Raw genomic sequence first — 72,089 nt, forward strand, 5'->3', positions numbered from 1 at the left:
AAGTTGAGTGTGAACTGTATGGAGGGGTGCGAGTACACTGAGGCCGGCCTCTAGGGAGCCAGGGGAGCGAATTCAGATTGTGATCTGGTGTATGTACGTTCTCTAGGTCAACCCATCTCTTGATCCCCGGAGCAGACTGCCAGGAAATGATATAAATAAGGTTAACTGCATGATAGTAGCGCTCAAAGAGCGGAAGTCCATATCCCCCTGACTGGGTGGGTTTAGCTAGGCAGGACCTTTTGAGTCTTGATTTTTTCCCTTGCCAGATAAATGTACCGCATGAAGATTGCAGATTCGTTAGAAAAGTACCTGGGATTGGGATTGGTAAGGTCTGGAAAAGGTATAAGACTCTAGGCAGAACGTTCATTTTTATCACACTAATCCTACCAAACCAGGAGACAAAAAGCGAGTCCCATCTGGCCAGGTCTCTTTTTATTGAATCAAATAAGGGGGTGTAGTTGGCGTAGAATAGCTGTTTGTATTCTTTCGTGATCTGAACCCCTAAATATCGTAGCGCCTTTGGGCGCCATTGAAAATCGAACGAAGATTCGAGAATATTTTTGGTGACGATGGGGACTTGGAGTGAAAGGGCTTCCGATTTAGAATATTTTTTTTTTATAGTTTGATAAGGATCCATATTCTTTAAGTTCTTTAAGAAGATTTGGGAGTGAAATAAGGGGGTTTGCGAGTGTTAGTAGTACGTCATCAGCGAATAAGGAGATTTTGAAATGACGAGGACCAATTTGAATCCCTGATATGTCCGGGTTTCTTCTAATGGCGGCAGCTAAAGGTTCTATGCATAAAGCGTACAAGAGGGGGGACAAGGGACACCCCTGTCTAGTGCCATTACCTAGTGAAAAAGCCTGGGACAGGAGCCCATTGGTCGATACCGATGAGGTGGGGCGGTGATATAGGGCCTGGATGGCCGAAAGAAAGGCCCCGTTTAAACCGAAATGACTTAACGTGCTGAACATGAAAGGCCACGAGAGTCTGTCAAAGGCCTTTTCGGCGTCTAATGCCAAAACCACTGACGGGGTCTTATTCTGGTTAATATGGGCGATGATGTCTATAGTACGTCTAGTGTTGTCTAAAGCCTGCCTGGTGGGGACAAAACCTACTTGGTCTGGGAAGACCAGTGTTAGTAAATAGGCATTTAAACGATTTGCCAGAATTTTGGCAAAAAGTTTAACGTCAGTGTTGATTAGTGAAATAGGACGGTAGCTGGGGCAACAGGTCGGGTCCTTGTTAGGTTTAGGAATTACCACTATAGTGGAGCGCATGGATTTACCCCCCATCATAATGGAATTAAACAGATGCGTCAAATGAGGGACTAGTTCTTTGGAGAATGTTTTATACTAAAGCATCATAAAGCCATCAGGGCCGGGGGCTTTGGAGTTCTTCTGTGACTTCAGTGCCAGGATTACTTCTTCGTTACAGATAGCCTCGTTTAGAGTAGAAGCCTGGTGGGAGGATAGGGAAGGAAGAGAACAATTATCTAGGTAGGTATTGATGGCTTGAGGGGAGGCTTTAAGTGAAGTTTGGTCCTTATGAAGTTTATACAGATTTTCATAATATTTGTGGAATGTTTCATTTTTATTGTCCTAGTGTCGTAAGATAAGTCCCCTTTTTTGTTTCTAATTGAATTGATTATTTGGGAGATCCATTTGGCTCTCAGTCTCCTGGCCAAAAGAGAATCGGCCTTGTTGCCTTTTTCAAAAAATGTTTGATTAAGCCATCTAAGCTGGCGTTCTGTTTTCTCTGCGAGAATTGACTGAATTTCGCCCCTAGTCTTTTGGATTTCCTTCAAAACTGAATGGGAGTTAGACTCCTTATGTGTTGTTTCTAAATTTTTAAGTTGAAGAGTAAGTTTATCAAGCGTTTCGTTACGTTCTTTTTTCCTGCGGGAGGCAAACTGAATGATATCCCCCGTATGACTGCCTTGTGGGCTTCCCATATAGTGGAGACCTGAATCTCTGGGTCTGAATTGATTTCAAAGTATTTCGTGATAGAATCAGATATGAGATCTTTGAACCCAGGGAGTTTAAGAAGAGTCTCATTCAATTTCCAGGAGGTTCTACCCCGAGGGTTCTGAAAAAGGTCAACCGTTAACGATAATATAGAGTGGTCTGACCACGTGTTGGAAACTATATCAGCCCTAGTTATATGTTGGAAGATGTTTGAGCAGCCCATAAACATATCAATCCGGGAGTAGGTTTGGTGGGGACAAGAGTAAAATGTGTAATCCCTCGATGATGGATATAACGCTCGCCAGATATCAAATAGGCCGGCCTCAGTCACTTGTTTTTGCAGATGTTTTGTATGTGAAGATGGGGGGAGGTGTGCCTAGAAGCGGATCTGTCTAAGAGGGGGGACATAACAGTGTTAAAGTCACCCCCGAGTAAAAGCAAACCCTTACGGAAATGATGTAGTTCCGAGAAAAAGTGTGTGAAAAAAGCTGTCTGACCTGTATTTGGCGCATAAACGTTGGCAAAGGTTATATCTAGATGACCAATCTTTCCCGTCAGGAAGAGAAACCGGCCCTCAGGGTCGCCCTTAACTGCTGACACGACAAACGGAACTGAACTGCGGAGAAGAATGGCAACACCATTCCTCTTTGTAGAATGAGAGGAATAGTAGGCATCAGGGTATCCTCTTGAGGACAGGGAAGGATGGCCACCCGCCTTGAAATGAGTCTCCTGTAAAAAAATTATATCACCATTAAGTTTTCGTAATGTATGGAATAACATAGAGCGCTTTTGAGGTGTGTTTAACCCTTTAATATTAAGGGAGAGTGTTGTAAGGGTCATGATCGATATTTTTAGGAGAAACACAAAGAATAAAGATGTTATCCCTCAAACTGGAGTACCAGGGGGGAGGGGTTGGGGGGTGAGGAACAGGGAGTGGAAAGGGAAGGGAAAGAAGAGTAAAGGAAAGAGGAGTTTTGAAAGAAGAAAGGCAAGGGTGTAGGTTCAGGCCTCAATAGCAGAGGAGAGACCTACTAGGACAGTGCCTAAAAAGCTATATTAACTTAAAAAACAAGGCAAAGTTTGCCTATTCAATTATCAGAACCAAGGCACAGAGTTCGGGAGTGCGTGTAAAATATAGACTACCAGATAAACTGCTATGAAAATCCCAAGGTACACGGGTGCGTGGCTAGGAGAAGAGGATATGTCCCCCGCCCGTACATAAATAACATAATAAGGTTAAACCGAAGCTAAACTTGTAACCAGAAACAACAATATCTATGGTAATTATGAGAGCAACATGAAAATATTGACATTTGTTAGAAGAACAAAAGAAAATACAAACAGGGCAAGTAAAGGCACAATATTACTTCACGTCTCCTCTAACAGAGACATAGATTTACAAATCAAGGAGGTTGTTGCGAGGAGCTCTGGGCATCGCTACCCACGATCCTGTCAAGACGTGAGAGATGGAGCCTGCGGAGTAAGTCTTTTCCTTCGTTCAGTGTTCGGATCGACTTTTGACGGCCCTCAACTTCAATTATCAAATGAAAAGGGAAACTCCAGCGGTATTTGTATCCGTTTTCTCTAAGAATGCTGGTAACCTCCCTGAGGTCGCGTCTCTTGGTTATCGTTGAAGGGGCAAGATCTTGAAAAACTTGAATACGGGACCCTTCGTAAAGAGTATAAGAAGAATTCCGAACCGCTTTGGTAATAAGTTCCTTGGTCTTAAAGGATAGTAGTCTTAATTTCACATCACGAGGGGGTTCGGAATCTTTCGGGCGTGGTCTCAAGGCCCTGTGAACCCATTAGATCTGCATTGGGTGATTGGATAAGGCAGGGTCCAGAGAAGAGAAGAACCTACTCACATAGTCCTCCAGATCCGTAGGTTCCACTGATTCAGGGATGTTGCGTAATCTGAGGTTATTGCGACGTTCCCTGTTCTCCACATCCTCCAGCTTGTCCCTCATGAAATCGTTGTCCTTTAGCAGAAAATCTATATCTTTTGAGGCTTCATTTTGGAATGTAAGTGACGACTCCATCTTGTTTTCCAGAACCAAGGTACTTTTGGAGATTGCAACCATTTTTGCTTTGAGATCGCCTATAGCCTTCTGAAGATCAACGGAAAAGGCGTTAGTGCGCTCCACGATTAAATTTCGCAATTCAGCAAAGTCCGGCTTGGTTGAGGGAGAAGCAGTGGTAGGAGGGTCTTGGTCGCTCTGGGACTCCGAGGGTGAGTTAGGAGAAGATGAAGTATGTGCTTTGTCCTGACGAGAGAAGTGCTGAAGTTATCTCTCCTGGTGCGCCTCTGCGGCCTCTACCCACAGATTTATTCATGTTGAGTGCAGAATCTCTGTCCCGCTGTTAGTTTTCTCTCTGGATGGTCTGGTGACTCTAATATGACTCCAGGAGAGCCTACCGACAAATCTTACTGTGAGGCTGGGGTGCGATGGTCTTCTATGGGGTGACTTGCGGTATACAGCGGTTGAGAGGGATCAAAGACTCCCTTATAGTGTTCCACACCTGACTTATAAACCCAACAAGAGGTGGGTACGTCTGAGACCACCAGTGTTTGGGGGACTCCTACTACAGCAGTTCGGAAAGCTTGTAGGAAGACTAAACAGCGGGGGGGCAGAAACGCCAGGCACTCACCCGGATACAGCATAGGGAAAGCGGGCCCCTAGGACAGAGGAGGTCAGTGGTCTTGTAGCACAAAAAACAGCAGGCTGTTGAAGCAGGCAAGCGAGTCACCACAAGGGGGAGTATGTCCGTCGCTTCTCACTCCTCTCTGAGTTCCCCCTCCTTCCCAGCAGGCACCCCTTCCTGTTGAAATCCGGAAGTGAAGGGGGTGATGGCGGCCGCGACTTCCGGATTAGCGTGGCGGGGACCTTGTGTGGGGATTCGTCGCCAGGCGACTCTCAGGATGCGGGCCGGAAAGCTTTCAGGAGCAGCACTCCAGACCAACAGTGTCGCCGGAGCCGGGCTGAAGTCGCGGGGTGGTCGGGGACAGCGCTGGACAGGCGGGAATTCTCTGGGCTAGTTGGGTGTCGCGCCGGCAGAGTGGCGAAGCAGGCGTTGAGCGGGGGGGACAGCACCCCTTGGGCTGCAGGGGAGAGCCTCCGGAGCGGGAGTCCGCCTGGACAACAGGGCCCAATGAAGGCAGCGGGGATCGCTACGCGGCAGCTGATAAGGCTGGAGCAGGTAAGAGTATTACTTCCGGTCGGGGAGGGCTTTCTGATACCTCTCCAGGGAGACAAAAACGGGCCTTGAAAGGTATATTTAAACAGTTGTTGGGGTATGTCTCAGGAGCTCCACAAGAACGTGTCCTCTCACTTTGGCGTCCAAGCCATGGCCCCCCTGCTTATGATTTTTAATGATGTACATTGGTTAGTTGTCCTGGTAGCACCTCTCCACATCTAGATTCTAAAATAAATCTAAGATAAGCTGAATAAAGGGGACTTAAGATGTTTTGAATTATACAATGCGATTGACTAACTTTAGTGCAATGATAACTAACAAAAGAGGCTCTGTGTCACAATTTGATAAAGATGATGTTAGAGATACACAAGTTTCATTATTACCTGAACTGTCAACACAGGATAGCTAGTCCATAATTTCATGTGTTTGACATATTTGTCCAAAACCCAAAACTCAACGTTTTTTTTTTTTTAAGGATAGGTATTTTCTTACTTTTATGCAGGCGCGGACTGGCAAATTTTAGCCTGGGGGGCAGCACAGGCGACCGCATCACATGACACTCGATCGCGTGTCATGTGATGCGGCCGCCTGTGCGCTGACGCGGCCACATCGCGTGTCATGTGATGCGGCCGCCTGCAATCAGGTAAAATTGCATCCACGTAAACCAATGTCCATCATGTGATTTATAATATAATGTTATGTGTAAAGGAGAACTGTGATTTTCACTTAGGAACTCAGGAAAGTGAGTGGGTGTACAACAGAAAACAGAAAGAATGGCCAGAAATAAAGGGAGATGCCTGGGGAATCCCCATTTAAGCTGTGGTGAATTAGTAATATGATAATAACTGCTCTGTTTGAGTTCATGAAGAGCAAAGGCCAATCTGGTGCCCTATGGATCGGGGGCTGGCTGGCAACTTTTTAGCACAAGATGGGGGGGTCCTTCTCAGTGGCACAAATTCTCCACTAGAGGCAGAGGATGAATGACAAAGCTATGGAGGGGGCATGTTTAGCACTGGATCCCCCGCCAACCCTTCCCTTCTTCTTTTACGCATCAGAAAAAATGCTCGGTGACAACTCAAAAATCAGACAAACCTCCTTTGCCTGCTAAATATAATTTTAATTTTGCCCACAAAAGAAAATTAATTTTTTGCATGTCGAGTGTGCCCATCCACATTTGCTTCTCAACTGCCCAATCCGCTCAACATCTCTCATCAGAACTTGCTAAAGGCTGCAGCCCTATAGATGCTGTAATTTTCATATGCAAACGTAATGCATGCAATGCAAAATCGAGCAAATTCACTTAAAAGGTGCACATGACAACAAAATAACATCATGTGCGCTGCAGGCTCACAATTTTGTGCTTTCAGAAATGATCGTTACTACTCTTGCTAGTAACAACTGTCAATGGCTGATGATATGTGGGTGTGTTCTTTCCTTGACACATCTGGGCCCACGTTTGTGAAACTAATTGTGTGAAGAGTGGGAGGAATTCACTATTCAAGCTGAACAGTCAGCTTTCTTTGTTGAATAACTGCTATTAGGTGCCTGCGGCACTCCTTTAACGTGTAGAAAATTGTTAATCAGGACATACCCCCTGATTCTTGAGTGCTTGGGACAGTCCCCAAAATCATAACTGTCCCAGCAACATCTGGAAAATGTTCAGACAGTTCTGCGCTCTCCTATCTCTTCATGCAGCTTTGACTACCTGATGCTATTGGTGTGTAAAACTAATTGTCTGGATCCTAGAATGCTAGTGGCCCACTCAGGGCCGGATTAAGGGAATGGAGGCCCCTGGGCTAAGGCGGCCTCCATTCTCCCGTGAGGGCCCCCCGGCCCCCGTGATCCGAGCTGCCCGCGCCTCCCCCCCATGATCCGATCTGCCAGCGCCTCCCCCCCGGCACTTACCTCCTTCTCCGGCGCGCTGTACGCTCTTTACTGAGGAGATCTCGTGAGAGTGAGACTCACGAGATCTCCTCAGTAAGGAGACTACAGCGCGCCGGAGAAGGACCGCAGTGAATGTGCTCAGCAGCACTGATCGCGCCGGGGGTGCCCCCGACTGATCTATACTGCTGCTGAGCACTTTTAAGGGCCCCCTGGATGCCATAGGCCCCTGGGCTGTAGCCCAGTTAGCCCTATGGTTAATCTGGCCCTGGGCCTACTTGGAAAAAAGATACATGCTATTCTCCTCCTGGAAATCCAAGCAACAACTGAACAGTTTAGGGGTAAAATTAGCAAGCTGCTAGTTTGAAAAAGTGGAGATGTTGCATTATGCAACCAATCAGATTCCTAGTTATCATTTATTTAGTATATTCTACAAAATGACATCTAGAACCTATTTGGCTGTTAGAGGCAACATCTCCACATTTTCAATAAGAGGCACTACATTCAGTAAAGAACTCACTGATCTGGCCAGCTTCTCCTATCAGAAGACTCAACATTTTTGCATTTGAGACCATCTTGGCCAGCTAAGCGATGGTAATGTTCATGCCCATGTGAACACATATGAAATTGGGGCATGATGTTGCACTGTTCATAAATGGCACATACAATTGAATTACCTCTGTCTGATATCTTAGTCAGTTAAGTTTGGCAAGCACTTTCTGCTCATGTCCTTGTTTTACTTTCTGGTCTCCAGTCCATGTAAATGTATATGATAGTACATTAAAGCTCAGGGAACTGGCAAAGCAAGACCAAACATTCCAGAACTGCATCCAAGACTCAAGTCCTTTTAGGCTTGACGTACTAGATTAGAATGAGGGATACATAAGGTGCAGAAAACCCAGTATCCATTTCACTTTTGTGTGACAACTATCTTCAGTTTATAAAGTGTTTATTAAAGCCTTCCAATATAGAAATATCTCTAGTTTCCATAGAGTAGCAGAAACTGGAGATTTTTCTCAAGGTAGAAAGTTCTCCACTTGTTGAATCCACCCATAACATCTTTTTTGCCTCAAATACAATGATAATATATTTTATACATTTTAATTTATTATATTTGAGGTGTGTCAGTAGTGAATAATAAAAATAAATGTTGCACTATCTACACAAGACAAGGGGCCTGATTCATTAAGGATCTTAACTTGAGAAACTTCTTATTTCAGTCTCCTGGACAAAATCATGTTACAATGCAAGGGGTGCAAATTAGGATTTTGTTTTGCACATAAGTTAAATACTGACTGTTTTTTCATGTAGCTCACAAATATCAACTTTAAATTTCAGTGTACAAATAAGCTATCAAGTATTTGTGTGCTACAATGAAAAACAGTCAATATTTAACTTATGTGCAAAACAAAATCCTAATTTGCACCCCTTGTATTGTAACACGGTTTTGTCCAGGAGACTGAAATAAGAAGTTTCTCAAGTTAAGATCCTTAATGAATCAGGCCCAAGGTGATTGTAAAAAGGACTCCAATAGCTTTACCAGCAGAATGGTAACAAGAATGTAGCAATATTCAGTTAACCTGTAACAAAACATTTTACTTAGCACTTTTGTATTCTAAACATCTGAGACAAATGTCAACTTCTGCTTTTTTCCAATAAAGCTAAAAACCACTTTAACCACTATCGATACAAATACGTATTTCTTGTTGGTTTTGTAACAAAAACACCACAAACATGAACGTCAGAAGGCTTTAGTGTTACAAGGGAACAGTTGCCCTGGACACTTCATTGTACAAAAAGATAAATTTAGAAAGCAAGTGTTTTCTCTCAGATTGGGTGTTCACAAAGAGCATTCTAGTGATCTCTATAAAATGCATGGAATTTCTAATGACCTGTATAAAATATAGAGAGCATTCTACTGCTCTCTATGTAATGCATGAAGTTTCTAATGATCTGTATACAATATAGAGAACATTCTTTTGATCTCTTTACAATACAGAGAGCATTCTAATGATCTTTATATAATGCATGGGATTTCTAATGATCTGTATACACTATAGAGAACATTCAAGTGATCTCTATACAACACAGAGAGCATTCTAGCATTTCAGGACAGTCCAGTTTTTTTGTCACCTAATATAACTCTGATCTCTAGAATTGTTTCTAAAGATCAGAATAGAAATATATTTAAGTCCTCAGAATTAATAACAATAGACATTTACAGCAAGCTGGCAACTTTGATTTTGGAGGTCAAACACAAGCAAATGGCCCAGCCTCTTTTACCAGCTCTCTGCCAATGAAAAATGAGCTTGACAAAAACCATGCAGGGATGGTTTTTCTTATGTGTATTCTAGTCACCTCTATATAATCCAGATGACTTTTTGGTGGGCTTTATACAATGTTCTGTACAATAATGTGAGCAATTTAGTGATATCTATATATAATAGAGTTAATTCTAGTTAATTCTGGACAATACAGAACATATTAGTGTAGCCACTTCAAAAAACACATTGCATACTTGTAGCTACTACTCAACGCCATCCCTATTCTGAAGGCAAGGGAGGGCTGGCAAATTTTAGCCTGGGGGGCAAGACTCGACTCAGCAACCTATTTTAAAGGGAAAAAAATGCAGGTGGCCCAGTGACCCAGCCCAAGTTAGCCCAATATGGGACCAGGTGCCCCCCTGCCCCTGTCTGGAGGCCACTATAAGATGCAGCTCCCTCAAATCTCAGGTGGCTTTACAATTGGTTACTATATAATGCAGACCTCCTATACATACCTCTGGTGGTATTGCATCTCTGAATTGTATGGTTGCTTTATAACACAGACCACCCCAAATTTCTGGTGGTCTCATTACACAAACCTCAAATGTCTGTTGGCTTCACTATACAGACCTCAAAACTCTAGTGGCTTTATAATTTATGGTACTCTTAATCCCTGATTTGGACACAATAAAATACCCTTATGAACAGCTCCATATTATGAGCCACATGGGCTTGGAGCTGAAAATTATCAAGGGTCTATTGTTAGCAGTGCTGTCCCAGCAGAGGAGGTGTGGCCATGGTGTGCACCATGGAGGAAAGTCATAGCTAGCTTCTCCCTCCAACCACCTACATTTCCCTCCCATCTTCCCTTACATGAAAAGTGCAGCACAAACCAGTTCACACAGCTTGTATGTAAAGTGAAGACTGGGAAATATGCCCAAACTCTCCCTCTCATTGGGACAAGCTCCTGAAAGATTAGGATCGTCCTCTAAAATATGTTATTTTATTGACTATTGAAGCCAAGATTACAAACTATGGTTAATTATAACAATACCTTTATTTTTATTTATAAAGTGCTTTAACAAAAACATACATGAAAAATGAGTTTTTAACATTGAATAATGTACAGAGAGCATAACATGAGAACATTAGATAAATCTCTGACCTGTTCTTGTAGCTTTGACTACCTAGTGCCGCTGTCAGTGTCTTAAGCTCAGTTGCTGCTTGGCATGTCTAACAGTTAGACATCCTTCCCCCTAACCAGACCCACATTAAATTAATAGTTTGCTTTTTATAAATAAGCTTCCTTCTTCCCAACAAGCGCTGACATTAAACTAATAGAATTCTCATTTAATAGACTAAATAATCCCTCACTGCCAGCAGCCCTATCAGTAAATGAATAACACTCCCATTTAATAAAAAGACCTATTTCTCCCCCCATCAGCCCTAACATTTAATGTAAAATAAAACTTTCTCTACGAGCTCCAAAATCAAATAAATAGTTTACACATTTCCCCCACATTTAATAGAGACTATTATTGCTAGTGAAGACATAAATGCCTTTTGAATATAATACCACTTTTATTTTTATATTTATATTTAATTACTTATCTTTTACAGTATTTATGTACCATATGTTTATATGTCATAAAGAAAATCCCCCCTCCCTAATCCCAACCCAATGAATCCCTCCTGTTGTACCACTCCCTCCATCTAATCCAGACCCCTCTTCACCCTGTTTTCTCCAGCCCCCTCTCCCTCACTGTTTTCTCCAGCCCCCTCTCCCCCCACTTCTCCAGTTCTCTCGCGCCCCATTTTCTCCAGTCACCTATCTCCCATTTTTTCCAGCCACCTCTTTGCCCATTCTCTCTGATGTAATTAATTCATTAGTAATTATAAATTATTTTCTCTTCTTCCTTTCTCTTCTTCCATGCTTCTTCTTTCTTCTTTGCCTTCTTTCTGGCTTTCGGGCTTCTCTCGGCTCCTATATACTAACAGCGTTGTGATGTCACTATGCTGCAGAGAGCTGGGAGCCAGGCATCATTTCATCTACTGCCAGGCAGGTAGGTGCACGGCCCTGCTTTATGTCAGCCAATCAGCATGTAAGTTATCAGTCACAATAATGACTCATGACTATTGTGCCTGCCACAGAGTGTCCATTCCAGGCCAGTATGATTTCATTGTGATTGAGAAGCAGTTATACAGTGGCTAAGATAAAACATATTAACCATTGATATTCATGTGCCTATTTCAGTGGGGAGGCCTGAGGTTGCAGTCCAATCAGGACCATTTTTAATAGGCCCTGCTTATGAATTAATTACCCCTTCTGCTGTCCAACATGTTTCTCAGCATGCTGGAGTTAAAGTTTGGTAGTGCTGGGTTGCCATCATACCTAGTAGAGAGATTATTACAATATACTTAATATATGTAATATTATTTTCGTATTATTTATTTATACTATTTAATATTATTACAATCATTAACTGACAACTTAGAGTTTGCATATCAGAATTGTCATCAGATGTCATCAATATCAGTTTCATAATGATTAACAAATACAAACTTTTATTATTTGACCTTCCATCTGTATTGTATGAGTTGCATCTTCATCCAAAAGAGGCTATGTAGCCTTTCCATATATATGGAATATATTACAATCTTTGTCCTTTGATGACCCTTTTTTGAGATTTACATGCTATTTAAACATGCTATTTACATGTTATGTATATAAAAAAAATTCCAGATGATGTAGGGCTTGCATGTCATTGGTTGGACTCCTTATTTGTGCTTCTTTAAAAGGTTGCAGGCAATTGAAAATTAGCAGTCATGGTACTTTCTGATATTGTATTATCAGTTTTACTTACTGTATAATAACAAACACCTATGCTAGCAGTATAATCATTTTTGAAGTATACGGAGTTGTATGTTTCTCATACGTGGTTGGTAGTAGAGAGAATTTTTTACCTTGCTTATGTGTTTGATGAATGGAAGCTACTTACAAGACTGTATCCTATTAATCATTGCTGTTTGACACAGCTTTGCAAGCACTTTTTGAAAATTGGTTGCTTAATGTATTTTCATTTTGTGAGTATAGACAACACAGATTTGTCTGCGTTGTGTACAACTGACAAATATTTGCCACCCTTTCCATTTTTGGGGGATGGTATATAAACTGGATGAGGATGCACTAGAGTCACTTTTCTTTGTTTTATCACATATGCTAACATTACTCTTTTATTCTGTCTTGTTCTTCATGATGTGGAGTTGTCTGACATATTATGTAGATGTGCCATATTTTGGTTAATAGCTTGGTGGTAAATTTTCATCCTCATCTTCCCAACTTCGATCAAGGGACAACAGTAAATGATTATCCTTTTTATCTCTCTGAAGATAACCATGACATTGCAGTACTACAATTTTATGATACTCATCCACCAACAAATAGACACTGGCATGTAATTGTCATTTCAGATTTACTTTGTTTTTACCATTGCTAACATATTTTTCTCAAAGTCTGCAAATGTGTGATTAAATAAAGACATTTTTGTGTTACCATTTTAAATATTGGATGATAACGTTTCAGAAGTAAATAGTATGTCAATATAGGCTAACCATTCTATATTTCAATATGTTTGGCTACTTGCCTTTCCTTTTTGCAAGTTGTGATTTTATATCCTGTACGAGAAAATCAATCTACGTAAACTAGATCTTGTGGCTTCAGAATAAAAAGAGGAAATGGACAAACTGATGTGGATTAGTCAAGCAAAATCATGTTTTACAATAGTCAGGATGTTGTAAAATATAAACTAGTTGACAGCACATTATATATTTCTATTTGTATAAATAAAGAGGTAATATCACTAATGATAAATACTTAATACTTTTTGTTTTGTATTACTCATTGGGGCATATTCAATTAAGACAGCAGATCGCGGTTACGTGTGGCTGCACACTTCCCGCTACTGCAACATCGTGGATTTCCAATTTGCACCCCATAGGGTTGCAAAGGGAAATCCTCAATGTTATGGTACCATATTGGCACTCTATGTGCACAGCCGCAATCTGCTGTTTTAACTGAATATGCCATATTGTGTTTAAACAATCATACATTGAGATCACAATGAATTGCCTGTGGTAATAGCACTGATGAAAAAACAGTTTTGCTTGCAATGAGCTGTATGTGTATTTCAACACCTACATAGGTAATGGGACTAATGAAAAGTGCAAAAAATAATTGTGTTTTGCACCTCACATTAGTGCATTTAACAAATAAGCTGGTTAATAGCACAATGCATATTTAGATGTATACACACCTATATAGCTAATCTTTATAATGATCAGCATCAATATAAATTGTCTTTTCTGTCAGTGTGTTTGAAATAAATGCACAGGTTTAAATCACAGCGAATTGCTTGTGTATTTCTACAACTAGAGAGCTAATGGCGCTAATGACAAGTACAGGAAACAATTGTGTTTTGTGGAGGTTAGCGTAGTATAGTGATGGGAAGCACAGTGGCTTAGTGGTTAGCACTTCTGCCTCTCAGCATTGAGGTCATGAATTCAATTCCCGACCATGGCATTATTTGTGTGAAGTTTGTATGTTCTCCCTGTGTTTGCGTGGGTTCACTCCGGGTGCTCCGGTTAAATATTGGAAAAGATAAATGAAGCAGGCAATGTATAATACTACAGTAGTATATACACAGATATGCAGCAAGTCAAGTGTACATACAATTGTACAGTAGCCTGGGCTACTAACAGTCACAGACAGCATCTACAGACATTTCCCTACAATAATCCAGGAAACATCAGTGTTCAAGGGCCTTTTTAATGCTATATGACATTTCTTATGCTTCCTGATTTCCTTCCTTATGTTCGATGCACTGTGATTGGTCTGATTCTGTAGTAGACATTAATTAGTTGCTGGTGAATGTGGACTTGTTTGTGAATTAATTGTGCCCCAGCAAATCTGCCCACCTGCTATCCTCACTATGACAATCACACAAGTGTACAGGTGACTATATCACTCCCACACAATCAGCATGCTCATCTCCTGCTGCTCTTGTTGATTGGATTGGGTACAGGCTGTTTAATCAGGAATGCTCTTAAATAAGTCCAATACTGTATAAAACCTTAAAATGAAGCACAAAATATTAGAGACATGTTTGGATGTGGTTTTGGCTCTAAAATTCTTCGTTTTTTTGGTTTTGTTACTGGTTTTGCCAAGAAATTCTGAAAGGTTTTAGTTTTGGATCTGGATTTAATTAAACATTGTGACAAATAGGTAAAATAATGTGATTTTGAGATGTTTTTGCTCACATATTACTATTTATAGCATTAACATTCATTTACAGTCCATTTTCTGGTGATCTCTACACAACTGTTCAAATTTTTCACCAAATTTGACCAAAGTCTGCGGTGAACTTTTTGGTTAAAATTAGTGACAGAGTAGCGACAAAAATATATGGGTGTTTAATAATTATTTCTTAAACAAATTTTATATTTTTTGTGGGGGGTTGTGCTGCTCAGAGTCAAACTAAATAACACCCTCCTCACATCCAGCACAGCACCCTGTTTTTTGCCCACTCAATAATGTTGCCACTACCTGGCCATGCCAAAATTTGCCTCGACTACAACAGTGAAAATTTGTTAGATTTCGAGAAGAAAGAAGTACATAGTTTTTTGGGGGGAGTCCTGCTACAGTGCTGCTCACACTCAAACACAACACACGTTTTTTTGACTGCTCAATAAAGAGATCACTGAGGCTGCCCCTAACCAAATTTAAAATCACTTTGACTAGAAAAGAGAAAAGATTAAAAAAAAAAAAAATAGTTTTTGGTGGATGCTGCTCACAGCTAACCCTGTTTTTTGCCGGTTCATAAAGATGTCACTAAAACTGACCCTCATAAGATTGCTTCTTTCACTAGAGAAACTTTGGACTTTAAATTAAATAAATGTAATTTTTGGGGGGAATGTGCTGCCCAGAGTCATACAGCAACAGCACCTTGTTTTTCTCAACTAAATAGGATTAACTAGAAATACTAGTTCAGAATGATGTCACTATATAGTAATATATAAAAATACTATACTATATATATACACAGTACAGTAGCCAGTACTCTGTCTAAACGCTCTGACAGACTGACACCCAATCGATCAACAAACTATTCTGACTGATTGATCGCTACAGAAATAAAATGCATTAAAACTAATCACAGCTGTTGCTTTCTATGTAAAATTCCCTATTCCACCCTGTCTAACATGTTCGTCACTCTCTACACGCTATTTTAGGAGTACAGCCTGCAAGCCACCTTCCTCCCTACATGCTGTCTGTTATAAATTGACATATGAGAACAGGGGGAGGGAGGTCTATATATATATATATATATATATATATAAGATAACTCTTGTTCGTTTTGCATCATTAATTTCCCAGAAATTACGCTTTTCCTCATTTTCAGAGACCCGATTTTGGTGCAAAGAATCGAGACGTGTTTCACTTCGACTTGGAACCCCAAATCTCGGACCTTTCGGTTTTCTCTGAATCCAAACTGCTCATCTCTCCAAAATATACATATAGACATAGGAACTAGTGCAGAGCTGGCAAAATAGGAGTAAATTATTTTTGAAAAAATTAGCGAATTTCAGCCCTAATACGGAGCTGTACACATCTGCATCTTCCGCTACATCAGCAGCATACGCACATGGTTTATTATAAGTTATAATCAGCAACACATTTTTGCACCTGACCTATAGCAGGTACAGAATATTCACCTTTTAATAGACTTGTATGTTTGGGCAGTACTGCATGAGTCACATTTGCGTAAACACACTTTTACTGTACTCGGACGGGGTTAGAACGCCCCTTCCCCCTGTCCCACATCTCCAGGTGCAGGCAGACGTAAGTGGCAGAATTGCGCAAATCCGCATTGGTGCATATGTGTGCACCCACTATATAGGCATACACAGAGTAATTTCACAAAGCTATGCTTCGCACTTTGCATCAGCACCATAATTGTTAGTTGATCTCTTAAAAAACACTATTCGTCTTTTTCAGTATGTCTTCTTGAAAATTTGAAGGTCAAATACTCTGAAGCAAAAAGCCTGTCATTTATTTTGAAAGCAGCAGAAAAATGCATTTGGGAGTTTGTTCTCTTGCATTGAAAAAAATGAAAAGGAGTCTATTAAAGATGTGAGGCAATGGATTAGGAATGTGTAAACTAGAGATGGCTCTGCAGGAACAACTGGCGGTCTCTTTATCTTCCTGATCATCAGTGTCACAATCCGTCTCCAGAAGCATACACATATATCCCTCTTTAAATAGTCATCTGAGTGTTAATATCAGACCGCTCGCTGTTATCACTGGTATCAGCCTGCACACATTCTCCACCAACAGATTTATCACCTCCTCTGCAAATGTGTGAGACTGCGGAGGTCCTTTTTAATATTTGAAATTGTAAGCTTCAGAATAAATAATTGGCTTTTTTGCACTGAAAGTATCCTCCGGGAGGGTAGACGACATATCTGTTCCTGTGTATTTCATATTCCAGACATGGCTTAATCCAGTGTAATGCATATAGGGAGTGATGTCAAACAATGTTTTATGTCATTAGCCAAAGGCAAGAAACATTGACTTGGTCACTCTGTCTGTCTTCCTTTATCAGCATACAAAACAGACCATATTTTTGTGCAAAACTCTAGTTTAAAGATAAATAACCTATCAATAATTACTTCCAGTGTGCTACAGTCATTTGTTATTCTGCTAACGTAACCAGCACAGTAATGATCTAGAAAGGTGGACTTAATTTAAAAAGCAGCATATTTGCATTACAGATAAATAAAATGTTCCACAACATACAGTAGAAGGCTATGCAGGATAGAGGAAATACTCATTCATGACAATTTAGATGCAAAGCACAAGATGATGTGTTCATAAAAATGCATACAGACAACTAACTGTAGTCATTGTTTTCCAGAACAGACATAGAATAACAATTGATGCAGCTGAAGTGGAGTGAGTTACCAAGGATAAGGACTTGGTTAGATTAAAGAACAAGGATTTAAATGAAGGAAGCTACAGAGTCAAGGTGAAATGGGCAATTCAGCAAAACATGCTTCTATTGGAGGGATGCTCTGTGTTTGCTAGCTGATTACCATTCAATGTATTTATTTCACACAATTTCAAAGGTCACTGTATGTACAGTTGGATGTATTGATGAATTAGGTGAAAAAGGGATGACCAGTAAAGCAACAGCAATATTATGGCAGAAAATAAAGCAAAAGACAGAAAGAAAAACATAATATGGAATTACTTCATAGATACCTGTATTGTTGTCATGGAAACATTGACAGTAATGAAAAGCTATATAACTACACGTGACTTCATATCATAATCTTCTTATGTCCTGTAAATAAAAAATTAAAGTAGACGCATCCTAGATGAATAGTAAAAGTTCCTCCAACTACACCTATTTGCTCAGGATAGATAATATTGTGTAGGTTCCCCTTTTGCCACCAAAACAACTCTGACTCGTTGAGGCATGGACTCTACAAGACCGTTGAAATTGCCCTGTAATATCTGGCACCAAGACATTAGCAGCAGATCCTTTAAGTCCTTGAAGATGCGAGGTGGGGGAATCCATGTCTGACATGTTTTTCCAGCCCATTGATCGTATTTAAACCTGAGGAATTTAGAGGCCAAGTCAATGCCTTGCACTCTTAGTCATGTTCCTCAAACCATTCATGAACAACTTTTGCAGTGTGGCAGGGTGCATTATCCTGCTGTAAGAGACCACTGCCATCAGGGAATACCATTGCCATGAAAGGGTGTACTGGTATCAGTAGCTGATGGGGAGTGCTGGTCCTCTATTGCCATTTGGAGTTTCTTGGGATTCCTCTTGGTCAGTTAGCTCTCAATTTAAACACACATGAATCTATGACCCAGTATACAAGGACGAAGTGAAGTGGCAGGTGGCTTACCATGCATTTGCAAATGTGTTTTTATCCTAGCCAGCATTAACTTTTTCAGCATTGTTTTTACTACAGTAGCTCTTCTGTAGTATAGAACTAGATGGGCTAGCTTTTGCTTCCCACATGCATCAATAAGTCTTGGGCACCCATGACCCCTTTCCGTGGAACACTTTTTGGTAGATACTAACCATTGCATACCCGGAACACTCCACAAGACCTGCCATTTTGGAGATGCTCTAACCCAGTGATCTAGGCACCACAATGTGGCAATTGTCAAAGTCGCTCAGATCCTTACGCTTGCCCATTTTTCCTGTTTCCAACACATCAACTTCAAGAACTGACTGGTTGCTTGCTCCCATTAACAGGTGCCATTATAGTGAGCTATTCAATGATATTCACTTTGCTTGTCAGTGGTTTTAATGTTGTGGCTGATCGGTATATATGCATGTCAGACCCATATGTAAACAGCCTGTACAGAATACACCAGACTTAGATCATCCTAGTAATGTCTTCATTCCAAATTAATGTCTACCTCTTTATCTCAGCAGTCCCAGTAAACATTACCGATTGTATTCCTCAGTATATGTTTGCATCCTGACATGTACCCAATGTTCCTTTTAAATCTTTGTTTTTAAAGCAATTTAGCTATTTAGCTGTATTTTGTAGTTATAGCACCAATGCTGTTTATGAAGTGTTGAACAACAGTGACATCTAGTGGTTTTTTTTTTATTTGATGCAATCAAAATTGTGGCTTTCTCTATAACATTTACTTTGATAGAATACCATTTTTCTTGTACTAACCTAGTGAAGGTCAAGTGAAGGGTATTTTCAAAATGAATTCAAAGTAAATTCCATTTATTGGCATGGAATAAAAACAAGATTGAAGTATCATGTATTTTCACTATATTTTAACAAGCCATATTCTCAATCCTGATTCTTTAGCTTGCCTTTGTAAGTGCAGGAACAAACACAGAGAGATCCCCCAGCAATCAACAATTATCATCATCATCAATTATTTATATAGCGCCAGCAAATTCTGTAGCTCTTTACAATTGGGAACAAACATTAATAAAACACTACTGGGTAATACATACAGACAGAGAGGTAAGAAAATCCTGCTCGCAAGCTTACAATCTATGGGACAATGGGAGTTTGAAACACAAGGGCATGTGCTACATCATATTGCACATTGGACTAGCTAGACTGCAAAGGTAAAAAGTAGTATACAAGCTTTATTCATGCTAATAAAAGAACATGTATGTGTCATTGCTACTTTTAATTCTATTATTTGGTTCTATTTTACTGTATTGTACTATGTTTGTAAGTGAAATAGGGACTTCATTTCATTCTATTCATACCAATTTATTTCATAGTACTATAAAAGAATACAGGCGTTGTCATTTTTTTATAGAGCAACAGTGCCATCTAGTGGTTATTTTTCTCATTTGGGTTTTGTCTGATGTAATTGCTAATTCTGGTGGTACAATAAATTCTGTTCTTTGCTTCACCTACCCTGTGACAATTTTAATGGTCAAGATGATTTTATATATAACCAAAAACTACTGGTGTGTTTTAGTATAATTAATTTTGCAAGTTTCACAGTACAGTAACCATAAGGCACATTAACCCATCATACTGCCACATGTTATAATTTAAGTTGGAATCAGAGGCTGCTCAAAGGTGGTGTTAAGCCAGAGTAGTCTTAGAATGCTCTGGTCATAATGCAGATGTGCTGGCTACAAGGTGGTTAGTTCCACCACTCTTGTAATATGGTGGGCATTCATATCTACCACCTAAAAAAATGAACAAAGAGTTAACACTGCAAACTTAGAGACATTGCCATCATTGCCTAGCCTGGCAGTAAGATTTTAAATGGTAACAACGTGCAAAACAACACTCTCACAGATGTGCACACAGGATAATCTTTAATATATATATATATATATATATATATATATATATATATATATATATATATATATATATATATATATTTAGCACTTGAATTAAAGAATTTACCTTAGTCTCCTCAGTTTTTTGAGTTGCTTAATTGTAACACTATTGTCAAATGTTCAGTTAATCCATAACTCCCAATAGTCCACGTCTCCCAGATTCAATTCGGGAATGTCCAACCCTCTCACAGTTGGGTGAAGTACCCTGCTGACGGATGCTGCATACCAGCTACAGGTGTGCGCAGTATTGATGGAATGATTTTAGAGGAAGGTAAGGGGGCTGGAGGCACCAAGGGCTGAGTGGGTGACCCCATCTAACATAACACCCTTCATGGGACAGCCTATATTGGTATATGTGGATATAAGTCCACTGATTCCATGGTTATTAAGTAAAATTGGCGGGCCAAATGGATGGAGTTAGGCAGAGATGAAAAAAATTTCATCAGGTGAATTTCATAGCGATTAACATGGACATGCTGAAGTTGCATAGATAATTCTGACACCCAATTGAGGGCGGAGTTTGTTCCAACATAATCAATACCAGCTGAGGGCTGGCAAATTTTAGCCTGGGGGACAAGACTCGACTCACGGCCTATTAGGAACATTTTAAAGGACAAACATGCAGGTGGCATAGTGACGCAGTGCAAAGTAGCCCACTATGGGACCGGCCTGGGAGGCAGATGACCGTTTGCCCCGGAGCCCAGTCTGCCCCTGATCTATACTTTTCACGATAGCTGTGCCATAAGACTCGGGTTGCTGTAATTTCATATGATGTTAATTTCTGCCTCTGAACAGCAAATGCAATTCACCAAAGATAACGATATGCAAGTTTCTTGGTATTATTGAAATCATATTCCTGCAATCTAGACTTTTTTATGACGTGGTCTAAGCATGCGCTTTACACTTACCAAATGCAAGAACTTGAGCTGAATTAATTAATTAATTGACAAAAAAATCCTTTATTTTAGAAATGCTGAAGCTCGGTTTTCCAAAAACCGAATCCCCCTGAACACCACCAATCCGAGTACCGAGCCAAACCGGCCCGGTACTTTCCCGTTTCCTCGGATCTGAATTGAGGCAAAACATCGTTGTTGCATCATCGGATATTGCTAGTTTTGGAATCCATAAGTACCTCCCTCCCTCCCCAGGAGATCCAGGACCATTGCTCACACTGAAACATGGGGTAGCAGTGTGCTTGTCACTCTCCAGTTGTCAGTGCCATTGCTCAGTGCCAATGCTCTTACAGAAATAGGAGTGGTAGCAATGTTCTGGTCACTTGATGTGCTATGAACTGCCGTGTGTTTGTGTCGTTGCTCTGTCGCTTAGCATCCAGCCAAGTCGCTGCAGTTTTTGTTCGAAAGTAGATGAAAACAATATTGTGACCTGTGAGGTGGTCAAAAATGACTGGAAATTAATGCTATTGAGGTTAATAATAATGTAGGGGGAAAAAAAGAGCCAAATTATACAGATCCAAAACCAAAACACGTGATGGCGGTTTTGCCAAAAACAAAACCAAAGCACAAAGTTAATACAGATCCAAAACCAAAACAAAATACAGGGGTCAGTGAGCATCCCTACTTTATTTTCAGTTTATCAACTCAGCCCTAATTTCAGAAGGAACATGAGTGTCAAAAACTGCAGCAGACAAATATCATATTGTGACGATGAGTAAGGTTGATAGGTATGCAACTATAAAAGATATACTGTCCATGCTGTATAGTAACAAAGCTGCAGGTAAGCAGCATGCATTTGAAGTAAGAGCAGAGTATCCCGGAAAACGGTGGCGTAACCTTTACCAGCCAATTAAATGCTACCCATGTTGAAAAACAAATAAAGGGAGGGTGGAAGGGGGCAAACACCACCACACCCCCTCCCTAAGATCTCCCAGATGCCAACATCATAAACTTGGCAAGTATGGTTTACATTATATTTTAGACTCTCAGCATCAAAGCGAAGCATGTTTAACAGGCTTTACGGACAAATGATAAACACTTGGGGGCATATTCAATTAGGTGCGGGCATCACGGCTACGCGCCGGATTGGCCTGCAAAGGTAATCCATGGTATCGCAACACCGCAGATTTCTGTTCACACCCCATAGGGCTGCGAAGAGAAACCTGCGTTATTGTGGTACCATATTACCTTCTGGAATGTGCAATCTGGCACCTAATTGAATATGCCCTTTAAAATTAATACCATGTATAAAGTCTAACTGACATTTTTTTCGTAGTGTTTAGGTAATTAAAGCACCTGTTTGGTGCCATAGGTTATAAGATATTTTCCCTGTACACCAGCTTTTGTACATGTCCATAAATATGAGTCCAAATTTACAATGCTAGATTAGACATGCTCTTGCACCCAGTGCATGAAAGCTGCATAAATTCAACTCACTAAGGTACATGTAATCAGGGGAGGGCTGGCAAATTTTAGCCTGGGGGTAGCCCAGTGACCCAGGCCAAGGTAGCCTGCTATGGGACTAGCCTGGGAGGTATATGTCCCCCAGCCCAGCCTGCCCCTGCATACAATACCAGCGCAGACAGTATTTCCTACACCTTTGTTAAAGAAAATAGGGAACACTTATTAAAACTGGTGTATAGGACAAACATCCTGCAATTTATAGTAGTCATTTAGGTTCTGCCATTTTCCTAGTGCTGTTTATAAATCTGGTTGCTATAAGTTACAGCATCTTTTCCCTGTGCTAGAGCTTTTGTAAATCCCTCATAGTGTTTCACGGTCAGTGCCTCATACATAAATCCTGACCCCTCAGGTGACAATTTTGAAAGCACTCACATTTGAAGGGCTTTTTTTTTTTTCTAAAGAAAATGTGCAGTTAATTTCACCACTTCTACCATACATCTCCCAGACTGACAGATCGGCCACATAATTACCTGAACAATTATTCATACAGTGCTATATATACATCTTATTGCAGGCCTCCTCAGCTGTTAACCTTGTGTAACAATTATCATCTCTCTCTTTCTCACTTTCTCCTTTCTCTGTAATTAATTATTCACTGTACCTGGTTCACTGCACTAAATTATTACAGCATGCTTATTAGAAATGAAAGGTCGCATTCTATATAAACCACCAGCTGTTAACAGTTAGTTTGTCGCATCAAAATTAAGTGATGCTTGATAGTAGCTATTATGCACGAGTAAAGGTTAAAATAATGGCAACAGAACTGTTTGTTGAAAGGTGTTTTGTTGTTAAGCTTTCAGTTGTTTCCAAACAGTTTTAAACAATCAACTAGTACTTAATTTATTCAAGGAATAGAAATATGTTTGTATTTTTAACCAAACCTGTTAAATAATAGCCGTAGCTTCTACATAGAAATATAGGCTACTTGCTATGATCATTACTTATACTTATTGATTTTATCAAAAAAATATGGTGATCTGAGGTGCTGTCATTTAAAGGGACCCAGTCTTCAGTTATCTGTACTGTGCCCAGACCTTTAACTTATAAGCATAAACACAGTAACTGGTAGCATTTTCTTTAAGATGTATGCTTTGGAAAGAAAAAAGAGTTAAAAAAAACACACTCATTAAACATCCACACTGCAGTGCTGCATTTGGAAAGGCACAGATCAATACACTCTGCAGAATTCATTGTTCGCAAGAGCTCTTGTTTTTAACTGTTTGATTCCCAGAGTGGACGCTTACATAAAACAAAAGTATTATTTTGAACGCTGTCTCACGAATAACATTAGTATTTATCTTTGTAGTAGGAGAAAGGAAATAGCATATCACTTTGTGTCAATCAATTTGAAATCAGACTGAAAGGGAGACTGGAAGAAAGGGATCAGCAATATTTGTCTCAAGACATATAGGCTGGCAGCTCATAAATGATGCAATTTCCAGAGAAGCAAGCTGCAGCAGCTTGCTAATCAAGGTAAAGTGCTTAGCCATTTTTTGTTAGTTTCCCCGTAAGTTGCTTACAAAATGTGTTTAATTGCATAAAAATTAAAATTAATGATTTATGTCTTGATGTTGCTATTACAGCTAGCATCGGTAAAGTACAGTGTATAATTCTGTGAAAATCTGAATGAGCCATTGCAGTAGCAGTGTTAGTTATAGCCTGCTTTTACGTTGACTTTTAATAGGCATTCCGGTTACGTTAAAGTGTAAGGAAGTAAAAAAAAAAAGTGCTAACATCATTTTCACACCTCAACTATTATATTGCTTTCTACATATAGCCAGTACACCTAGAAAATACTCATGTGGACCTAGACCTACATATTCGATACTGCTGTGACTGTACAGGAATATATGTGGGTGTAAGCTGCAATTGCTACTATGCAATTGGCAACATTTATCTACTGTAACTCAGCCCTCCAGCATGTATGTGGTTTTAAATAGCTGACCTTGTATCCCAAAATACAGTCCATTATCTTTATCAGTATTATTACATTACAGTTCAAATTTAAGAACAAAATGCACTATATTAAATTGCTTATAAAAAAAATAGGTTACACTGAAATGGAAAAAAAATGTACCACTCTTGTACTCTATGGACCCCATGCTGAATTGGGAGCAAAGCAAAAAAAACAAGAGTAAATTTGCTCCTGGACAAACCATGTTAAGATACAAAGGGTGAAAATTAATTATTATTTTTTTTGCATGCATGGAAAATACTGGCTTCTTTTTCATGCAGCACACAAATAATTGATATTTTCATTTTTACACTGAAACTTAAATTGACCTAGAACATGCCCTGTAATATGTAAATCTGTCCCCACATTTTAAATCCCCCCTCCCTGCGATGCAATATGGTTTTGCCAAGGTGCAAATTTGCTCCTTTTTTTGCTTTGCTCCTAACTTAGCATCAGATACTTTTTACTCAGAAAGGACTGGCCTCAAGTCTAGATGTATCCTATGTGAGACTATTTGGTGTACCTCCCCCCATTAAGTTTACATATTATTCTTTTATTATTAACTGGGGGGGGGATTAACAATAAAAATATTTTACAAAAGGTAAACAGAGAAACACCAGGGCCTCTCAAGGAAGTGATAGAAATAATACAATGTAATTATAATATTTGTATATGGATATATAACACTGTTCCCCTCCTTCATCACACTGTTCCCCTCCTTCATCACTTTGCTCCCCTTCTTCAACACACAGCCCCACCCCCTTTATCCCGCTGCTGCACCCCTTAATCACACTGTTCCCCCATCATCACACTTTTTTTCTTCTATCTTCTCTTCTGACAGCAGCTCCTCTCTGCGCGACTCCTGACTGATGGCGCCTGGACATGATGGTGACATCATGCCCAACAGTCAGAGAGAAGAAGGGAGCAGGGCATCGGAGTGCACAGCACCTTCAGATGCAGGATTCTATACTAAGCTGTCCCTGTGTGCCGAACCCTGCCCTAGGCGCTGGATATTTGTACATCGCGCAGGGCACCACCCTAGATCTTGGCGCCCTTCGCCACTGCTCTTGTCTGTACAATGCCGGCTCAAAGCACAATTGACATCAAAGATTCTTCACAATAGTGAATTATTTTGTGCACAGTACTAACGTTTTCTTTCACATTGCTAAATTGCACCACAGAGTAGGGGCCATTTATGGAAACAGGTGCAAAGGGAAATTGTGGTGTTACCCATAGCAACCAACCAGATGATTGATTTCATTTTGTAAGTTCCACTATAATAGTGATCAGTATCAAATTCTACTGACACTACTAACTATATGTAGCATCTGCTCATCATTTTTTGTTACACATGTTCATGTTATATTATATGTCAGTAAAAATGCTTTGGTCATCAGTATATATTTATTGAATTGTCAATTAAAATGTTTTCAAGGGTCGGTAATCTTGGTGTGTATGTTGCACTTTTGTAGTGGGTTTTGGACTTGTGCGGCTCCAAAACTGTCTCCAAGACAAACTCCTCTGATTTGCTTTCCCTAATGTCTTCCCCTGTGGCTGCTGTTTTTTTGATTAACCAGTCTGAACGTACACATCCCTATACATCTATCTGTATGCTCGCTTGTCATCTAGAGAGTCTGTTTTGCAGCAATGAAAGTAGCTTCTTTGTTCCTAACCCTGACTCCTGGGCTAGGTCATCCTTTTGCAACTGCACATTCCTACTGTGGAATACTTTATTTGCTTTACTCCAATGAAATCGTACTTTTTAAAATAGCCCACTTTTCTGCACACCGCTACAGAGGTAGGAGATCTAAATACAAATGGGTCTACCTTACTCTTGATCAATACAGAGGAGATTTAACAAAGGTTAAACTTGATGGATTTGTGTCCTTTTCCAAGCTGCGGCTTCACTTCACAGACTCAACAGCCGCAGACAAGCTTCAATAGATATGACAAAATAAATGTAAGGAAAACAGTGGAGCCTGCAAGCACCGTACATTAATTATGTTTTAGACTGTATATCTTTGACTAATATAATCTGACACCTTCTTTTTCATGCATTCACGCTCGCTAAAACCTGTTGTTTCATCAAGTGTATTATCACAAAAAATACTTTCCTTTGACAAGTCACAGTAAGAACATTATTTCATGCCCTCATGCGGATTACTGCAATATTTTGCCATCTGGCGTTTTACGCCTCCCATCTCTCACTCCTACAATCTGTTTTGAAATCTCTGCTCTCCCTGGGAACACGTACTATAAACTCTGTTTCAGTATTCCAATGCTTGCTTTGCATTATTGGAGAACTACAGTAAGCACTGGGGTTAATAAGCCAGCCATGCTATTGTGTTCACAGCTGATATTTGCTACCAGGGGTGATTTTGAGCATCTGCTACTGAACCCCGAAGACATCACATGCTCTCCATTTCATATTTCTATTACAATGGCAATTTCACTCTGCCTGTTACCCTTTGCTGACCAGATTTCTTCTTTAAACATGCAGTCGCTTAAAAGCCTTTATATTTCTGGCAAAGTCGACATGCCATCTACACATAGCTAGACAAGATATAAACATATGTTACATTTACTCTGTGTGCTATATAATGTTCTTATAAATTCACAATTTAACGGCTGCATTAATTAATCCATCTTTTGGGCAGCAATTCTTGCATATTAATCAAAGTGTGAACATTCAATTTAATAGCAAGAGCATGTGTAACGGCATCAAAGGTACAACGATTACCCCATTGTTCTGTGGGCTCAAAAGGGACACCTCTGCAGTCAAGCCAAGCTTGACTTGTAAAGTCATAAGAAACAGGAATTATTTCTAACTAATGCCAAGGAAGAGGACTGCCAGAGGCACCAGGCTATAGCGAGGGAATTGCGGCCTCAATTGGGTTTCCACAGAGTGTTCTAATTGGCCTGCCACAGAGGATCCTGATTGGTTCATTCAGCTTCGCCTTGCCCATCCCTAGAAAGCACCTCTGGTGTGCCGTCCCATGATGCCTAACCACCTCAGCTCATTGCCCGACACTGACCGAGTAAGTACTAACCTTCCTTTTTCCCTGGGCAGCCTTCCACGCATACTCACTGTATTCTTGACAAACTTTCTTTGACATCATCAAACTGTAACAATATAAGACCAGACCCTAATTGGGTCTGAGTAAGATTCATGTCAGAGGATCTTCAGCCAAGACCAACAGATGAAATAATGTATTATCATCATCACCATTTATTTATATAGTGCCACCAGTTCCGCAACGCTGTACAGAGAATATTTGTCATACACATCAGTCCCTGCTCCACTGGAGCTTACAGTCTAAATTACCTAACACACACACACACACACACACACACACACACACACACACACGTTTGGAGCGTGGGATGAAACCAGAGCACCCAGAAGAAACCCTTGCAAACACGTGGAGAACATACAAGCTCCACACAGATAAGGTCATGGTCAGGAATCAAACTCATGATCCCAGTGCTGTAAGGCAGAAGTGCTAATCACTAAGCCACAGAATACAGAAAGGTAAGGGTATAGATTTATTGCTCATTTTATCAAGAAAAAGTATGTGTATGAATAACTCTACAATGCAATTAGGGTTTTTAGCAGATAGTATTGATGTTTGATATTTCTATACTGCTGGACAGGTCTAGTTTTAGACCAGCCAGTGCTTTTCTCCTAGAATATTACTGCACAATGTTGAAAATGTGAAACTTGCAATTTCTGAATCAACGGGATTCTAAATAATTAGGAGCACTTACAGCTGACAGATATGAATTAAAGAATATGTGTTCACTCTTGCAGGGCAGACAGTCATAATTGGTGCTTTTATCATGATTCTTTTTTTAAATGTGTCCCTGCATGGGGCCAGTATTTCTAATACTAGTAAATAATGACCTAGTAAGTGTCAATCTGATGTATTAAAAACAAACAGATAAAAATCATGTATGCAGTTTTCAACATTTAACTTTTACAAATATTGGAAATGTATATAGTTAAATGAGGCTCAGCGAAAGGACATTCATTTTTAGAAGAAATGGGCATCTAGCCTTCCTCAGAGATAAGCTAACCACAGACCCTATGAAAAAACAGCTCCATGGAGTAACCCTTGGGGCGCCAAGGGAAAGAAGGTATTTAATAAGCAAAATAGTATAGGACTCATCTGAAATATGTAACGGCACTATATATCATACTTGCCGACTGTTAAAACCTACCATGCGGGAGACATGATGACAACTGCAAGAGGGGGCAAAGTGACATCATCACGTTACCGTGGTCTCGTCCCCTATGAAATGCTCTTAAAGTAAATTTTCAAACTCATAATTCATTATTTGTCTGTATATAGTTTTAAAAAATAAAAAATAAAAAATGATGCCTCCATAAGTATTTAACCTCTGCAGACTAACACTCGGTAGAACACCTGTTGCTGCAATAACAGCGTTAGATCTGTTGGGGTAAGTTTATACCAGGTGTGCACACTGTTTGTGATTAGGGATTTTTGCCCATTCTTCCTTGCAGATTTGCTGCAGGTTATTCAGGTTAGTAGGCTGACGCTTGTGGACTGCAATTTTCCAATAGTGCCACAGACTCTCAATTGGATTGAGATCTGAGGGTAAATGTATCAAGCTGTAATTCCTCGCCTCTTTTTAGCGATTTTCTCGGGGGAGTTTAAGCTCGCTGATGTACGAAAGTGCGAGTTGTGTGATAAAGGACGGCATTCACTGGAGTCTCACACAGCTTGGCTGAACCTTTTCACAGTATATTGGCAGTTATCAGGATGCCTTAAACAGTTTCAGCCATGGTTACAGCACACATTTCCAGTAAAAACATCACAATTCTACAGCAACCCTACATCTGGCTAAACAGTAGATCCCTCACCACTAGCCGGCCACTAACTGGCATTGGTGGCCCCGCCCACAAATACACAAAAGTGTTTTCATCCTTCACCCAAGCAATACAAACCAACAACAGCAAACAACAAATTAATTACACCCTGTGGAACACCTGCCTGTGTATGTGCTGAAAGAGCAGCCCAGGGAAAATTGAAAACTGTCTGAAGGCTGCACCTGCAGACTGCCTGGGTTTTAACTTCTTTCCCTATAGGAGAGGTGTGACAAATAAGCCTCTTTGCCACAGTTGATAGAAAATCGCAAGTAAAGTGAGTTTTTCAAAACCTCCATTTTCCAAATTGCTGCAAATCACAGTTCCGACATTTTCCCACTCTAGTAATATAAGTCGTCATATGTGTGAAGTTGCAATTTGTAAAATCATCATAATTTCAGCCTAAAAATCGCCAGAATCAACACACTGCTTTGGATAGGCGAGATTAGCAAACACATTAGCTTTCCAATACTGCCCATTGTTAACCTAACATAAATTTTAAAAATGAATGACCTAAGTTTTAAAATTTAAAAGATAGAGGTAGAAATCTGTTCTTGGTTGTCTTGCTTTTTGCACAGACATCTGAAGCCTTTGGATAGCTGATACTGAATTCCTCTCAGGGAGCCTGGTGAAATGCCACCAAATTCTTTTGTACCTGCTAAACTGCTGAATCGATGCAGCAAAATTCAGTACTGCTGCAGGTTGAGGTTGGCTGGGTGTGGATGTTGGTGGGCTTATTGGTGCAGCCGCACAAGCTCCTCAACTTCAGAGAATGTAGACACGGGTTCTAAGGTAATGTACTCCTCAGATTCCACATCTGGTGCCTCTCTTTGTGGTGTGTCCGCATTGGCCTCCCTTGCACCTTGTGATGTTCCACTGTCCCTAGACTCCTCACCACTCCTGCCTCTCACCATCCTGACAAGCACAGAACACACAGGGGAAAGACAAACCAAAAAACAAATACACTCACAAAGAAAACACAGAGTAAATACAGAAAACACCAAAAAACAACAATCACCAAAAATAATAATAATAATAATAATAATAATAATAATAATAATAATAATAAACTAAAACAATGAGACAAACAAGGGCAGCTAAAGCAAATAAGACATAAAAAACCCACAAAGCTCACTTTCAACAATCCTTTACACAAAATCACTTCTCTTCTATGCTGTCACCTGCTCTCTATATGCTCCCTATCAACTGAAATAAGGAAGTAGTCTGCTTTTTATAATGTTAGTGAGGTTAAAATTGTGCGAGTTTCGCCTGTAAAACTTGCAACCAATCAGAAATGAGTTTTGGTGTGAAAAAGTGGAGATTTTAAAAACTACAACTAAACACAAGCGATTTGAGAGTCTCTAATCTCTAATCTCTCAAGATTGACAGCAATTTGTTATTTGTGATTTAAATTGTTAGTTAATACATATGGCGACTTGGTGGCTCAAATCGCTGGTGATTTTAAATCGCAGGAAGCTCGCAACTTGATACATTTAACCCCTGGACTTTGACATGGTCATTGTAGAGCATTCACCTTTTTGTTGTTCAACCACACCACTGTTGCTTTGGCCTTGTGCTTGGGATCATTGATCTGCTGAAAGGTGAATTTTCTCCCAAGCTTTAGTATTCTAGTAGACTGAAGCAGGTTGTCTTGCAGTATGTCCCTGTATTTTGCACCAACCATCCATCATTTTAACAAGAGGCCCAGTCCCCCTGAGGAAAAGCATTGCTCAACATGATGCTGCCACCCCCATACTTTATTATTAGGATGGGGTTTTGAATTTCAAATTAGAGCCAGAAAGCTCAATTTTGACCACAAAACATTATCGCACATTTTAGCTGGGTCACTCTAATATTTTCTGATAAACTCCAGAGGTTATTTAATGTGTTTTTGTTTCAATAATGATTATTTCTAGCTAACCTCTGATACAGTCCAGTTGAATGCAGCGCTCTCCTTATGGTTGACTGGTGAACCTACACTCCAGTGTTAGCCACTGGACTCTGGAGCTCCTTCAAATTTCTAGTTGGCCTCTATGTGGCTTCCCTTACTAGTCTCCTTTTTTGCTCCGATGCATAGTTTTGAGGGACGACCTTGCCTAGGCAGTGCCTGGATAATATAATGCAGCTTCCATTTCCCCACAAATGATCTAACAGTCCTCACTGGAATATCCAAGCACCAGGATAATATTTTGAAGCAATTTCTTATCTGGTGCATGTCTATAATTTTGTCTTTAATTTTCTAAGAATGCTCTTTTGCAAGCTACTGTATATAATAGCACCGCTAAAATAAGAGGAGGTAGGGTGACGCAGAGTGGAGATTGAAACAGTTGTGAGGGTGAGGTACATTAGTGTAGGTAGTATAGATGGGAGTAGCATAAGCTCTAATAAAGAGGTGGGTTTTCAGAGATCGCTTAAATATTTTAAGGCTGTGGGAAAGTCTGATTGGGAGTGGTAGGAAATTCCATAAGTGGGTGGCGGCATTGGCAATGTCTAGTAGATGGGAGTGAGAGGTGGTAATCCGATGTGAGGTGAGGCAAAGGTCAGAGGTAGATCTAAGAGGGCAAGAGAGAGAATACTTTGAGTTGAGATTTGAGATGTATGAAGAGGTGGTGTTTGTTGAGGGATTTGTAAGTGACGGTGAATAATTTGAAGTGGATTCAGGAGGCCAGTTTAGGGATTTGCCAGTGTAGGGATTTGTAGAGTGGTGCGGTAGATGTTGAGTAGCCAGTCTTGCTGCGGCATATAAGGTGGATTGAACCAGAGATAGATAGGTGAGGAATATGCCATAAAGGAAGAGGTTGCTGTAGTCAAAGCTGGAGATGATAAGAGAACTTAATTAGATTTTGGGTAGCATCTTGGATAATAAAAGGGCATATTCTGGCAATATTTTGAAGTTGGAGGTAACAAGACTAGAGGAGTCAAGTTTGACACCAAGGCTTAGACTGATGAAATGGTGGTGATATTGACAATAAGAGATTTCAGGGGAGGTGGTAGCTCTGGGAAGAGGGAAGATGGTTAGTTCTGTTTTGGACATGTAGATCTTTAGGTAGCCTTGGTACATCCTTGTGGAGACTGCAGAAAAGCAATTGGTCACCCAAGATAGTACAGAAGGGGAGAAGTCAGGGCAGGTGAAGTAGATTTGTCATCAGCGTAGAGGTGGTACTGGAGACCAAATTAGCGAATTAGTTCCCCAAGAGAAGAGGTACGCAGTGAGAAAAGTAGAGGGCAAGAACAGTGCCTTGTGGAACCTTTTAAGATAGTGGGAGGAAGCGATGATTTGCTAGTGATAGAGACACTAAAGGGACAATTTATTAGGAATGAAGTGAACCAGTAGTAAACTGTGTCACATAGACATGGACAATGAAGTGGAGGGATGTATACATATATTTGCAAACATTCATTCACACATATGTATGAATCTATACATATATGCACACATATCAAAAATCCATCAAAAATGCATATATATATATATATATATATATATATATATATATATATATATATGTATATTTACACTAAAGTCATATTGCTTAAGTTATGTTTAGTTTGGGGGGCACATGTTCAGAGAAAAGGGGCAAAAATACAAGATGAGGAAGTGGGAAAAGTGCAATGCAATGCAAATACTGTCACAGCAGAGATGTTAGTGGTGCCATTTAAATCAATAAAGATAATTTACAAAGGTGAAAACACATTTCTATTTGCACAAATTTGGGAGAAATCTTGTAGGCGGGAGTGAAAGGTGGTTACCAAAAAAGAGACAAAGCGCAGGTCAGAGGTAGATCTAAGAGAGCAGGAGGGAGATAATTTTGATATGAGATTTGAGATGTATACAGGAGTAGTGTTGTTGAGGGTAAGGGTGAGTAATTTGAATTTGATTCTGGAGGACACAGGGAGACAGTGTAGGGATTTTCAAAGTGGTCCAGCAGATGTGGAGTGGTGTGAGAGAAAGATCATTGTAAATAGCATTGTAAAAGTAGAATGTAATATGTTGCACACTTGTTACTTGCAAATAGGTTTTTTAAGAGAATATTGATTCTTGCACGCAGCTGTACCTATTTAACATTTTCACTGATGCAGTCCCATATAGTGCTGTCTGCACTGATGCAGTCACATTTAGTGCTTTCTGCACTGATGCAGTCACATTTAGTGCTTTCTGCACTGATGCAGTCACATTTAGTGCTGTCTACACTTATGCAGTCACATATAGGGCTGTCTAGGTTTATGCAGTCACATATAGGGCTGTCTACACTGATGCAGTCACATATAGTGCTGTCTACACTGATGCAGTCACATTTAGTGCTGTCTACACTGATGCAGTCACATTTAGTGCTGTCTACACTGACACAGTCACATTTAGTGCTGTCTACACTGATGCAGTCACATTTAGTGCTGTCTACACTGATGCAGTCACATTTAGTGCTGCCTACACTGATGCAGTCACATTTAGTGCTGCCTACACTGATCCATTCACTTATAGTGCATTTAGTGCTGTCTACACTGATGCAGTCACATATAGTGCTGTCTACACTGATACAGTCACATTTAGTGCTGTCTGCACTAATGCAGTCACATTTAGTGCTGTCTGCACTGATGCAGTCACATTTAGTGCTGCCTACACTGATGCAGTCACATTTAGTGCTACCTACACTGATGCAGTCACATTTAGTGCTGTCTGCACTAGAGATGAGCGCACTCGGATTTCCTGAATCCGAGCCCATCCGAACGTTGCCGATCCGAGTCGGATCCGAGACAGATCCGGGTATTGGCGCCAAATGAAAAATTGAAACCGAGGCTCTGACTCATAATCCCGCTGTCGGATCTTGCGATACTCGGAACCTATAAATTCCCCGCTAGTCGCAGCCATCTTCACTCGGGCATTGATCAGGGTAGAGGGAGGGTGTGTTAGATGGTCCTCTGTTCTGGTAGATCTCGTGCTGTGCTGTTTAGTTCTGTGCTGTGCTGTGCTGTGTTCTGCAGTATCAGTCCAGTGGTGCTGTGTGCTGTGCTCTGTCAATTTTGAGTTCAATGGTGCTGCTGGGTCCTGTGTGCTGTGTCCTGTTCAGTCCAGGGGTCCTGTGTCCCGTGCTCTGTGCTTCTAAGGGCATAGCTATTTCCCCAATATTCCCAAGTGTTTAAAAAATTAAAAAAAAGTTAATAAAAAAAAAATACAAAAAACAAATTAAATTTTTTTTTAATTACAACAAAATTTGCCAAACCAATCCTGCAGTATAAGCCCATTGGTACTGCAATATTACCAAGTTCACACATTCAGCAATAAAAGTCCAGTGGTACTGCTGCAATATTACAAAGTTCACACATTCTGCAGTATCATCCCAGTGGTGCTGTGTGCTGTGCTATGTCAATTTTGAGTTCAGTGGTGCTGCTGGGTCCTGTGTGCTGTGTCCTGTTCAGTCCAGTGGTCCTGTGTCCCGTGCTCTGTGCTTCTAAGGGCATAGTTATTTCCCCAATATTCCCAAGTGTTTAAAAAATGTAAAAAAAGTTATAAAAAAAAAAAATACAAAAAAAAATTAAATTACAACAAAATTTGCAAAACCAATCCTGCAGTATAAGCCCATTGGTACTGCAATATTACCAAGTTCACACATTCTGCAGTATCTTGTGCTACATATAATGGAGACCAAAAATTTGGAGGATAAAGTAGGGAAAGATCAAGACCCACTTCCTCCTAATGCTGAAGCTGCTGCCACTAGTCATGACATAGACGATGAAATGCCATCAACGTCGTCTTCCAAGCCCGATGCCCAATCTCCTAGTACAGGGCATGTAAAATCCAAAAAGCCCAAGTTCTCAAAAAAAAGCAAAAAGAGAAACTTAAAATCATCTGAGGAGAAACGTAAAGTTGGCAATATGCCATTTACGACACGTAGTGGCAAGGAACGGCTTAGGCCCTGGCCCGTGTCCATGACTAGTGGTCCATCTTCACCCAAGGATCTTAGCCCTCCTCCTCCTCTTCCCCCTACAAAAAATTGAAGAGAGTTATGCTGTCAGCAACAAAACAGCAAACAACTATGCCTTCTAAAAAGAAATTATCACAAATCCCCAAGGCGAGTCCAAGGGTGTTGGTGGTTGTCAAGCCTGACCTTCCCATCACTGTACGGGAAGAGGTGGCTCGGGAGAAGGCTATTGATGATGTAGCTGGCGCTTTGGAGGAACTTGATGATGAGGATGGTGATGTGGTTATTCTAAATGAGGCACCAGGGGGGGAAACAGCTGATGTCCATGGGATAAAAAAGCCCATCGTCATGCCTGGTCAGAAGACCAAAAAATGCACCTCTTCGGTCTGGAGTTATTTTTACCCAAATCCAGACAACCAATGTATGGCCATATGTAGCTTATGTAAAGCTCAAATAAGCAGGGGTAAAGATCTTGCCCACCTAGGGACATCCTCCCTTATACGTCACCTGAATAGCCTTCATAGTTCAGTGGTTAGTTCAGGAACTGGGGCTAGGACCGTCATCGGTACAGGGACACCTAAATCCCGTGGTCCAGTTGGATACACACCAGCAACACCCTCCTCATCAACTTCCTCCACGATCTCCATCAGATTGAGTCCTGCAGCCCAAGTCAGCAGCCAGACTGAGTCCTCTCCAATACGGGATCATCTGAGGAATCCTGCAGCGTTACGCCTACTACTGCCACTGCTGCTGTTGCTGCTGTTAGTCGGTCATCTTCCCAGAGGGGAAGTCGTAAGACCGCTAAGTCTTTCACAAAACAATTGACCGTCCAACAGTCGTTTGCCATGACCACAAAATACGATAGTAGTCACCCTATTGCAAAGCGTATAACTGTGGCTGTAACTGCAATGTTTTTGTTAGACATGCGCCCGGTGTCCGCCATCAGTGGAGTGGGATTTAGAGGGTTGATGGAGGTATTGTGTCCCCGGTACCAAATCCCGTCGAGATTCCACTTCACTAGGCAGGCGATACCAAAGATGTACAGAGAAGTACGATCAAGTGTCCTCAGTGCTCTGAAAAATGCGGTTGTACCCACTGTCCACTTAACCACAGACATGTGGACAAGTGGTTCTGGGCAAACGAAAGACTATATGACTGTGACAGCCCACTGGGTAAATGCATCGCCTTCCGCAGCAACAGCAACAGCTGCATCAGTAGCAGCATCTACAAAATGGCTGCTCGTGCAAAGGCAGGCAACATTGTGTATTACAGGCTTTAATAAGAGGCACAACGCTGACAACATATTAGAGAAACTGAGGGAAATTATCTCCCAGTGGCTTACCCCACTTAGACTCTCATGGGGATTTGTGGTGTCAGACAATGCCAGTAACATTGTGCGGGCATTAAATATGGGCAATTTCCAGCACGTCCCATGTTTTGCACACACCATTAATTTAGTGGTGCAGCATTACCTCAAGAGTGACAGGGGTGTGCAGGACATGCTTGCGGTGGCGCGCAAAATTGCTGGACACTTTCGGCATTCAGCCAGTGCCTACCGCAGACTAGAGGCACATCAAAAAAGCATGAACCTGCCCTGCCATCACCTCAAACAAGAGGTTGTGATGCGCTGGAACTCCACCCTCTATATGCTGCAGAGGATGGAGGAGCAGCAAAAGGCCATTCAGGCCTACACAGCCACCTACGTAATAGGCAAAGGAGTGGTGATGCGCCTGAGTCAAGCTCAGTGGAGACTGATTTCCGTGTTGTGCAAGGTTCTCCAGCCGTTTGAACTTGCCACACGACAAGTCAGTTCCGACACTGCCAGCTTGAGTCAGGTCATTCCCCTGATCAGGCTGTTGCAGAAGCAGCTGGAGAAAGTGAGGGAGGAGCTGGTAAAGCATTGCGATCCAACAAAGCATGTAGCTCTTGTGGATGAAGCCCTTCGTACGCTTTGCCAGGATCTGAGGGTGGTCACTCTTTTAAAGTCAGAGCAATACATTCTGGCCACCGCGCTCGATCCTCGATTTAAAGCGTATGTTGTGTCTCTGTTTCCGGCGAACACAAGTCTACAGCGGTGCAAAGACCTTCTGGTCAGGAGATTGTCCTCTGAAGAGGACCGTGACATGCCAACAGCTCCACCCTCATTTTCTTCCACATCTATGGCTGCGAGGAAAAAGCTCAGTTTTCCCAAAAGAGCCGCTGGCGGGGATGCTGATAACATCTGGTCCGGACTGAAGGACCTGCCAACCATTGCAGACATGTCTACTGTCCCTGCATTGGATGCTGTCACAATTGAAAAAATGGTGGAGGATTATTTTGCTGACACCATCCAAATAGACATGTCAGACAGTCCATATTGTTACTGGCAGGAAAAAAAGGCAGTTTGGAAGCCCCTGTACAAACTGGCTCTATTTTACCTGAGTTGTCCCCCCTCCAGTGTGTACTCGGAAAGAGTTTTTAGTGCAGCGGGGAACCTGGTCAGTGAGCGGCGAAGGAGGTTGCTTCCTCACAACGTTGAAAAAATGATGTTTATAAAAATGAATAATCAATTCCTCAATGAAGTACAGCACTGCCCTCCAGATAGTACAGAGGGACCTGTGGTTGTGGAGTCCAGCGGGGACGAATTGATAATGTGTGAGGAGGAGGAAGTACACACTGTAGGGGGGGAGGAATCAGAGGTTGAGGATGAGGACGACATCTTTCCTCAGTAGAGCCTGTTTAGTTTGTACAGGGAGAGATGAATTGTTTTTTTGGTGTGGGGGCCCAAACAAACCAATCATTTCAGCCACAGTTGTTTGGTAGGCCCTGTCGCTGAAATGATTGGTTTGTTAAAGTGTGCATGTCCTATGTCAACAACATAAGGGTGGGTGGGAGGACCCAAGGACAATTCCATCTTGCATCTATTTTTTTGGCATTATGTGACCATTCAACAGTCGTTTGCCATGTTCAAAAAGTAAAAGAAAATTAGAAAATGTCAATTAATTCAAAAAATTTAATCAAAACTTAAATGCCCGGTCATTATTTTAAACAAGAGGGTTTGACGTGCTAGAATTAGTGTAGTGTTAAGATGTTATAAACACTACACTTGGAACTTGGAGGAGGTATTGTGGCCCCGGTATCAAATTGGGTACCGGGGCCACCCCACTACGCAGTCCAGATACTTGTTTGGTGGAATTCTGACCAGTTGAAGGTGCATTTATTATATTGTGGCCCCGGTATCAAAGTTAGTACCGGGGCCACCCCACTATACAGTCCAGAATTTTTTTTGGGGAAATTCAGAGCCGTGGAGGGTGTTTTATTAATTATATTGTGGTGACCAGACCACTCCTCTACGCAGTCCAGGTACATTATTCGGTGCGATTCATACCAGTTGATGGTTTTCTTATTATATATATTGTGGTGACCCACTCCTCTACGCAGTCCAGATATACGTTTATTGGTGCGAATCATACAAGTTCAGGGTTTTTAATTTATATTGTGGTGACCCACTCCTCTACGCAGTCCAGGTACATTATTCGGTGCGATTCATACCAGTTGATGTTTTTTTTATTATATATATTGTGGTGACCCACTCCTCTATGCAGTCCAGATACATTTATTGGTGCGAATCATACAAGTTCAGGGTTTTTAATTTATATTGTGGTGACCCACTCCTCTACGCAGTCCAGGTACATTATTTGGTGCGATTTATACCAGTTGATGGTTTTCTTATTATATATATTGTGGTGACCCACTCCTCTACGCAGTCCAGATACATTTATTGGTGCGAATCATACAAGTTCAGGGTTTTTAATTTATATTGTGGTGACCCACTCCTCTACGCAGTCCAGGTACATTATTTGCTGCGATTTATACCAGTTGATGGTTTTCTTATTATATATATTGTGGTGACCCACTCCTCTACGCAGTCCAGATACATTTATTGGTGCGAATCATACAAGTTCAGGGTTTTTAAATTATATTGTGGTGACCCACTCCTCTACGCAGTCCAGGTACATTATTCGGTGCGATTTATACCAGTTGATGGTTTTCTTATTATATATATTGTGGTGACCCACTCCTCTACGCAGTCCAGATACATTTATTGGTGCGAATCATACAAGTTCAGGGTTTTTAATTTATATTGTGGTGACCCACTCCTCTACGCAGTCCAGGTACATTATTTGGTGCGATTTATACCAGTTGATGGTTTTCTTATTATATATATTGTGGTGACCCACTCCTCTACGCAGTCCAGATACATTTATTGGTGCGAATCATACAAGTTCAGGGTTTTTAATTTATATTGTGGTGACCCACTTCTCTACGCAGTCCAGGTACATTATTCGGTGCGATTAAGACCAGTTGATGGTTTTCTTATTATATATATTGTGGTGACCCACTCCATTACGCAGTCCAGAAAGATACCTCGTTGCAACGTTTTGGACTAATAACTATATTGTGAGGTGTTCAGAATACACTGTAAATTAGTGGAAATGCTTGTTATTGAATGTTATTGAGTTTAATAATAGCATAGGAGTGAAAATAAGCCCAAAAACTTGATTTTTGAACTTTTTATGCTTTTTTCAAAAAAAATCCGAATCCAAAACCTTAAATCCGAACCAAAACCTTTCGGCAGGTGTTTTGCGAAACAAATCCGAACCCAAAACGTCGCGAAAATCCGAATCCAAAACACAAAACACGAGACACCAAAAGTCGTCGGTGCACATCCCTAGTCTGCACTGATGCAGTCACATTTAGTGCTGTCTGCACTGATGCAGTCACATATAGGGCTGTCTACACTTATGCAGTCACATATAGGGCTGTCTACACTTATGCAGTCACATATAGGGCTGTCTACACTGATGCAGTCACATATAGGGCTGTCTACACTGATGCAGTCACATATAGTGCTGTCTGCACTGATGCAGTCACATATAGTGCTGTCTATCTTATACTGCACAGATTTGTCACTTTAGACATCTTGCAATATTTGAGCTCAGCAGATATATTGCAGTGATTTTGTAAGTGTAAAGAACATTACGCAAACAGATTTTTTTTTTATCTCTGAGCTCACTTACCCACATTTCAAAATTTTCATTGAAATAATCAATGCAATTGGTGTAGTTGTACATGATCTGAATACACTTTATCATGATAAAGCTGAACAATTGCCTGTCTTATAAACAGCTGTTTTTATCTAAATATATGCCACAATAGGTGTTGTTATAGATGATTGGAATATATTGTATTTTCATAGCATTATCATATCTGTTTAGCATTAAATTACTCATTTCATTGTAAAACTATAATGACTATTGATCACTTATAGTGACAGAGATCAACATAAAAGAAAGCGATGGATTACAAACATCTCAAGTGCAACATTCACAAATGCAACATCTTTAAATCATAAATGCACTTGCAGCAAACAGGAGTGAGACAATTATGATGGGCAGATATATAATAATGGCATCCAAGAACAAAACTGTGACGGTAATTTCTCTTTCACCAATATGTTCAAAGGTTTGTGCTCGTTCAAATAAATATATCAGTAGATGTGATTCAAATAAAAGGAATATAGTTTATATCATCTTCCCACCAAATATTTTCTATCTTATAAATGTCTCTTTTTTGCTAAAATAAATAACAACAAATGTGTGGTTTAAATTTTAATAGTATACTCTATTCTAATTGTGACACTAACTTGTCTTTTAACCGTCTCTTTATCACTTAAAAACAGCAGTAAATGTGGGTTCAAGTTATTTTTTATAAACTTATTCTACATGTAACAGAAAATGTCCTGTACTAAAAATACATCTTTTTCATTGCAATGAATATTGTAGTTGGCATAGTTAAAATTATTCTAATACACTAAATATTGTCACTCTAATCAAATTTCAATTATGAACTAGATCTCAAACTTATTCGGATATACTGTAAAGTTTAAAAGCAAAAAAAAAAGTGAAAATCTAAAGAGCAAAGCTGAAAAACACCCTCTCTACTAACCATTTATATTGGTCACATCAGACAGAGATATTATGGTGTTGTGTGTTGAGGTAATTAGCTTGACAGAAACTTTCTGTAGGATATGTTGTTCCAACAGTTGGATAGATAAAGCAATTGGATTTTTGAAATTTATGCAAATCGGTCACAAATCAAATTTGAAAAGATTTTTTTCACCTCTGACCACTGGTAGTTGTAAATATTTTCATTGATAAATAGTCTGCACACTTTTGAGTTAATGAAAAAAGGGTATGGTCACGTTGGTGCTGTCTTCAGGGATAGGGGTTTCAATGCTACAGAAATGTTGTATGCAAACCCTGAACACAAAAACATTGATAAGGGCAGGAGGGATAGGAATGAGAGAAAGAAAACATAAATGTTAAGTGTTCTGTGGTTCTAAGTTGTGTAATGTATATATGATAAAATGTATGTAGGACTAATAAACATGCAGGGTACATTAGATTAAAATTATAATATGAATGATTATAATAATAGAGTTGCATTCCATTTGTAGCATGGTAGTAAAGCAATAGCATAAAATATAAATTTACAGAAGGAAACATAGCTACATAAAGTAAAATGTGCATTTAATATTTAAGCATATTCATAACAATAAAGAGATACAGAAGCCAATTGCGTTCAAAAGACTCTTGCAAATGGCTCTTTAAAAGGGTAGGATACTTATTTGCGACACTGTAAATGTCAGCACTTATCCGGCCAACATAAAAATGTGATTGGCGACATGCACAATGTCGCCAATCAGAATGCCAGCATTAAAAGACCAATGCTGGAGGGTCTGCCGGCTATACCCTGGTCCAGGCGACACTGGACTTTTAATGTCGGCATTCTGATTGGCAACACTGTGCATATCCCCAATCACAATATACACTTTGTCAACCTCTCAGCATAATGTAAGCATCAGTATTTAGCCTGTCAACACGTTAGGTTGGCAGGTTAAGTGTTCACATTTACAGTATCGCAGTTATGATTGCCACAGCTTTAAAATTACATATGTTACATGCATTGATATGTCCTGACACTTACTTTCCATCATTTTACGATGGACTATCTCAGGAGTATAGAACACATATAACAAGCATAGGTTTGGTACAAGTGACCAGTTGTAACAATCTCAAATGATCAAATAAATGGAGCAGTTTCTCAGTTGAAAAAAATTGAAAAGTTCATCAACAACCTTATACATGGAGACCTCTTATATTCTCAAGTTCATTCAGTGTATATTCCAAGTATTAAAACTGATCTATCGATCCCAATCAATAATACTTCTTCTGTTGACTCATGATGGAACATGGAAATGAAACAAAATACATCATAGTGCAGATTTATACATATTTGGCACATACACTTAATGTGTGAGAATAAGTACACTTTTTATAACACTGGGTGACTCTCTCCGTAATCCACCCCTAAGGAGATACACTTACAAGACGGAAATTGATAGTGGGCATGTAGTCTCATATGTGTTCTTCTCTTTTACTTCTGGTCAACCTCATTCCAAGATATACCCAGGAAAAAAAGCATGCTAATAGGTCATTTCCTCTTTATGTAAAAATATACTTTATTGAGACACTATAACATGTATAATAAAAACATCAAATAAGGGCATTCCTTTTAACATTTAATTCTAAATGGACTCTTACCCCAGGTAAATAATAATTCACATAAAAATGTACTTGAATCACCAGCAATGCAAGATACACCTACTTGGGAAAGCGCTAAACTTCAGAGATATCCACTCCCAGCCAACACGTTTTGATTATGGCAATCTTTGTCAAGGCATACAAGGGGTCTTACTCACTTCCTTCCTTTTAAACTCAGCTTCTCTAATCATTGTTAAGGTGTTTAATTATCACCTGAAGCTCAACTCCTCATTGTTACGTTTCACATATACATGATAATAAAACATCAAAAATCTAATTTCTTGAACAAATACACTCCAATCTTTACTGGTTATTAAAATGATCTTACCCCACTCTGAAAAATGGAGGACTAGTACATTATTTTAAACATATAATAATATTTCGTACACTAATCAGCACTTATGCATTCATCCCACATAAACGACTGTATTCGAGGGATTTTTATGTAAAAAACTGATTGTTATATAGGCCGTCAATACTTTTCCAAGTGTTTTATTTTGTTCTGTATGCCTGGCTTCTTGATTGTTTTTCTGATGTATTGCATTCTCTTCTGTAAAACCCAATAAAAATTGTTGACTCAAAAAAACAAAAAACAAATTCCGCTGGGGAAACATACAAATTTTTTCAGCCAAATAGGTAATGATGCTAAAAATGTTCCTAGGGGTCAGGTCATCTCCTCCCATCCAAAGATGTAAGAAGATGCACCCCTCTGCAGATGCCACATCTTCATATGCAGATTTATATGTAATTGTGGTGAGTCAAAGTGTGTGGGTGGCATAAAAACGGGCGCATTTTGGCACAAATATACACATGATCTCACTAAAAAAACAAAAAAACAGTAAATGACCCTTAGTATGATGTTTCTTTTCCCCACATACATTTTACCTGGATTTCATGTGTCTAAACTACATGGAAACCAGATGAAAAAAGCATAGGTAACAATAAGGTCTCAAACTGTATATGCATTTATAATAATGTATTTACCTTAGCACAGAATATTTCAATGATTTAATTGCATGAAAATACATTGGCAGCATAAGATAACTTATCTATAATGATAACCAGTATATAAATGTTCATGAGCATTTGCTAATGGAAAACAATGACTATGCTCAAAATTTACATATTATTCCCATGCGTAAGTACAATATATACTGCAGATGTCATTGTACTAGACTGTGGTAAACACGCTAATCATCCCCTATCTACTCTTTTTCTGTCCCTCCCACCGACATCTGACACCTGGCTCCCTTAACAAGGTACCTGTCACTAGTGAGAGGCAGACTGTCAGGTGTACGTAGCACTCATATGCTCAGCAAAAGCTGTTAATGTGGACAGACAGAAAGCTGGCAAAATGGTCTGATTAATACTGAAAGGTAAGGAGCACAGGATCCTTAGAGAATAGAATGTGTATTTTTATCTGTGCGCACAGTGATAAGCATTTGCATATGTGGGAAGAAGACTATAGAGGTCTACATTCGTTAGAGCATTCATTATTTAAAGAGTTAGCTCAAGTTAGAGCACCTCGATGCAGTAACTCGCCAACTGTTCAAACTCACAGCCATTTTGATTGCGTTTTGTTGCAATAATGTACATGAAATAGTAATTCAATAAATTATGAGGAGATGACATCTAAAGGGCCTTCTCCTTAATACAGGACAAATTCCTCAATATGTTGTCTCCAACATGAGAATATACTGTATGTGTTATGATAGTTGAGTGCCCAGCTGCTCATACTGTGCACAGACCAACCCTATATTTAAGCATTGCTAAATACCATTATTACGTTTGTACTGCAAAATCCCGTATGTACTGTCAGTTGTAGATATATATATATATATATATATATATATATATATATATATATATATATATATATATATATATATGACAATTGACACAAGTGGTTTCACAAAGACAGAAGAAAATGTATACAGTTGTGAGATCTACTATCTTAACTGTAAGTGTAATTTGGAGCATCCTACTTAAATATAGTAGATTACATTTAAGATTTTCTTTGTATATAATAAATAATAATACAAATGTCCTCATGCACCATGGCATCTGAATATATGCATAGTTACATAATAAGGTGGAAGAAAGACATACTGTAGGTTCATCTTTTATAAAATATTATTTTATTGTTTCCGAGGAAGGCAAAACAAAACTCCAGTTTATTAGTTGACATTTTCACATTTTAACCCCACAGGGGAAAAACAAATTACTTACTGACTACAAAATATAAACTTGTCTTTATATAGATAGCTTTATAAGTAAGTGTTTTTCCAGCCTGCAGCTATGTTGCAGAGAAAATTGGAGGCCTGTGTCGGAAGAAGGAAGAGGACGAATCTCCAATCCCTTTCTCCTGTCCAATGGCTGTAAATAAGAAATCCAGTAAGTATTACAGCTGCAGTGAGCAGCCACATTTGTGATGGAGGTTTCCTACAAAATGCAGAAATATGGGAAATAAAGTATAATATGAAGAGGCAATATCAATTGCAATTAAAATAAACTACAGGATTCATGCTGCTCATTAAATCTACTTTGAAGTGCTTAATTTCTATAGCATCCTGTGTCAGGTTTGGGAGTGGGCAATTGATCAATTATAGTTTTATCAAATAAAATATTGACTTTTTCTTTTGAATAACATTTTTTGTACTCTTGCCATCTGGCTTTCCTATAAGCATAGCACTGTGGGGTGTGTAAAATGCAAGCCAAACAAATGCAGCTGACACAGGTTTTCTGAACCACTTTGCTGTAGTTTTATTCAGAGGTGTCAGGATGGTACAGACAGCAACTCTTGTAGTTCCAGCAATTCAATCAAACAAAAGTATCTACAATTCCATGTAACCCTGTTGCTAACTAGACACACAGTCCCCTCACTAGTCACCAGTCACTGGCTGGCGCTGGTTACCCCGCCCACAGCACAAAGCAGCTATTTATGCTTACTCCCAAGTGCTAGCTAGCTGAACCCTGAGATAATTACACCCATGTGTTCCACCTGTACCCCTGTGCTCTGTGTGTAGAGTAGGGTGGAGTTTTAACCCTGTCTGAGCCTGCAGACTGCCAGGGGAATTATTAGTCTCTCCATTAAAGGTCTGTGGCAAAATGCCTGCCCTTTTTGCCACAGGTGTTATTAAGAAATAGGAGAAAGCACCTGGAGCATTCTTTAGATAATAATGGTGGGCTACTTATACAGCCCTTCAACAATCAGATTTCACATTACAAGCAGCTATATGATGCCAATAGCCTGTTAGAGCACCCAATGACAAGTAGGCAAGTAGTACTGGAATAAACAATAATATTAAGGAAGCGCTGATAAAACTGACAAACTTATTTATTCCTAAAGGTAGATATCAAAATTGAATCAACATAAAACAATATATGAAATTAAAAACATATATTTCCATATAATGATGAACATTTATAATTTGATAATATACTGGTATATCACATATATCTAAAAAATCTGGATTGAGTGTATATATGATGTTTTGAAATCAGTGCGCTGAGATATTGAAAAACACCAATAGATATTATGATCAAATAGATCTCGATGTTCAATAATGAGCAAAAATTGAATATACTGATTCAATTTTAATATCTACATTTAAGAATAAATAATTTTGGCAATTTTATCAGTGCTTCCTTAGCATTATTGTTTACTTGGTATCTTATGTGGCAATATCAGCAGATTGCTAAAAGGGAGCTGCAGATAATAGTTGATTGAATTTCAATATGTGCTGGGTGTGGGAAGTCATTCAGTGCCTAATCTGTGTTCTTAAATAAGCCCATCAGGGCCACCATCAGGGGGGTACAGGGGGTACTCTTGTATCTGGCCCGGGCTCACCAGGGATACCGGCCGCACACTTACCAGGGGGCCCGCTGTCCTCCAGTCCCAGGAAATCTCCGCTGCTGGCTGAAGACAGCAGCGGAGACGCAGAGACTGGAGGACACTGGCTGAGCACATGTGCCACTCAGTATAGGACTCCGCTATGCTTGTTTCAGAGCAGACCGGGGGCATCAAGGAATTCTGAGGGAGCAGCCTTGGTGGGAACGAGAAGTTGTGGGGCGGGGATTCACAGGCTATGTTGCTCCTGGAACCAAAGTGTTCCAAGGTCTTATATTTCTTGAAACAGTGTTTTAGTCACATTCCGAGAAAACACTATACTAACATGTTTTCTAATACTTAGCACCAGCAGTAATTTTCAGTAGGTCACAGCATAGTCACAACCTGGCACCGTTTTTACAAAAAATACCCATAAGAGCATTCAGCATCGTGTTTAATGTAAAGTGAACAGGAACCTTATATTTTAGCACATAGGTATTCAAACGGAACCCTCAAGAGTTAGCAACAGTTCATGTTTTCAGGATTTCGTTAATCATCCACAGGTGATTTTTCTGGGTCAATAATTAACCCACTTGTTTCTACAGACAGAAATCCTGAAAACATGACCCGTTGGTAGCTCTTCAGTTCTGGGTTTGAGCACCTAGAAATTCAACCCTGCTGGACAATATATCTGGGCGCTTTCAACATGAAGACTTAATTATAGTAATAAACTGAGTGGGGTAAGAGTGCAACTTGAAGGTCTCCATAATTGTCATAATTGTCCCAAATAACAGATAACCGAATATCCTGAAGTCCTATTTGCCAATTGATTTGCTATGTTTTCCTGCTAGTTAGTGATATTTACATGAAAGAACAGTCTATGTGTTCATTTCATATGCATGGTACATTCTTATCACATGTTCTGTGTACAAAGGTCCCATGTGGGACTGGCTACATGTTCTTATGACTAGATTATCAGACAACACAGTCACACAGAAAATCATTTGTGCAGGCTTAAAGTTCATGTTTTTTATAGATGCCTAGTGCAGCTTCTACACGTACATTTATTTTGCTAAATCTACCTAACACAGGTTTTAGGAGATGGAGAGCGGAGACTTGATTATTCACAGAAATGGGGATGGTGCTTAGGGATGTGTGAATATAATTACTAGGCCTCAAGCAGAACAATCAGATAAAAAAGCAGTTAGAATTCCCCCATCCATCTTAAAGAATGATGGCAATTGCAAGCTTCAGGCTGGATTCTATATACTGCATATCTGCCTGACTGTCAGTTCAACAATCAAATGCATGTATAGCCTATTCCATAGGGGTCTTTGTGACAGAACATACAACAGCTCTGACAACTGTTAGCTAGGGCCTTCTTATATTGTGGGGAAATCTCCACAATCTTAATCTCATACCCAATCCTCTCTTCAGCACCGTTAGTTTGCCCGTAGGCAATTCAGTGCGGATAATCAGGTAACACTGGATTACACCAAAGTACTGTAACGAAATGTTTTATAATGTAAATGTGTTGTATTTTATGCTATGTTTAATGTGGCTATATTTGCAAATTGATTTGAAAACCCCTGACAAAAACAAATTCTGAATGATGGCAAAATTGTGCACAGCTTGCCCCATCCTACAATTACCCCTACCAGTATTTGTACATGTTAATTTTTTGTCAAATTATCTATGTGCAAAGATTCCTGCTATCGTCACCAGTTGAAAGTTTTGTAGTTTAATTTGATCTTTGGCGGTTTGTAGTGATTATCACGACCCCACTTGATTCACCATATTTATTTATTTTCAAATCGCTTTCTCTTTCTTTACAGATGAATTTCCAGGGCAAACTACAACACCAAGGGTAGAGCCTCCAAAGGAAGCTGCCCCAGCTCCGCCACGCAAATCCTGAGGGTAGTGGAACCCAGTCACTTGACTGGGGTTAGACAACACCTTTCCCTCCTACATCTGGATTATTGCTCATCATACTTCGCTCTCAAATACATTTTAATGGAGTCTACAAATGACACATTTTTATGCTAGATTTTCAGTAGTTTTATATAACTTTAGGTTACCTTCTTTGACCTTAAAGTTTGAAATTCAACAGCAGTCTTAGAGTCATCAATTAATCACATGTCACAAGCGAGATAATGATCTTTCCCTTCAAGATATTTTAAGACATTTTCTCCCTATAACAAGTTTGGTAAAAATAGAAGAAAGCCTTTAAAGAAAAGGACAAGATTTTTATCTCACCAACACCGATAATATATATTTACAGAAAGAGGTTTCACTACAGCCTACATTTTTATTTTACAACATATAACGTACACAAAATTGCAAAACTGCACAGTATACAATGGCGAAAAATAAAATTTTACTGTTTGAATAGCAGGGAGGAAGCATGGCTGGATTTGTACACTCGCTGGCAACTAACTGTAAAAGACAAGTATTTTGTCAACACTGCCACTGGGGTTAATTGTAGGACACAGCAAGTACAGAGATGGATGACAGCGGCATCCAAAACCTTCTTCCCAGGAGGAAGATGTTGCTTGAAATTAACCTGTTCTGTTGACCTCAATGAAAAGTATCCTGTGTTTAATCACAGTATTTAATAAAATAAATCAATCAGACGTTGACAGCTGTTGTGTTTTGAATTTGAAAAACAATGACATATCCTTTAAGATGTTAATGTTTGGGTGACAGACTCATGTTTATAAAATCTTGCAATAATATTACTGTTTTATACCTATAGTGCACTGCTACTTTCCCCAAAAATAGGAAACCACATACAAATACAGACACAAATAGCCTGAGGTTCAAAATAAAATTCAGCTTGCGTATTGGAACGTCGATATGAGACAGTCTATTTTAGCTAATGTCACATCAATTTGTGAAATAAGCATAAAACAAATAATTTACTTTGATAGCCTCTTTATTAAACTGACAACTGGAATTCAAGCTAGCATTCAAGCTAAGACTGGAACATTGTGTGATACACATGTACCGAGTGGCAGGCTTTAATTAGTGGTACAGTAAGTCCTTCCCTCTACTTTGTGCTCATTTGACCCAAGAAACAGCTAAATTCATCACAGCATGGACACTATGAGGTGTTAAAAGCTTGTCACAGACGTGTTGACTTGATAGCATCCTGCAATCTCTAAAGATTAGATGCTGATGGGTTCCAATTGCATAAAGATCTTCCTATCTCAGGGGGGGCACAGGAGTAAGATACTTTATATTCCCAGAGCTACTCAAGGATAACCCCTATCTCATGGCATGTTGTGTTATGTTGCAAGAAAAACCCATCAGCAAGGACAAATTATCCAACACTAGGTTTACTTGGTAGAAACGTTTACATATTCTGTAGCATTTACATATTTTGTTATCATTGAATTTAAACCAGCAATCCCACATATAAGGTTTTAATTAGCCCTTTAAGTGCATTCTAAGCATATATCTGATAGTCATTTTTATTAGCTATCCTATTACAAATCATTATCTCATTTTCAAAATCTTTCTGGTTGGAAACAAATATGGCTGCCAGATACAAACACAGTCAATCTGTTACACAGTCACTGACTCTCAGGGCTAGATTTACTATGCTGCGGGTTTGAAAAAGTGGGGATGTTGCCTATAGCAACCAATCAGATTCTAGCTGTCATTTTGTAGAAGGTACTAAATAAATGAAAGCTAGAATCTGATTAGTTGCTATTGGCAACATCCCCACTTTTTCAAACCCGCAGCTTAGTAAATCTAGCCCTCAGACTCTTAAAATGTCATGTGACGGCAGAAGGGAGAGAAGGAGGGATAAAACAGAGCTCAGAGGGGCATTCCAAAGCTTCTCTGCTCACTACATCATGTGCCATCTAACTGTGGTTGCCATGGCAGTAACATTACACTGTAGAAAGTCTGCAGATGTATAAATCATTAATAGCAATCTGAAGAAACCAAGGAAAATAGTTAATTACGAAGCTGTCTCTTATAGTGTGATTTATGTTAAAAAACTAAATTTTTTCATGGAACTGCTGCTTTAACATGATCATAGAAAATACTCCCCATAACATTACACCACCTCCAGCAGCATATCATTTTATACTTCACAAGTTGGATCTATTGCTGTATCGCTGGTCCTGCCAACACTATCAAACAAAAGGCAACCCTTATGCCTTCATGTGTTGCCCAGTATTTTTTGCCCTCTGTAACCATTGTTTATAGTTCTAAGCTATTAGAAGTTGTAGTTGGATTTGTTCCTGTAGCCAATCAATGAACAAGTTTATATTCCCAAATTCTGTATTTTTTGCACATTAGATCAGTTTGAAAAATTATTGTTAGGAGGTGTATTGGTGCAGTCCCTGACTTAATCTCCTCATATGCCCAGAGGACCTCGCAATTAGCATGCAGGAGTCACCTGTTAAAATTCTACCTCTTTTCTATCATTGCAAGACTGCTCTGCTGCAACCAATCTGGAGCAGAGTCTACTGAGGCCCAGGACCTGGGCCTCAGTAGACTCTGTCACAATGTCGACATTCACAGAGCAATGCCAGAAACAGCCGGCAATACAACTGGTGGGTCCAGCGCAAAATAGTTGATAAAATAAACCCTAGTGCTGCCAGCCTAGACTGGTACTAGCAGAATTGAATCTGATTGGTTGCTATAGGCAATATCCCCAATTTTCAAACCCTCCGGAAACTCTCCTCTTGATACATTTAACCCCTGATGTTTGTTACCTCAACTTCAGGCCTTTATTATGTAGCTTTCTGAGAGTCACTCACTGACGGTTCAATAAACCGTGTCTCTTAACTAGTGCTCCTGAGTCCTGCTATTCTGGGATTGTGTACCTGTGTTTTGACCTTTGGCTTGTATGACTACCCTTCTGGTTCTGTAACTTTTGGCTATGGATGACTACCCTTCTGACTCTTAGGGGGGTATTCAATTGTTGCTCCGGCCGCCGGAAGAACAAGCGCATTAAAACTATTACCCTGAGCTGTGAGATGAAATTCAGCGAGTAAACTACCATATTAACGGTTTTTACGCGCAAGTTTACTGTATAAACGGTAAAAGTTTTAACGCGCTCGTTTTTTTGCGGTCCGGAGCAACAATTGAATACCCCCCTCAACCCCTTTAACACTTGCTGAATACCCTGTTGACTACCCCTGGCTATCTTCTGAACTTGTCTACAGAGTTCCACTCTCCACTAAGGAAAGCACAATTACACCTAAAGGTACTAAAACAGTTTCTATTCTCTTGCAAATTGGAATTCAGCTGTTAATATTAGGTAAAACTCTGTACTGTCATAAGGCCTTCCAGATCCAGGGGCAGACCTAGAATTTTTTATAGGGGGTGGGTAATTTGTGCCCCGCCCCTTTTTCCTAATAAAAGCATGGGGCTTCCAGAGGCAGCTCACTATACTGATGTTCCCGGCGGCTGACAGGTAAGCAGACAGTGCAGCTTGGCCGCGCTGATTGTGTTAAAACATAATTACAGCAGCCGGGCAGGATTCTATGCCTGTCTGTCAGCCACCGGGAACATTAGTAAGGTGAGCTGCCTCCGGGGGGGGGGGGCATTGCACCGATCGTCGTCTCCCCCCACTCTCCATATATAACAGTTATGTTGGCCAAGAAAGAAGGGTTAAAGTTAATATAGATTGATTTATTAAAACTTATGCATGTAGCGCCTGCATATTACGCACTGCTTTATAGAGAACCTTTAACCGTTTACAACAGTCTCTGCTCCAGTGGAGGTTGCAATTTAAATTCCCTATACCACACACACTAGATTTAATTTCACCAAAGCACCCAGAGAAATGCCACGCAAACACAGGGAAGAAATACAAACTACCCGGTTAGAATCGAACCCATGACCCAAGCGCTTTGAGGAAGCAATGCTAAACACTGTGCCACCATGCTGCTTGTATAACTGTGATATGGGCAATGCTACAAACTGTGCCGTCCTTGCTGCACGTATCATTTTGATACCACAAAAGGAAGGAGAAGAGTAAGTACATTAAGACCATGGTAGAACATTTAAAGTAATTCGCCTTTGTTTAAAAAAATTGACTTCTAAATTGGCAAAGGTCCACGTAGCAATGGCTTAAAAGCAAAAGTTTTAATGCATTTATGTGCTTTTGCTCATATGAAGAAAAGAGGCTATCTGAAGTACAGACTATTAAGGATCTCATCTGAATGGAAAGCTTTGTGCCACTAAACCAGCCTAAATTATATTGGCTACCTTTATACATTTAGCCTAGAGATGGAGTGATGGGCCGAGGACCGTGGAAGGAAATGGAATGAATTATTTCTGTAATGACAGAGTAAGCCTTCCCTTACAGTATTCCTTCCTTGCACATATTGTCACTGAAATGCCATTGGGAATGTAACTCATTCTAATGTGGCCATCAAAGGTCTTACCTACATTAAACCTACATTAATTTCTATTCACTTTTCTCAGCACTCTGCACTAACACTTCCACTGACCAACAGTTATGCATTTTCTTGCTGTAATATTAAATTCCATTCAAGGATATTATATAAAGCTAAATCTCTGCATATGACATTTAGTCAGATACAGGTATTCTAGATTAATTGACTAAAATTGATTATTTCCAAATAAAAAGAATAATAATAATATTAATAATAATATTAATAATAATAATAATAATAATAATAATAATAATATTATTAATTAATAACAGTAATAATATATATTACTCTGCAGTGTTTTACAAATGTGATGATAAAACAAGAATGGGTCTTAACAGACAGACAAGAGGTCTGTTTTTGTTTAACTTTTGTCAATGTCTTTTATATTGGATTTGGTAAAATACAGAAAACCAATGTAAAGGATGACAGAGAAGTGCAGCAGTAGAATCACATTTTGTGAAGAAAACTAGTTGCTGCATTTAATATAGATTGTAGGTCTGATCAGAGGTGGAACTAGCGAGCTATGGGTCCTGGTGCAGGAAAACGGGTAGGAGGGAACCGGGGCTCACAACTCATTTGTTCCCTATGCAGTGGGCCCCATTATCTCCATGAGCCCCAGTGCACCGCACCTGCTGCATCAATGATAGTTCAGCCACTGGGTATGGTTAAGGGAAGACCAGCATGAAAAGAATTTAATAGTCAATGTGAGAGATTATGAATGCATGAATTCAAGTTTTTGCAGTGTCTTGTGTGAGATACATGCATTTTATAAACAGGCTTCTCAGATGTTAGTAACATGATTTGGATACAAATTGGATATAGAAACAAAGGATGACACTTAGAAACCAACTGATTTATGAAGGTATAGGTTCAAGTGGACAGGTAATACAGAGGGCAGTGACGGAACTACAATTGGTGCGGCAGATGCAGTGCACCGGGCCCAAGAACATAATGAGGCCTACTACATGGCAGATGCAGAGGGCCGGGGCCCTGGTTCCCTTCTCCCTGCCTTCCTGCACCGGGGTCCACAGCTCGCTAGTTCCGCCTCTGACAATGGGATAGGATGAAGGTAGAGGAATTTAGAGTTAAAAACCTGGTAAAATGTAAATATAAGATACTCAAAGCATGTTTAACATTATCCAGAGCATTTCAATGGGAATAGTAGCTAGCAATATATTGGAGGAAGTCATGAGTAGTATGAGACTTTCGCCAGGGCAACAATTTTCTTTAACGTGCCATGGCTGAGAACATGTTCAGTGCTGAGAGGAAAGAGTAGCTGGAACCACTTGTTCAAGGGCACCAAAGCCTCCAAAAAGTAGACACAAGGACCAGCACCAGCTACACTAACAATGGTGTTACGACTCTGCCTGTTTTGTATATGGCAGCAGTACCTTTAATCCACCAGAGGTGCTGCTGTTCTGCTCATGAGCTTGCAGCATGCCTGAAGGGATTAACCTCCTTGTCTAATTAGAACTGCACCTGGCTCACAGCTTTTAATACCTGTCTCAACCTGTGCTCAGTGCAGTTCATCATGTTAGGATTCCTAGTGCATTCACAAGGCAGCAACAGAAGTATGAAACCAAATGTCTTTATTGAGGAAAAATATAGGACAAGGATTCTGTTCTGAGAATATGCAGATTTTGGAAAGCAGGATTAACAGGTATACTCCAAACACAGTTATAAACAGGTGATTAATGGCAGGAAATGTCCACAGAAATAACAGGTTCCAGTGAATGCAAATACAGTTTAAAAGCAGGGATAAGAATGGTGAGTTACCCAATGCCAGGATGCAAGAGTCTGTCCAGGGAAGCAAACAGAGGAGTATAGTCCAGTGACCAGGCAGAGGTCTGAGCAACACAAGTATAAGCAAAGTCCAGAAGTCTAGCCGAAGGTCAGGGCAACAGGCAAACGAGCAGGGTCCAGGAATCAAGCTGAGAGTCACAACAGAAGACCAAGCAGTAATGGAGCAAACACAGGAACAGGGCGGCGGCGGCAGCAGCAGCAGCCACAAATAAACGGGAACAGGGAGACACTAGCAGCATCCAAGTATACATGGATGAACTGCACTGAGCACAGGTTGAGGCAGGTTTTAGAATCTGTGAGCCAGGTGCAGTTCTAATTAGACAAGGAGGTTAACCCCTTCAGGCATGGTGCAAGCTTAGGAGCAGAACAGCAGCACCTCCGGTCGTTTAAAGGTACTGCTGCCATATACAAAACATAGGCAGAGTCGTAACAAATGGTACAAAAGTGGAAGTTGCTCAGTCAATTTAAAGGTAACAGCAGGATCTTGAAAGGAAGGGGTTACCTAGAACAGAAACACAGAATATTGCTCCATCACACTGCTGTTAGTAAGTAAAAATACTAATTAAAGATGAATTAAAACTGCATCACATTTGTAAATAAAATGCACACATTTGCAAATATGATAAGTTATACCTGTTAGAGAGGTCTGTACGATATCAATAACTTGCATGTAGTGTAGGCCCTTGCAGTACCTGCTTTTGGAAAATTTGGGGGTAACTCATAGTAAACTGTTGAAAAACTCATAAGTATATGACCCAATATGGCTACTCTCCTTGTTTAGGGACAATCCTATTCACTGTATCGTGTTTCAGTTTTCTTATTTTACTCTTTTAACATTTTTTAAAATTTGTTGACATATAACATAATGCTCAAATATCCATGGGTATTCGGTAAGATACTCTCTTCTCTTTAAGACTTGCAGTAACATCACTAGCCCCTATTTAAGTAATTACATTGTGTACAGCATTTCTGTTAACAAGGAGATTGAAACCATGTCACTCAGTACCAGGCTTCTGCTTCTCTCCAGGGTGCTGCAAGATTAGTCAGATCAACAAGATCAGTGATGCAATAGCAAAGTCAACACTCCTTAGCAACTGTTATGGTGAAAATGTCAGCAAAGCAATTGAAAAAAAGAGAATGCTAAACATAGTTTAAAACAACTTATTTCAAGCATTGTGTTTATAATATTGTATGCATGATATATATATATATATATAAATAATGTCTAATTGTGGGATCATTTACTTTATAGGAAAGAAGAGAAAATAAAATATACAGAAAATACAGGCCAGAATTTATACTATTGAAACCAGTAGGCAGAACCTTGTGATCTAGGTCAGCCACATATTCACACCTCAATTACATAGTATATACCTGGTCCTTTCACAACATGGAAAATGGTTGAATTGATCTGTTTATCCCCTCTTCAGCTGAAATACATGTATTCTTCTTAGGATTATTTCAGTACAGCCCCTAGCAGTTCACTTATTTCATTTCCTTCACTTGGTGATTTTTTTTTTAAAAAAAGTTTTGATATTCATGCTTTGCAGAGAAAAACCATACACTGTACTTTCATCTGAGCAAAGCATGTGCAGAGTGTGAACTAGGGGTGTGCACCGGCCACTTTTGGTGTTTTGGGTTCTGATTAGCTCGAGGTTTTGGGTTCTGATTTGTTTTGCCAAAACACTACACTATTATTAACCTCAATAACATTTATTTCCGCTAATTTCCAGTCTATTCTGAACACCTCACACCTCACAATATTGTTTTTAGTCCAAAAGGTTGCACCGAGGTAGCTGGATGTCTAAGCTAAGCGACACAAGTGGGCAGCACAAACACAAGGCCCATCTAGGAGTGGCACTGCAGTGGAAACAGGATGGCAGTTTGCAAGAGTTTGCTAGAGGTGCAAGATGGAATTGTCCTTGGGCCCTCCCACCCACCCTGATGTTGTTGAAATAGGACATTCGCACTTTAACAAACCATTTAGGAACAGTGAACGTAGTTTAATCTCTGGTACTAATATTTCTGGACTGCAGGAACAGTGAATGTAGTTTAATCTCTGGTACTAATATTTCTGGACTGTAGGAACAGTGAACGTAGTTTAATCTCTGGTACTAATATTTCTGGACTGCAGGAACAGTGAACGTAGTTTAATCTCTGGTACTAATATTTCTGGACTGCAGGAACAGTGAACGTAGTTTAATCTCTGGTACTAATATTTCTGGACTGCAGGACTATCTCTGATCGAGATCGTGGAGGAAATTGACGAGGAGGGTGTTGCTGGTGTGGATACAACAGGACCAAGGGATTTAGGTGTCCCTAGACTGCTGACGGTCCTAGCCACATGTCCTGAAATAAACACTGAATTATGAAGGTTCTTCAGGTGACGTATAAGGGAGCTTGTCCCTAGATGGCCAAGATCCTTACCCCTGCTTATTTGAGCTTTACATAAGGTACATATGGCCATACATTTGTTTTTCGGATTGGGATAGAAATAACTCCAGACCGAAGAATTGCATTTTTTGGTCTTCTGCCCAGGCATGACGATGGGCTTTTTCATCCCATGGACAACAACTGTTTCCCCCCCCTGGTGCCTCATTTAAGATAACCACATCAGCATCCTCCTCGTCAAGTTCCTCCACAGCGCCAGCTACATCAATATCCTCCTCCCGGTGTACAACATTCACACCTTCATTAGCCAAATCTGTAACTGGACTGTGGGTAATCCTTCCAGCATATGCAGAGGGCGTGCTGCAAATGGTGGAAGGAGCCACCTCTTCCCATACAGTGATGGGAAGGTCAGGCTTCGCAACCACCAACACCCTTGGACTCACCTTGGGGATTTGTGATGTCATCTGTTTAGAAGGCAGAGTTGTTTGCTGTGTTGTTGATGACAGCTTAACTCTCTTAATTTTTTTGTAGGGGGGGGAGGAGGAGGGCTTAGATCCTTTGGGTTTTTGGATTTTACATGCCCTCTACTAGGAGATTGGGCATCGGCCTTGGCAGACGACGTTGATGGCATTTCATCGTCTATGTCATGACTAGTGGTAGCAGCTTCAGCATTAGGAGGAAGTGGGTCTTGATCTTTCCCTACTTTATCCTCCAAATTTTTGTACTCCATTATAGTTTAATCTCTGGTACTAATATTTCTGGACTGCAGGAACAGTGAACGTATTTATATATTGCAGTACTAATATTTCTTGACTGCAGGAACAGTGAACGTAGTAAAATATTGCAGTACTAATATTTCTTGACTGCAGGAACAGTGAACGTATTTAGATATTGCAGTACTAATATTTCTTGACTGCAGGAACAGGGAACGTAGTAAAATATTGCAGTACTAATATTTCTTGACTGCAGGAACAGTGAACGTAGTAAAATATTGCAGTACTAATATTTCTTGACTGCAGGAACAGTGAACGTATTTAGATATTGCAGTACTAATATTTCTTGACTGCAGGAACAGTGAACGTAGTAAAATATTGCAGTACTAATATTTCTTGACTGCAGGAACAGTGAACATATTTAGATATTGCAGTACTAATATTACATGACTGCAGGAACAGTGAATGTAGTAAAATATTGCAGTACTAATATTTCTTGACTGCAGGAACAGTGAATGTATTTAGATATTGCAGTACTAATATTTCTGGACTGCAGGAACAGTGAACGTACTAAAATATTGCAGTATAAATTTTTATAGACTTTTTTTAAAAAAAAATTATATTTTTTTTAATTATTTTTGTATAATTTTTTTTTATTTTTTTATAACTTTTTAATAATTTTAAAATAGCAATGGCCTTAGCAGAACAGAGCACAGGACACAGCACCACTGGACTCAGCAGGACAGAGCACTGGACAAAGCACCACTGGACTCAGCAGGACAGAGCACTGGACAAAGCACCACTAAACTGATCAGCAGGACAGGGCACAGGACTAAGTAACCACTTCAATAAACAGGAGAGAGTGACAGGGGATCCTAAACTACAACCTCCCTCTTCAGTGATCTGAGCCCGAATGAAGATGGCGGCCGTGAGCGGGGAATTTATGACATCCGAGTCTTGCGAGATCCGACACGAGACTTGGATGTCATAGCCTCATTTTCGATTCATTTCGCCGCCGGAAGTACCCGAACAGTGCTCGGATCCCGTCGGATCCGCACTGTTCGGGTGGGCTCGGATTAGAGGAATCCGAACCCGCTCATCTATAGTGTGAACACGCCTTTTCATTGCTAGGCTTACCCACAACCTCCCCCATTCCACCTCTCTAAGTGTAGGGAGGAGCAAAGGCCAAAGTGCTTTTGGCCAAAGTGCTTTTTGCACTGATCAGTTTGACTTGTGTCCAACTCTACATCAGACCCTTAGAGAATCGCAAGTATTATTTCCTCTACATGCAGACCTGTGGCTAGAAATGAAGGGACGGAGGACAAAAACAGTTTCCTAATTCTCAATTGATCAGCTACAGTTTTGAGGGTTAATTAAATTTTTATGATTCATTAAAGAATAATGATATCTTTGTTTAATTTATTGTCTTCCATAGGTAGAATAGTAATATGTGTGAGTGAATATATGCAACAAAAATGGAGTTATACAGTTTCTGTCTTTGGTTTTTAAGAGAACAGATGTGCTATCTATAAAGATTCTGTATTAAAGTGTAATATGTGAGAAGAAGACAATACACATGTCTTTTGTTCTCTAAAATGCCCACATACAATTAAATGTGTGAATTTGTGAGTACCTGTAGCTGATTAATTTGGAAATTGGTCCACATTTGCTCGAAATACACTGATTAATGTACGTGCATAGGAGAATCAGAGCAGTCACACTTCATGGAATGTAAATGTTAATCAGCAAACATGAAATGCCACTTATCTATAGCCTTATAAAAGGAGCTGTCAGGATCCTGTGTTTCTTCCTGCAGCATATACTATGGTGTGCCTTCCAGCAAGTCTGGAGCTAAAGCACGTTCAACACCTCTGCAGCTGGTCTTGTAGTCAAGCACACTATATAATCTGGCTGAGCCTTGCACTCCCTTTCAGATCATTGGGCCTGATTAAGAGGTGCATACTGAACGCAATGTGCATTTGTTTTAGAATGCAAGTAAATCGGGTCTGCTTTTGCCCGAATTCAACTAGGAGCGGATATGAAGATATGTTGCATGATGGATATGGTAGTAAAGTCACTTACATAACGTAACAACTGGCGTGCCTAGTATTGTATTTTTCTTGGCACTGCAAACTAATTTACTGACACACATACGTTTATACATGATATGACAGTGGAAAAAGCAACTGAGCTCAAGCCGTGGGAAATAAATCCCCATGGTTATAAATATGAGTAGTGCTGCTAAGAGCTCCTTTTGCGGAGGAACTCTTAGGAGCTAGTTAAGTGTCAAAGAGGCTAAATGTGTAATTGAGGGCAAATTGTGTAGGAGTGATTTTATTTCCAATAAAAGTATTTTCACACTTGTGTCTGTTTTTATTCACATTTGTCTTTGGTGCACTACTATTCCCCTAGAACTTGGGTGCCAGGACATGCTAAACTCATGGCTCCCCAAGTGCCAGCATTCCCTGGCATTGGTATACTAGAGTTTGTAGTACTATATGCGCCACCATGCCCAGACACTTAAAGTGGGTCTACCAGCTATAGTGCTATCCACCTAGTGCTGATGATAGTACAATCGGGACAACACAATGCTTTTTGGCCTCCCCCCCCCTCAGTTTTTGCAATTAAAGTTGCTTTTCCTTTTTTCTATAACTGTATCGGCTTTATGTAGACATTGTGACTACATCCCATGTCCATATAAAGTGAGAGGAAAGGAACCTATTATCACCAACACAACTGTACCTCATTTATCACACTAATAGGGGACAAGTTAATATACTTTTAATCCCTGCTACACTCATTAAACACTTCATTTTGTTTGAAAATGTGTTGTCATCTAAAATGGCTGATTTTCATCTGTCAAGAAGTCAAAATAAGCAACTGTATCCAGGCAATTAGGGGCATGACAATGCCTAGCAGGCAATTGCAGGAGAACGCACCTGCATGCCCTATATAACAGCTGGATAGGTCGGGACTGGGCACACAACTTGGATTGAGCAGCAGTATGATGCACCCCTGAACGAACAGGGTCATGAGGCACCTCTGACTGAACTGAGCCATGAAGTATCTCTGACTGAGCAGCATTATATGGCACCTCTGACTGAACTGAGCCATGAGGCACCCCTGACTAAGCAACACTATGAGGCTTCTTTGACCGAACAGTGCTATGATGCTTCTTTGGCTGAGCAGTTTTATGAGGCACCTCGGGATGAACAGTGCTATGAGGAACCTCATGCTGAACAGTGCTATGAAGCACCTCAGACTGAACAGCACTATGAGCCATCTCGGGCTGAACAGTGCTATGATACATCTCACAGTAGGAGACAGGAATTGTCACCACAAAACGCATGGACATGGCTGGAACCTCAGAGCGGGAGTCAGAGGCTGGCACCTCTGACTGGGATGCAGGAGCTGACACATAAGAACAGGGGGTAGGAACTGGATCCTCAGGGAGGGGGGCTATGTCTGGAACCTCAGAGCTGGAGGTAAAGGCTGACACCTCAGAACAGGACGCTGGAACCTTGGAGCAAGAGGCAGAAGCTGCCACCTTGGTGCTGGAGGCAGTAATGAAAGATGGATCTAGAATAATCTTTTAACTTGGAGTCAGACTGTCAATAGGCTAGTAATCAGCCTTACCAGCTACAGCTGAGTGAATCAGCTCAGCTGCTTATAGGACACATGAACCACCATAGCGGCCCATGGTGGTGGAAATACAGAACTGCACCAGTAATGACTTAGCGCAGCAAAGAGTCAGACCGTTTCACTCTATCTACAATGTTGATATTTAAATGATGTTGTTTATCTTCTCTCTTTTCTTTTTTGAAGGAGCTGTATTGGCAAACTTATGCACCCAGCTGCAAGACCCACACCCATCATATGGACAATTCTGATATAACATTGGTCTTCTCCTAATGCTGGGGCCCTCTGGGGTCCATGAGTCTATCGATGTTGGATCATTATTTGCTACCATGCCAATTACATTGTTGCTTCCTGTTGTTACACAATTTTTTTGAACTGTTCTTATTGTTTTGATGTTTGCTCTTGCAATGTTAAGTTTTATGTTCACTGATCTGAAGGCAATCACCATTGATGTCCATTAATGCCCCTTCTATGCCCCCAATATTCAAGGATTTCTAGTTTGCTATCAATATACGTAATTTTCTATTTTGCTCTTTGGGTCAGCCTACTGGTCCTGACTTTAAGCCTCCTTCTCTCCCCCAAACTCTTTGCTCTAGGGGTTTATTAGGAGTTGCCGAAGCCACTCACCCGCACCTCCCCTTTCCTTCCTCCTTGCTGCCCTTTTTTTCTGATCCCTCCCCCCCTCCACGTCTTTCTTTGTGTGTTTTTTGTAATTCTGTCCCCATAACCCATAGATCTCCTGTCTCGCTATTGAACTCACTCTAACCGCTTTTATCTCTTCTTCTACTCCCCACTCTATAGCGAAATATTGTAGACCTGTTTGTATTTTTGCTAGTACCATGCCGCTGGAGTTTTTATCCTTTTAATGTAAAGGGCCTTAATATGCCTCATAAATGCACTTCCATACATACCTATATTAACGCATACCATGCTGGTGTGATTTCTTTACATCTTTGCATCTCAAATGTGAGGGCCAACCCTTTCTGATCTCCAAGAGGTTCCCAACAGTTGTTCACTCTAATCATAAGACCAAGCGAAATGAGGCAGCTATAATGGTCCATGCCTCTGTCATTTCTTATCCTCAGGGGGCAGATAGAACCCCAAGACTTAACTCTAGCTAGTTTATGCTCCAAATTCGGACCGCAATGTCTTTTTTTTTTTTTGCACATTTTTCTAAATGTTATAAAAACATCAATCTGGTAAAGTGTTAACAGGGAGGGACTTTAATACGGTCCTTTCACAGTCCCTTGACTGATCAGGAACTAAACCTGTGAGTGCACTCGCCCCAGGGTCCAAATCTCATATTAGTGGAAAAAACAGAGATTTGATTGGTTTAATCAAAAATTTTATGAAAAGTCTAATAAGGTGGACACTTTTCTGGCGAGCAAGCTTCGAGACAAAAAAGGGTGGTTCTCTTTCCATAATGGTACTAGGCAGGGTTGCCCCCTATGCCTGTTGATATTTGCTTTATGTATTGAACCCCTAGAGGCTCAAATTAGATCCAGTCCCAATATCTCTGAGCTTGCCCTGGGTGGTCGCCAGTATACAATATCACTTTTTGCTGATGATGTGTTCCTCATTATCCGGTCCAGCAAGATCTATCTCCCATCTCTTTATCAGTGCTTCAACAATATGGCTCCTTGTTGAGGTATAACGTTAACGACTCCAAGTCCGAGGCTCTGACAATCAAGTCCAAACCTCTGGCAACCAATGCCCCCCGTAACATTAGGAAGGGTCTGGAAAAATCATTTTACATTTCAATGCGCCCTCAGGCTATCCACTATCTTGAGGTATTTCTCTCTGAGAGCAATCACCTACTCAACCAGCATAATTATGTGCTGTTGATTCAAACAATTGCATTCTTGCCAATTGGAAGCATATGAATATATCGTGGATAGTGGGAAGTAATGTCTTTAAAATGAATATTCTCCCAAGCCTCCTATATCTTTTTCAAACCCTCCCGATACAGGTACCCCTTTCTGTTATGAGGAACCTCCTAAAAGTATCTAAATTTCTAAATTTTTACTCCGCAGCCCATTTAAATCAAGTTATGTCCTGGCAAATTAACCTTGAGGACTTAAGAAGTGGTTAGATATTGAGAATACCATAGTCTCGGACATGTCTGTGAGCTATCTTCCATGGTCGCCTAGGATCTGCATGCCCATCTCGGCCTACATTTGCCCTATTTCACTCTTTCCATATGGGACAAAGTGAAAGCTCAATACAAATTGACTCCTTGTCCCTCTCCCCTGACACCGATATAGAAGCATCCACTTCCCCCCCCAGGTCTGTGTAATGGTTGTTTGGAAATCTAGCAATTTTGATAGATTTAAACATATAACGGGAGACTGACTGACCTGGATGTAGAAACATATGCGCTTATCAGAAGGCCTATCTCTTGCGGGTGATCAAGGGTAGGTTCCAAATGAAAGGTCCAAAATGCACACTGATGATAATGACGACTTGAACCTGACGCATATATGTTCACTGCAGACCTGGAGCGTTGAAATGCATCTGACTGGACATGTAATTTACATCTGCGTTTTAGATGTAAATTGCATCCAACTCTACATCAGACCCACAAGTTTTAACATCTATTTTGGTTCATTACTTTTCTATAATACATTACATTAGAGTTATAATTAGAGATACATTAGAGTGTAATAGCTTTATAGGTGTAAATGACATGATACAATTAGGATTATTTTTGCTTTTATTGTAAACCTTTGTTTTTCAGTTTACCCAGCCTTTATATTAATATACTTTTTTGGGGGGAAAAAAATTATTTGATCATCACAGCAGATAATTATATTACTATATATTACACCAAATGTGACTGCAATCCCTTTTTAGCCAAATATAGTAGCAGGTGTAGTTAAAATGGTTTGAATACACTGCATTTTTCATCTAATGTGATTAAACTTTTCTCTTGCATATACTTTTTTCCAGTCAGATACTGGTCTTGGTGGCTAAAATTACTGTAATATAGTTAATACTATTTAAAACTGTAAATAGTCTGTATATGATTCCAGTCTTAACACAGAGCATTGTCTTTTCAACAAGTTTTAAGAGCATGCCATCCACTATTGGTCTCTTTGCCTGAGGGTCTGTCTGTACCCAGACTGGGTTGTGTCTCTGGAGCAGGACTGCTGACTACGTGGACAAAGCTGGGTGGCCCAATAATGTTTCTCTGTCTGTAGTGACCTGACTGGTGCAGATGATGATTACACTAGCAGGGGAGAGCAAACAGAAACGGGATTGCTGGACCGGAATAGAACCAGAATGCTGTGACCGGAATGCTGAAAGAGGATTGCTGTAACCGGAATGGAACCAGAATGCTGTGACCGGAATGCTGAAAGAGGATTGCTGTAAACAGGTTGGAAATGGAATGCTGGAAGAGGATTGCTGTAACTGGAATGGAACCAGATTGCTGGAATCTGACTGGAGCCAGAATGCAGACTGCACTGTCAGAGCTGGATAAATAGCAAGACTGTAGAGAGATAGATAGCAAGACTGCAAACTGCTGGGAACCAGGTTGGCATCTGAAATACAACATTGCACTGGCAACAGGTAAGGGCTCCAGAAAGTCTTTTTATAGTTGTTGTTGATTCCTGATTGGAGACTGCAATCAGCTGGGCAGAAGCAGCACTCTGAGTTGCTGAGATGGATCAGGTAACTGTATCGAAAATGGCAGCTCTCATGGACTGGTTTTGGAGGAAATCTGAAATGGAGGCTGTAATCACCTGATTGGCTGAGAGGAATCATGTGACAAAATCCAAGATGGCCACGCCCATACTCTGATTCTGGAGGGATCTCTGGAGTGGAGACAGACTGGACAGCATCTTACAGAGAGGTCTAAAACCAGCAGAGCCTGAGGACCGAGGGACAACTTGGAAAGGCAGTTAAGAGGTAAGTGACATAACCTGAAAGCCTGGTGTGTGACACTCTTGAATTACATTTCGGCTCTACTAACAGTGCATTGGGGGCAGTCCTTCCTGCTACACTTTCTATTCTCTCAGCCTTGATCATGTGAGGATGAGCATCAAAGATCAGGGAGCATGTGCTGAGCCCTGAGCAGAAGAGCTCAGCACATCCTTGATCATTGCAAAGATGACCGGGATCTTTATTCATCGAGTTGACCAGGTCCGCTACATTAAGTCTAGCCCTGCAGCTTTCTCTTCTACTCTATTATTTGTTAAGTATCATCTGTCCTCAGACAATAAAGATAGGTTGAAATGATGTAGCTGATGCTTTGTGCAATGACTGTAACATGTCCTACATTTTCAGGAGCATTTAGTTAAGTGTGATCACAAGCATTGCAGGCACAGTTGAAGTATAAAGGCTATAGAACCATTATACCTATTTTAAAGGGATGGTATTGTTATTTTGATAAACACATCTGTTGTAGAACTGTTCCTACTGGTTAATTGAAAAATACTACCATTGCTGTGTGATGCAAATCCAAATTAGTATTTTTTTATTGTATAGCCTGTGGGTATCATTGTTTCTAAAGCTGTGTATGGAGAGATCTAGCCCTCGGCAAAATAACTTTTATAGGCAGTATGTGCAACAGTGACATGCTGGCTAAAGAAGGTACTGCACTCAAAAATCATACATCATTCTGAGGAGGAATAGAGCAAAGTCCAATTATATTTCATTTTATGTCAAATTATGTCATATTAAGAAGAAAAAAAAAAATGGGATAAACTGATCCGCTCACCTAAGCTAAGGAAAAAAATGTTTGTAAGATCAAATATGCAAAAAAAAAAAATGCTGTCTTTATATAATTTCAATTTGACCTGTGTATAGTGCTCAGTGTGCAATATTGATGTGACTTTTGTATAGTGCTCAGTATGTACCAGGTCTCATATCAGTGTGACCTGTGTATAGAGATCAGTGTGTACTGTGATATTGATGTGATCAGTTTGTTTCAGGTGTGCAATCAGTGGGTATAGGGTAAGTAAAAATAGTGATATAGATTGGAGGAGGGGGGCTAAACCAATACCCTGCCTAGGGCTTCATGGGGTCTTAATATGAGTCAAGGCAAATAACCTTCTGGTGCTGACAATCCTGTGGAACAGTAAAGTGGACATAATGGTAAATATTTAGTGTCCCTCATTTAAAAATAAAATATAAGCTGGTACTGGGAGATAGAAGTTGGATTAACAGGTAAGTTTACTCATTCCATAAAAACACCATGATACACACTAATAGGATGAGAAAATTTTAATATCTATGTCTAGTCGTGACAGGTGCATCTAATCTATCTCTGGTTGTCTCTATATCAGCTAATTTGCTAAACCCAGGTCAAGGACTGACTTGGCAGGGCCATCTTACCAACATTATGGACCCCCAGGCAAAGCAGTGCACAAGGGCCCCTACCTACAAAACACAGAAATATTATATATATATATATATATATATATATATATATATATATATATATATACACACAAGTTAACCCGTGCATGATACTCATGCATTCTAGTCAAATCAAGCTACTTAAGGTGTTAAAAAGGTTCTTGTCATGCATTTGGGCCATAGCCCATTCCTCCTCAGAGGAAGAGCGTTACTTCCCGACGTAAGCGCCCTTTTTTAACGTGGTTTTGTCCACATGTCACCACCTCATCATTCTTCTCCATCACCTCATCCTTCATTTCATCGCTACATCTATCCAGATGTCTATCCAGACACAGGGATCTCTCTCAGTGGTCCTGAGTATCACACTCCTCTCACTCTGTCACCCCCGGCAACCACCAACCACTCCCCACTGTCACCCCCGGCAACCACCAACCAGTCCCAACTGTCACTTTTCCTTCAAGAAATATATATATATATTTTTTTAAATCTTTATAAACACTTTTAAAAATTAACAAATTAAATTAACATATTAAAAACATCTTAGTATACCAAATTTCAGCCCTTTCTGAATTTTTTTCCCCACACACACTAAGAATTTAGTAGGTCAGTGTATAACTCCGCCCAGCAGGTGGCGCTGCAGCTTGGTTTTATTTTTTACACACACACACACACACACACACACACACACACACACACACACACACACACACAGATAGACTGACTAACACACGCCACTAAGCATTTATATATTAGATAATCACTTTTTTTTCAAATGTACTTGCTCTCCCACCCTTGAAGTACAGAAACTTAAAAATTAAATCCCCCTCACTTAACTTTCAATTGTCTGGTTCACCGATTGCATCCCCATCTTTTTTCTTATTTTCTGTTTTCAACTTCTTTGAATTTCGCTTCCTCCGTGCTGCGCTCCTCAATGAAAATGATGATGTCACGCCTGACATTTTCACACACAGCACGGAGGAGAGGAACAGGGAGGGAGTCGGATCGCCATCTGACCTGACCACGTGACTGCAAAAAGGTAAGTTGTTTTTTTTTTCAGGATTATTTATTCTAATTAAGAAAGAGACTGCCTATGAGCCCCCTTGCCCGTGGGAACCCCGGGCACTTGCCCATTGTCGTACCCAGTGTTAAAGACGGCCCTGGCCGTTGTATGTTCTGCTTTCACTTGTGAGACGAGTATACACATGAGTTCAGAGTAAACCAGCAAGCAGTGAATTCAGCTCAGACAAAATATAACTTGCACTCATGAAAGGCCCCCGTGTGTATGTGCGCTTCTTATTCAGCCTAAAAAATAAGTGGAACATACTAGACCCAACTTACAGTATGTCTCCCCGATGAAATAGTATATTTTTGCATAGGGATTACAATTCGAAAAAGCATATGACAGTCAACATTGCTGTGTATTATTTCTTAAGAAAATTAGTTTTCCTTTAAGTGGAAAATCTATTTTCCACAATCATTTTAGACACATCCCCTGCTAGGAAGGGAAATGTCTTGTACCTTGAACTGAGCCCTGGAAAAGCTAAATTAAGCCGCTCAATCATAAAATGAAAACATCAAATTTGGTACACATCTCAGGGGAAGGATTTATTACTAAGACCAGTGTAATTTAGATACAGAGCACAGATACACAGAATGATATACATATCCAAGGTTACCTTACTGTATGTCAGCATGACACAGGAAATCCAATTCCAGTAGGACTGGATATATTATGCTTTGTTGAATTCTTCTAGTGCTGTTGTGATGAATACAGAACAATCATCTGAAAGCAGGAACCTATAGATCTACCTTTAGAACTCCCAGTCCATTATATGTACATTCCTTACTACTCGCTACAGTACAGCCCCTGTTAATAGTCCTTCTAAAATAATAGAAGCAAATAGCTTAGCTATTGAGGCTATAATGATAAATACAAAAATGGACATAGCTGTAAATAATTGCACACACTAAACTGAAAGTCAGGATATCAAGACAGTGGTGTTGTTAATGTGACAATGCAAATTGTTTGCTATAATATATTACAAACAATAAAAAGGATTTCCACTTGTCAGTGAATTACTGCACCCATATGTCAGCTGGCTAAGCACTATCAACATGAATATTGTTCAATCATAGCGCGAACAATTGTGAGACTGTTCCGCAATGCAAAGCGGGTACACAATTGTACATGTAACATTGCACAGTGAATCCAAATTCTATATACTACTGTATGTTACATATGCAGCTCAAACCTTACAAAATTCTTTTGTAACAAAGGGAGGCAATTAGCTGGCAATCTGCAGAGAAAGGATGCAAGCAGAGTAACATATATATGCAACAGTGCACCTAGTTTAAAGATAAACAGGTGGAGGACATAAGTGTGCCATAATAATGGTATAAAGCGGCGGTTCACAAACTGTGCGCCGCGGCTCCCTAGGTCGCAGGGGTGCCGCAAGCCTGCTGTAATTGGGGTGGGCAAGGTGAGGGTGCGCCATGCGCTCCCCTCTGCCTGCCACCCTTCCCCTTCTTGGTCACCGGCCGGGGAAAAAAAAGCAAACTCCTCCCTACTCTGTTGTACTGCATGTCGGGCATGACATCATCACGCCTCACAATTTTCAGTGAAGAACAGTGCAGTGAGGAGCAACAACAGAAGGAGACAGAACAGAAGAAGACAGAACAGAAGAAAGAAGGGCAAGTAAATAGTAAGAAAATAAACGGAGGTGGAAAGAGGCAGAGCAAAACAAGGAGAACTGATTCTATTTGGGACAGAGAGGTCACAGAGGTCCACAAATAAAGGGGCACAGAGGTTCACAGATAAAGACTCAGAGGGCACAGAGGTCCACAAATAAAGGGGCACAGGTCACAGAGGGCACAGAGGTCCACAGATAAAGTGGCACAGCTCACAGAGGGCACAGATAAAGGGGCACAGGGCACAGAGGTTCACAGAAAGACACAGAGGTCCACAGATAAAGGGGGCACAGGTCACAGAGGGCACAAAGGTCCACAGATAAAAGGGGCACAGAGGTCCACAGATAAAGGGACACATGGTAAAAGTTTAAAGGGGTGAAGGAGTGTGAGGGTGAAGGGGCATGCAGAGTGAGGGTGAAGGGGCACGCAGAGTGAGGGTGAATGGGCACGCAGAGTGAGGGTGAATGGGCACGCAGAGTGAGGATAAAGGGGCACACAGAGTGAGGATGAAGGGGCACACAGTGTGAGGATGAAGGGACACACAGTGTGAGGATGAAGGGGTACAGTGCAAAGGTAAATGGGCACAGTGTGATGATTTTTGTACATGCTGTTTTATTTTGTTTGATCTTATTCCTTTTAATATCAGCTGTAAATTATTCTTTGACAGAAATATAATTGAAAAAATACATAAAAATATTCTTTTCCTTTGGATTTATTTGTACTATTTTTGCAAACAACTTGCAAAGTATTTCTGTCCTGACCTAAATACTTATTACGTTATTTTGACCCAACTACTTATAAAAGGAGACAGCTTGGTAATTGTTTTGGAGGGGTGCCTTGAAAAAAATTATGGAGCCTCTAAGGGTGCCACGAACTGAAAAAGTTTGGGAACCACTGGTGTAGAGACTGATTTAACTTAGATGGTTTGGAAGTGCCTTTACCCACAGTTACAGGGCCTGTCGGCAGTAAAAGTAATCAAACAGAAGCAGCTGATGAGAACTCCCTTTTAAAAGGAAGGTGGGAGTTTCACCTGCCCATCAAGCTAGGGCTGTGGGAGGAGTATACAAACCTGTTTGTTTCACTGTTCAGTGTGACCAATGCTAGAAAAGCTGTCCGGTGTCTAGAGAGCTAGTCTCTGTTTATTTAGTGTATAGGGTCACAAGAAACTGTATGGAATATTTATGTTGTAAAGTACTTTATCATCATGACATTAAAACAAAACTAAAAAGGCAAGAAGTTGTTCGTGTGTGTTTCACCCGAAGTGTGCTCCGGCCACAAGTGGTGTCAGAAGTGCAGATGCTCAGAGAAACAAGTTTCCGCTACCAAACCCATGTAGACGCTAACATGGAGGAAGTTTTGAGAGCTCTTGTGAATGTGACCACTGCGCAGCAAGAGCAGCAAGCTTAATTGCAGAGGCAAAGGAGGAAAATACAAAGGAAGAGTTAGTCCAGGTGAGGTGTCACAGAAATGTACCACATGGTGCGACTCTGCAGAAAATGTTGCAAGTTAATAACATAGATGCATATCTGGTGTCCTTTGAGAGAGCTTCAAAAATGAAACATGGACTCCTGAAGTTTGTGCTGAGAGCTTATATGGTTTTGGATGAGGACCGGGCATCTGATTATCCATGTTTAAAGTCTGAGATACTGGCTTGGATTTGGGTTTCAGGGCTCAATTGGCAGAGCTTTCCAAAATTTGAAAAAAATTGCTGTAGCCTGAGGAGAATTTGCCTACCTGGATTAGATCACTGCATCCGAGAGCTGGATCGTAATCTGAAAAGGTGGGTGTTGCAATCAGATCCACAAATGTATGAAGAGCTTGCCACATTGGTAGAGAGGTTTTGTGCACTAAGACAAATGACCAGGGCAACTGCGTTTGTGGCAATGCTGATGCCACATCAAAAGCCAGGTTTGACAATCCTTACTACAGGGCCCAATGGCAAAACTGCTATGGATAGAGGGAGAGATACAAAGGTGTCTAATCCGAAGTGCTTTGAATGTGGTGAGCCAGGCCACTTTAGGGTTGAGTGTCCTGATCTACCAGAACTCATGGACTGTTCTGTTGCTTATGTTGGACCTGCTTTCCCAAGCTGTTGTACCATGAGTCCTACATCAGGAAGTCCTTGTTTGTTCCTGGTGACTGTGCTTATCCAACCAAAAGCTTGGCATTGGTTGACTCTGGGAGTGAACTTATG

General features: G+C 40.3%; 1 long non-coding RNA gene across 2 annotated transcripts; it reads left to right on the top strand.

Annotated features, from left to right (window-relative positions):
- The first annotated feature begins 24,024 nt into the window (after positions 1 to 24,024).
- On the top strand, positions 24,025 to 48,906 carry LOC142101664 (uncharacterized). Of its 2 annotated transcripts, none has more exons than XR_012679111.1 (3): positions 24,025 to 24,116; positions 45,339 to 45,443; positions 48,714 to 48,906. It is a non-coding gene; the product is annotated as an uncharacterized LOC142101664 (long non-coding RNA). The 2 variants fall into 2 exon arrangements; XR_012679112.1 differs by lacking the exon at positions 24,025 to 24,116 and adding an exon at positions 44,282 to 44,425.
- Positions 48,907 to 72,089: the final 23,183 nt, after the last annotated feature.

This window comes from Mixophyes fleayi, chromosome 9 (assembly GCF_038048845.1).
Source record: "Mixophyes fleayi isolate aMixFle1 chromosome 9, aMixFle1.hap1, whole genome shotgun sequence".
Classification (NCBI taxonomy): Eukaryota; Metazoa; Chordata; class Amphibia; order Anura; family Limnodynastidae; genus Mixophyes; species Mixophyes fleayi.